This window comes from Diadema antillarum, unplaced genomic scaffold (genome assembly GCF_040938485.1).
Source record: "Diadema antillarum isolate AM-2024a unplaced genomic scaffold, OU_Dant_1.0 scf00000208, whole genome shotgun sequence".
NCBI classification, from domain to species: domain Eukaryota; kingdom Metazoa; phylum Echinodermata; class Echinoidea; order Diadematoida; family Diadematidae; genus Diadema; species Diadema antillarum.
The window spans coordinates 1,202,101-1,274,189 of record NW_027271097.1 but is presented as its reverse complement, the minus strand read 5'-3'; the positions used below and the strand labels follow the sequence as shown (position 1 = coordinate 1,274,189).

Below are 72,089 nucleotides of genomic sequence, written 5' to 3'. Positions count from 1 at the left end.
CATTTTAAAATACAATTGTGGATTCTAACTATCGGGATCTAGTGTGTCGTGTGAATTCAGAGGTATTCTGCTATCTGCAGCCATATCTATTGTTTTTATACATTAAGACTGATGATCGCACTTTTCCTTATTTGTATACATTGTCACGCATTGGAACATTTTATATTGCAACCTTTGAGAATGCGCTTCAAAGAAGCTGATAAACTTTCAGTTTTAAAGTGTACTTCATTAAATCTACCTTTTATAGCGGTCATGAAAGAATTCGAATTGATGAATGGGATGATGGAAGAAGTGGAAGAACAGAATGATGAGTTGGTAAAAGAATTAGTTGAATGGAAAGATGTGTAGTAGACCTCGAGTAAAGTGCGTAACATCACTGAACAAAAGCAGTGACATATGGATGCAGGCCACACACCTCTTATCGAAATATTTTACGCCTCATACACCGGTGTATATCTTTCACCAATGGCTGTGCCTGACATTCAGACAAACCATCCAATATAAGAGTCACAAAACAATGTACTGAAACTGGATTCAAGTATTGAAGGGCATAAAAGAAACACGTAATTGAATGACCTCCTATATCCCATCCACACGCACAATTTGGGTTATGCTTGTCAGCTTTGTGGCAGATTATTTACTGTGGCATGCCTACTATTGTTTTCCATCATCTACCTCGATTTACTTTCTCATAACCATGTAAGCATAAAGTTTAATTAAGTTGTGGAATTATTCACTGATGTAGAAGAATAGAATCGATAGTGATTGTATCCGCAAAAATGTATATACATGTATCAAATTCGGCAATATCTGACGCAACAATCAAAGGATGAAAAAATTGTATACATGGCTGAAACTGTACTATGAATTTTGTATATCATAAACATAATATATTCCTACATTTTGTTTGATGGAACTAGAGTGTAATTGATTTGAAATTGAATTGAAATTGAATAGAAAATAGGAACGATTCACGGTTTGAATGTGTATGCCTGTTTGTTTGATGGAACTATACAGTATAACTGAATTGAAATTGAATTGAAAATTGGAACGATTCACCGTCTGACACGTTAATGCACCATAATACATTTCTCTTCAGGAAACGTCCTTACATGATGGTTAGTTTTTCAATTGGTGGCATCGTTGGGATTTCTGTGCGGTATGCTGCGCCGGTGTCACATCGACTCTGCCGCCAGTCCGCGCAGCTCAGGGCCGGAGAGGACGGTCTTTGGCAAAACCACGGGGATCCTGATCGAGAATCAGTCAAGTTGCAGACAGCTTTCTGTGGTGAAAAAAAAACCCAACATGACGCAGAAAATGAAGTTTAAAGTCATGTGGTTTGATTCTTTGCTATTTGGTACTTTCTTTTTGCTCTGTGCATGAGACATCCCGCACTTTTGTGTATAACAGTGGGACAAACAGAAGGAAGATACGATGCTGATCGGATATACTCATTAGCTGCCTATACTTGGGGTATTAAAAAGCCAAAGTTATGTGATTTTAAAGAGAGGGGTTTTTTGCCAACTGTTATATTTTGTAAACTTCAATTCAAATTCACTGAATCTCCTTTTCATAAGTGTTATCATAATAGCTAAATTTAACACAACGGCAGTGCTGTTATCGGAAATGCTGGTCTAGAGATACACATTTGACTTTTGGCCTGTGTTTTTTAAAGGAAAATATGTTAATATGCTGGCATCTTATCATGGATATGAATACTTTAACAAGAACATAATTGTTTAGTAAAAATGTGTTGATTTACATAAAATGAAGGCAGATAAATATTGTCCAGCCAATGTCTATATCGTTACGCTTTTTGTAAAGGGGTGTCGGTGATGTAGGCCTACATGCAGATGCAGAACATGCAGTATTGCACTAATTGGTGAACGCTCTTACCTCTTGATTCGGGAGGACCAAGTTACAAAATGTTTCCTCTCGCCGAGACCCGTCGGGCGATACAAAGTTTCCGCGGTAAACGTAGCGAGCTGGTACCGCATCCCGGAACCGTCGAATGGAGCTGACCGCCTCACTTGAGTGAATCAGCGTCACAGTGACGTTCACCGTTCCCGCCCACTTGAGTGTGAAAAAGGCGCTGTATGTTCCGTTCCCGTGGTCTATCACTTCCCCGTCCGTCGACGAGCCAGCGTTAAACTGAGCTGACTTCGTGAAAACCTTGGCCCGGAAGTAGTCCCCACCGTACGATTTATCCTCCGCCCGACCGTTACGCGCCTGTATTCGCAACTCGAGTTGGTCGCACACGCGGTAAGACGGACGCAGGTTCACTACAGTAAAATAACTGTGCACGTGACTAGTGATGTCTGCAACGCGAGTCCATGTCGGGTTTTGCGGCTGACCCAGGGGTGGGAGATTTTCAACTGACCATCCTGCTCGCATTTCTGGCTTACGGGGACAGAAGGAAGGAGGCATGGGTTCAGGTTCGACTTTCATGGGATGTTCAGTTTCCATGCCACGGGGAGCGTTTCCTGCAGTCTGGAAATGGAGCATATTAGTGCCTTGAAAATGACGTGAAACTGGGATGGGTCATTAGGGGAATGTTCACAATGTTCAAAGTCGTCATGGCTGAAGTCTTAGTAACCCTTATGAACAATTCATATATTGGGGGTAGTGAAACCCGATACAAGTGTGCTTCAGAAGTCAGCCAGTAGTGACAGGCAGACTAATAAGGGTACACAGAGGGCACACTCGTTTCCCGCATTTGGCGCTGTCGCATTATCCTTTATACGGCACTGCCGCAGGGTTCACTATAATACAGTCTATTATCATCTGCGCATGCGGAATATCGATAGGCCCTACCCTACGTCACGAGAAGGACATCCACTTACTAGTACATCACACAGGGCACACTTTAAGAGAAGAGATGAAACCATGATTCATTTAATTTGGTTTACTTTGATTCATTTCATTCATATTATGTAACTTTATTTCACCATTAAGGGAGGGCACAAGTATAACAATTAAAAAGTGCCATGCTTCATCCATTTCTGCATAAGCGCGGTTCAGGGCAACGTTATATAGTGTTGTGCTCTGTTGTGGTATAATCACTAAACTGCTTTCATTGTCACAACACTTTCATGTGGACTCAACGTCACAACTTTGACATTTTTCAGTGCTATGAGATCGTTTATTGTTTAAGTCGACACACACACACACATACACACACACACACACATACACACACACACATACACACACACACACAAATACACACAATATGATCTCAAAATGCAAAGGAAGAAGAGGAAAAGAAAGGACTAGCGAAAGAAGGAGGAAAAGAAAAAGAATGGGAAATAGGGATAAGCCTCAAAAAGAAAACCGAAGAACGGGAAGGGGAAAAGGAAGATGGTATGTCGAACGTGACGGAGAGAAGGGAGTGGGCGTGGAATGGGCAAGAAGGAGCTTGTGATTGTTTAATTCCATCGACTCTTTTTCATTCCGATATTGAACTTCGATTTCAAGGTCAGTTTTGCACTTACTATGAGAATCGGAGGGGCACTTTTCAGTGCTGACATTCCGGTCGGGGTCCAGCTTACCCACAATGCACCGGTGACCAGCACGAGTACCAGGAGCGTGTTGAAGACTAGAACAGTCCTTTTCGTACCAGGTGTCATGACGGCTGAATAAAAGGGAAAAGAAAAATCAGTGAGATCTGTTGAAAGTCACCTGCAGCCATCCTACATGGAGCTGAGTATGTCGTACTATTACGCTTTTCATGTTTATGGCTGAAAAAAAAAAATCGCTGATGTAGGCCTAGAATAAATTTAAGGCTGCATTCATGTGGGGGCTCTGTGGCATAGCGTACAAGACTCGGGTCGGACGACCCGAGTTCGAATCCCACCCAGTGCCTACGTCCTAGGACAAGATGTTTTTACCCACTATGTCCCTCTCGACCCAGGTGTATAAATGGATACCTGGCAATGCTAGGGTAATAATGATAGCAGGGCCCTCTGGTAGAGCAGTGGCAACACTGAAGAGGCTACCCTGTGTAAATAAGACCTTATAATTGTTTATCATTATTGTTATTATTATTATTATTATCATTATTATTATTATTATTATTATCATTATCATTATCATTAATCATTGCACTTTCAAATTAAAGTACGTTGGTAAATTTAAACCAAAACCCAAAGAATGACATTTGCTGAAGTGCCAAAGGGAACTGACAGACAATTCCGAAGCTAAAATAAAATCTACGACCCGTGAGATGATTCGGTAATAAGAGAACAAGGAACCTCTTTCTTGTGTGCTTTATACCTATTCTATCATTAAAAAGGGTCACTTATGGGAAACCAGCATGGCCTGTTAACTTCCGTGAGCGCTGGTGGTTGTCATAGTCTCTAATTACTGAATCCCACGGATATCTATTCCGAACTGTCTGACAATGCCAAAATTCTACACGTGAGCATGTGTCATTACTTGGCTGTCGGATCTCTTTCTAAAAACGGAGAGCCTTGATAATTTTTTGTAACTCTTTCTATGCCAAAGAGTCGAATGTGCACAACTCTTACACACAAACCTATGAGCAGGTGATATAATGTGGCATGCAGATATAGTGTAAATTGACAAGATTGCATATGACATTCAGGTCGTTGTACAGTACTCTCCGCATAATCGGGTAGGCTCGGGCAGAGCGTTTCTTACCCGATTAAGCGGAGTACCCGATTAACAGAAGAGCACGTCGCATTCACAATTGACACACACTATGTGTATCAATGTATGCATTATACACTGCACCAAACACCTACACTGTATGCTTAACACGAGTGCTTGCACGGCACATTATACTACATACCTTACACTTGCTCAGTCATGAGCAATAATTTACACTCTTTTTATGGACAAATATGTCTTCAGAAAACTTTGCTGTTTGACTATAAACTCGATCCTCGCGAACACGCAGGCGTTTTCTGAAATGAACACATCTCTTTCCGTGCACTATAGACACGTAGAACGTCGGGTTACTTTTCGAGAAGCGACTAGGGGAAAGCAAAATTATGGAGATGTTGCATGGCCTGATTTTCGTTGAAAACTTCTCGTACATTTGTATTGTGAATGTTGCAGCGGAGGAAGGGAGGAGCGCAAGTGTGTTCAACTCCTGTCTATGCACTTGTGAGTGTCAGCTACATGTGTAATGTTCGTTTACATGTGGCAAGTCGGTACTCCCCTGGTACATGATTGTGTTTTCATGTTTAATCACTCCCCAAATGATCGGTCTCTTTTGCAAATTAGGCAGAGAATGCGATTAGCTGAGTAAATTTGACATTCATGATTCCTTAAAGTGTTATAACTGCGATAAAATGAGGGTAGAATAGATTAAAAGAAAATTATTTACCCATTTATGCTGAGAGGAAACCCGATTATCAGGTAATTTTAATGTGCATTGGAACTGATTTTGACATTACTACCCAATTAAACGGAGTACCCGTTTAAGCGATACCCGATTACGCGGAGAGTACTGTATTACCAACAAGCATACGGCGTTATTCGCAAAAGCCACAGCAAGAGCTTGTAAATGAAAAGCAGAAAAATATAGACAATAAGAAAAGTCAGAAATCCCTGAAATACAGACAGAAACACATCCAATGAATAAGAAATACAATGATGATTATATCAACTTGATTGCACGCATTACAAACCTCCATGAAAGCACAGGAAAAGAAGCTAAGATATCACCATTAATTTGTTGTATAAAAAGTTACTCAACGAACAGAATCCTTCTCTTGCGTCTCATGATAGTCAATCGTGGTGCTTTTGACAAGCAGCGAGTTCCACTTGAATTTCACTCGAACTCTATGGCCCGAATTCACGAAGGTGGTACAAATGAAACCATGGTTTAAACCATGGACAAAAATCATGGAGCGCCAAGTGTCGCATGGAATATCTCGTTACGAAATCAGTCATTTCGTCGATGAAATGATTATTTTGTAACGAAATGACAATATTTTGTAACTAAATAGAAATTTCGTCCACGAAATGATAATTTCGTTAGCGAAACGGTCACTTTGTTGACGAAATGACCAATTTCGTAACGAAATATTCCGTGCGACTCTTGGCAACTGCTTGGCGCTCCATGGTTTTTGTCTATGGTTTAAACCATAGTTTCATTTGTACCACCTTCGTGAATTCGGGCCTAATGTTTTAACCATCGATTCCCCAGACGAAACATTAATTCAATACTCACACCGTGACAACTAAACTAAACTAAACTAAACTAGGAAATACGAGTATTGAAAAGGCATTCGTTTGAAAGTAAAGGCCGTGTCACACCTTTCCGGACAAGCCTTGCGTGCGACTTGCGAAGAACAATTCTTACCACCCGGAGGTCCCCGTTGATGACCCGCACATGACAGTACCTAGCACGTATCTCACCCATGGTCGCCCGGAGGTGCGCACGAAAATCCTTTACCCGCAACCATGTATAGGCCCTGTCAAACTTTTCCGGGCACGCTACGCAGGATTGTTGCGTGTGGGGATTTTCCAGCATACCGGACAATTTCTGAGGGCTGACAAGGATTTGGGCGAGTCTTACTTGCTGGATGTGTTCTACTTAAGCTCTACTTGCGGGTATTTTGTGTGACCTGCGTGCCAGGCTGGTGGGGGCTGACAACTCAGTGAAGGAATTCCCCTGAAGAAATGGCAGAAGTCCCACAGAATGTCATTACCTTGGCTGCATACGGGGACTGCGAAGTACCTGTCTGGGAGTTGCCTGCGAGGTGCTGCTGCTAAGGGCCTCCTACTGGCGTTCTGCGTGGACCTCTGCGGGCAATCCCCGCGACTCACTCGGAAAAAGTTTCGGTCATGCTCAAATTTGCTTGACCTCCGGGCAACTACGGGGTGAGATACGCGCTAGGTACTGTCAGGTGCGGACCAACTGCGGCAAGCTACGGGTAGCAAATTTGCTTCCCCGCAAGTCAATCCGCAAGACTTCCCCAGATACAGTATGACAAGGCCTTGAGCATGCTCAAAACTTGTTCCGAGTGAGTCACGGGAGATTGCCCGCAGAGGTACACGCAGAACACCAGTAGGAGACTCTTATCGGCAGCAACTCGCAGGCAACTCCAACGCTCGTAACAGAAAGCAGATCGGTTTCAAAGCTCTCACGCAGGTCACACGGACTACACGCAAGTAGAAGGTAAATAGCACTCGTCTAGTAGGTAAGGCACAAGTTTGATTTGATTTGATTTGATTTATTGGTTCCTGCATTATATCATTGCTTATGCAGATACATACACACATATCATATACATTGTTGGTACCATACATATAAATGGATATACATAAACATTAAGTGCTAACAAGGTAAGTTTCTTCATTACCTTTAGAATGTACAGCAATACAGTTTCTTCATTGCCTTTACAATGTACAACAGAACATATCAGTGATGCAATGAATAACGCAGAAGGGCTACAGCTTAAGCATTGCTTGATTTGCATGCAGCCCTCGTACATAATACATAACATATAGGAAAATAAGGGGAGGGATGACTTGCATAGAGATAGGATAGGAGAAAGGAGAGAGGAGAGGTCTGTCTGCTTTCACTAATACACAAAATTAGATCACCTGGATCACTGAATAGTAAAGCATAGCAAAGTATTTTCTCACCGAGGTACAGGTGAACACTTACAGGTCATGGTCGGTTACATAACATTACGCAATAAATTCTGAACGGCGATAATTCAACAAGGGAATTTCATATACGATCCAATTGCAATGACATTATAAGATCACTGATATCCAGAAAGCAGCATTGTCTTTACAGCTTTCTTGAAAGAATACATAGACTTTAAAATTCGAATTTCTGAAGGAAGAGAGTTCCAAATATCAGGTCCAGTGTGTCTGATAGATTTCAGAGCCATCACCGTTTTAGGATTTTGTAGATGAAATTTATCAGATTGCCTTGTGGGATAAGAATGTATATCCTTCTTTAACTGAAATAATGAGAGGAAAGAAGATGGCAAGTGACCGTTGTACAAACGAAACATAAAAAGTGAATTTTGCAGAAAATTAATATCATTTGCCTTTAGTGTTTTTAATTCTACGAACAAAGGATCCGAATGGTCCCGATGGCCTGAATTGGTACATATACGTATAGCTTTCTTTTGTAGAAGCAATATACTGTCAATGTGACTTTTCGCAGTTGCCCAAACAATGTTACAATATGAGATAGTCGACAATATCAACGAATCATAAAGCATAAATAAAATATTCTTTGGGACATAATACTTAAGCTTACAGAGTATACCAACGTTACGAGACACTTTATCTGAGATGTATTGCACATGAGCATTCCATTTCATATTTTCACTGATATATATTCCAAGGAATTTGACACTTTCTTTTTGCTCCAATGATATACCATCCACCATTATATTCAAGTGGCGCATTTCATTTTTATTCTTCTTATTATGAAAATAAATAAAATTTGTCTTTTTTAAGTTGAGTGACAATTTATTGCTCTTAAACCATGTAGATAATTTCGGCAATTCAGTATTAAGAGTTCTTAAAAGCGACTGAAAATCAGAATTGGAACAAAATATGTTGGTGTCATCGGCGAACAGTATATATTGCAGTAACTTAGAGGAATTTGTAATATCATTTATATACACTAGAAATAGTAGTGGTCCCAATATGGATCCTTGTGGGACGCCGCAATGTATGGGTAAAACTTCAGAGTTTACCGATTCATAGTATACGTATTGCTGTCTATTTGATAAATAATCTTCAAACCATTCCAGTGGAATGCCACGAACTCCATAACAATGTAATTTGCGTAAAAGGATAGTGTGGTCAAGAGTGTCGAATGCCTTGCTTAGGTCCATGAACACACCAATGACATGTTTTTGTTCAGCTAGGGCAGTCGACACTCTGTCATGCAACTGGGCTAGTGCCATATCAGTAGAGTGAAATTTCCTGAAACCATATTGGTCTTGGTTCAGTATATCATTTTGTAACAAAAAATCATACAGTCTGTTATAAACAAGTCTTTCTATGACTTAAGAAAGACTAGGAAGAATAGAGATAGGTCGGTAATTCGAAACAAAAGAAGAGTCATCTTTTTGTATATTGGAATAACTTTTGCAATTTTACATGCGTTCGGAAATACACCAGTTGACAACGACAAATTACAAATATGTACTAAAGGTGTCAATATACTCCCAACAATCTGTTTTAAAAAAGACGTGCTCATTTCATCATGACCACATGTATGACTAAATTTTATAGAATGCACAATATCAAGGATCTCATTAAAATCTGTTGGTTTGAAGAATAATGAATTATCGTTTGACGTGCCCAAGTACTGCGAGAAATCTGTCTGTGTATGATCAATCTTAGAAGCTTGACTAGGACCTACATTAACAAAGTACTCATTAAAACAACATGCTACATCTTTAGGATCACGAAACGTTTGTCCATTATTCGTAATTTGAGATGTTGACACTTTCTTTTGCTTACCAATGACGTCATTAATAACCTTCCAAGTGGCTGACATATCTCCAGTAGCATTTTCAAAAGCTTCCGTAAAAATACATTCTGCGGGAAAGCAAGTGCGAAACTCGCCCGCAGAAAATTCTCCTGCGTGCTGGAAAATCCTTGCTCGCAATTAGCCCGCGTAGTTTGCCCGGAAAGGTGTGACACGGCCTATACGTCAGGGTAAAATACACACGTGTACTGTATAAGTGCGCTTTGAATGTATCACACCGCGAGACGTCTAATATAAACTCAGAATAGAATCAAACAGATATCATTCATTCATTCATTCATTCATTCATTCATTCATCCCTTTATTCCTTCCTTCCTTCATTCATTCATTTTATTTATTCACGAAAATAACATCAGCCAGAGGCTTCAGCAAGTCCGTGTCATAGAAACTCATCATCATCGTAGATACAAGATACGAAATGATGCCATAAAACTGCTAATATCTTCAAGTTCACAAAATATTCCTAAAAGATGCATAATCAAAATGACTGATATATCATAAACAAAGGTATTTATCATAAGTACTATTGCATAATTGATTGTTAAGAAATAAAATGTGTTCATATTTATCCCTTAGAAGTGAGAATACATCAAATAATTAAGTTTGGATTATTATACAAAAACATATCTTAGCGGTTACAATATTACACACTACATTTTCAAGAAATTAAGAAGAAAATGGACAGTCAGAAAAAAAAACGAACAGTTGAGAACATCTGGATTATAAGAGACACGGTGACCTCGTGATGCCAGCTATGAGCTCGCATGAGAGGGACGACGGTGACGGAGATCTTATCCGATGCCTCCTGGAGTGTCTCATTCATTTATCTATTAATTGATTGAATAATTGATTGATTAATTGATTGATTTCTTTCTCTATTTACGTATTTATTTATCTGTTTAGTTATATATTTATGTATGTATGTACGTATGTATGTATGTATGTATTTATTTATTTATTTATTCGTTCATTCATATATCTGTTTATCTATTTATTTATCTATTTATTTGTTTATTTATTTATTTATTTATTTATGTATGTATGTATGTATTCATTTATTTATTTATTCATTCATTCATTCATTCATTCATCCATCCATTCATTCATTCATTCATTCATTCAGCTAGTGGCACAGCATTGTTGTCATTTAGAATTTGTTCTAGAGATTCATTCGCAAAGACATCTTCCGAATCAGTAAAATGCTCTTCATCTCGAACTACTATTGCAGTGGCGCCGCGCCACGGCGGCCACATTACCGCTACCAAGGTGCCTGTATCCATCAAGTCCCTACAAGCGGACTGTCTTCCAATGAGCCATCGTGCGATCATACCCGTCAACGAAGCGTCTGACGAACCACGATCATTTTTCTCTCTCAGCGGTAACCACTGAGTGCAGCGGTGTCCAACGATGTCCAATATAGGCATCTTCTCTCATCAGAAGAGCCAAGAGGCATGGCTTTCCTTACAAAAGTTTGCAAAGCTTATGAATGAAAATCAGAAAAACAAAGCCAAAAGAAAAGCTAAAAAGCCCTTATGTATAAGCAGACATGCAGAAGCACACTTTCCATGAATTATCAGTTGTACAGTGATGGTCGTATCAACTTGCACACAATACAACCCTCCATGAAAGCATCAGCAAATACCTATACCACAAATTTATTGCACTAGAAAGTTACTAAGGTACAAAATGCATATTCCTCTATCATGATAAACACGGTGCTCGTGACAAGAAGAGTTGCGATTCCACTCGATGTCTTTATATAAATCATAGTTTCCCTGGATGAAACATACAACTAAACTAGGAAATACGAGTAGACAAAAAACATTCGTCTAAAATAGAACTCCTTAAAATATTGGCGAGTAAATAATTTATATGAGACAACGACATGACTCTGTCGGTCGCCATCGCCATGAAAGTGCTTATAGTGTCTGGGTCTTGACTAACATGACTAATGACCGCTTATAACCAATTTATCATTGAGGTGGGCAAAATAAATGTTTAGTCGCGTGTATACGCTCTCAACCAGTCATTAATTGTATGGATCTGCTTCATTAAATTTCTTTTTTTTACGTGGTATAATTCCATCTATATAGTCTAAATGTTTTTTATTCATTCTCCCTTTTTCAGTCTCAACCACCTATCATTCGGGGCTTACACACAGCCACACAAGCTTGCTTTTATGTAGGTCCTGTCATAGCTCTCTAATAATATTGTACAACCTGAACCATAAATTCTATATTGACCAATCATCGTTAAATATAGATATACAGTCGACAAAGTACAATAAGAAAAAGTATAATTTGTGCTTATATTATAGGCTTTCCCGGCCAATTTCGCACCTTTTTCAGTCCAATTCCTAATTGCTGCATTCGGTTTAGCACAATTTAGCCTAGATGGCATGTTCGGTATTTCAGTTTTATAATCTTTTCATTCAAATTCATTTTAGAGCATTCAAATTACCTTTAACATCATTCGAATCAGCACTTTTTCAGTTCAAATTCGTAAGACAAGCACCATTTCGCAAATCGTTCATTCAGTTTAGCATGATATAGTCACGTGATCAGGTATACGCTGCGCTCGTTCATTCGAATTCATTCTTAGGCATCCAGTTTCGCATTTACTGCATTCAATTTAACAGACACGTTTATGCTTTTATTCCTTACTTCTATTTGCATTCATCATAAGTATTGTTTGCAAGCATCTTAACATTTCATATTTTCGTATTCATTCTCTATTCTGATATCACCTTTTGCAACAGTATTTTCAAAATATGTATATGTGTTTATAATGTTCGATAGCATTATTTCATTCACAGATACATTAATCTTAAGTTTGTTTTGACATTAATTGGGAGAAGGAGGATTCAATTTACATCGTGATTATTTCTTTCATCTGCATGCTTCATTATTTTCATTTGGTGGGTGCTATATTGCGTTAATCATCATTAGGAATAAAGTTCTTGGATCAGCTCTAGCCATCAATTTGTCACAGTTATTACCCTCAAATGCCTCTATGATTCTTTCCCTGTCTTCTTGAGAGATACTCCTGTATCCAACTCGTGCTGTCATGACTGGACATAAGAAAGTGAAGTGAATCTATGGTACTGGTGCATGTATAGTTCTGATAACGTGTATGAAAGAAGAGGGACGTTACAGAACAACAAACTTGAGTTATTTCAGGGTCAAAGATACCTTTACTATATATTTAACAGTGTGTGGATGAAACAAAAATTCACATTTAAATACGTATAAATCATGGTTCTCGCCTTTTCAAAATAGAAATAACATTACGCCAATTTGAATGAACATGTTTGGAATTTGACTGCCCATACGCGAAATTGAACGACTGAAATACCACTTTCCGCCGGTGCTGGCGAATTTGAATGGCTGAAGAGCACGTATACCAATTTGAATGCCCGTTTTACGAATTCGAAAGGCACATGTGCGAATTTCATTGATCGAAATGCTAAATTGAACGAACAAGTTGCAAGTTTGAATGACAGAATGTGCAGTGACGAGGATTTTCGCTAAATTGAATGAACCTTTTATCAAATGGACTGACAAAAGTGCGAAATTGGCCGGGAAAACCTATATTTACAATGTAAAGACGGACATATAATGTAACGCACTGAATTAAATTGAAATGAATTAAATTGAACTGCACTAAATAATTACCCACACTCGTTACCTTCGAAACAGTCCAAACACCCTCACCCTTCTGGCGTGTATCTTGAGTGGGGAATTCTTACTATTGAAAAACCTCACAGATGTGTACTTTTATCACTCCATCCAACACGTCCCTGCATGGTCAGAGGCCGCATTCACTACCCGAAGTGAAGAGAACCAAGCCAATGCGTACTAGGGCCAAACTGTATCCAAACTGTATCAAGTTGGAACGGTTTCACGTTATGTAAATTATGGTTTACTGTCTGAAAGATGACATGGAGAATGCCTCCAAGAATATCAAGGGGGAACTTTCCTTATGCTTACAACATCTTTTGAAAGCTTGTTTAACTTACACAAAAAAGATACCATTATCACTTACAATGATAGGGTATATGATGTGGTGTTTTACTAATGACTTTTTATTCGTTAAATCATAGGTCTTCAGATAAGATATGATTTTTCCGATTAAAGTGGTTAAATCATAAATTTCCGTAGTTTATAGACAATCTTCTATTACTTTCTCAATGTGAAAAAAGACGTTTTTGCCCATAGCACATTACGTCATTTTCAACATTATGATATGGTGACGGATTATGATTCCATCACCTCGAATACAGTGAATATTGATTTCTCATTACACGCGATGAAAAGGGGCCAAACTTGTAACACTGTACCATGACTGTACTCATTTTGTAAATAATATGTGTTGATATAATATGTGAAAGACATGGCGCAATAAAATACTCCACTATTATCATTATTATTATTATTATTATTATTATTATTATTAATCATTATCATTGTTATCATTATTATCATTATTATTATTATTATTATTATTACCATTATTATTATTGATATGACCTTACTCTTCTTTGCACCTTTACCGTACATCAATTTTAATAGCATGCCAAGTCAATGCGCGCCTCAGTTCGCTCTGACATCGTTGCGTTCAGTAATTAACGTGGTATCCGGTTTGCCCTGGCACTGCCTGGCGTGGTCTTGAACCACATCGCGATAGTCGCACGCGACTGGACTCATCCGTAGGCTAATGTTACACGTGTATGATAGGATAGTAATGGTATAGAAATTGTGATTGTCATTGTCACTTAATACACCCATGACCCAAATTCTGTGTCATAAAGTTGTTTGCAATCATTGCAATTTGGAATAGGTGCAGATATTGCAGAACCAACACAAAAATAACAACAAAGTAACGAGCAGGTTACTTTATTTATGGCCAAAGTAGGTCCTATATACCTAGGTCCTATACAGCTGTAGCTCGGTGCTTACAAACGCAGAAAATCTCTTTCAGATTTTATTGAAATAAATTCAATGAATCAGAGGTAGTCTGGTATTATAAATGCACAAGCAATGAGGAAAATATACTTTTAAGATAGTTTCAATAATCTCGATCATTTTTCCTATAATCATTATAATAATACTAAGTTTGACACTGGCCATGGCCGTATACACACTAAGAAAAAATGGTTCACTCTTGCACCTTTTAAGGGTGCAAAGTGATGTCACACTGGTGGCTCCCTATGGGTGTTATCTTGCACCCTCAAGAAATTGGTGCAAAAGTTGCACCATGGTGAAATGGTATAATTTTGAACCCTGTGGGCGCACCTTTGCACCTCCATAGAGGATGCAACATTGCACCCTTTCCTTGAGGGTGCATCTTTCCACCCACACTAATTGGTGCTGAGTTGCACCTTTCTTGAGGGTGTGATCTTTCTCCCTTTAATTTTCGGCGCAACTTTGCACCCTTTCTTGCCTCTACTTTTGGTGCAACTTTACACCTTTCGTGAGGGTGCAAAGAAGCACCCAAAGTTCCAAGATTGTAGCCTCTCTTGAGGGTGCGATTTTGTGACATATATATAGGTATAATGTTGCACCTAAAAGTATGTGGTGCTTATTTGATCCATGACTGCTGCAAAATTGCTTCTTTAAAGGAGCCAATCAGTGTCACTGTCTACGCCTTTAGAGGCGCAATGTTGCCCAGTAACCTCAAGTGCACCTTGAGATTACTGGGCAATATTGCGTCTCTAAAGGAACAGGCAGTGACACTGATTGGCTCCTTTAAAGAAGCAATATTGCAGCAGTTATGGATCAAATAAGCACCACATTTTTGCAACATTATACCTATAAGGTATGTACTTAGCATCACATAACCGGGTACAATTTGGTTACTTAACTACTTTAAACCTTGAATAGTGCGAACTAATGCAAGCCTGTTTGCTCAGTATATCAAACTTATGCTGTTGTTGCACTCTGCAAAGTAAATAAGATCGGTGTAATTTGGATCCTGTGAATCATGAAATGTGTGTGTGGAATTTGTGAGTTTTGAAATGTTAATGTAGAAGTTAACTTATAGTTGTGTTTGAATGACACACTAAAACCAAATATTTACCCAATGACCTTTCCAATAAGGTGAGCACTATCAGTATCTATCAAACAAACCCTCTAGGCAAGAGTATACATCTGCATGAAGGAAGAGGTAAAAATATGATATACATTTGTCTAGATACATTTTATTCAAAACGTACTTGAATACGTACTTATTCACATAATCTATAAGAGTAAGATATGCTTCTTACCAGTACACAAAGCCTCAAAAACAAGAGCATGCTACTTACATTTCTAAAGTATGCACCATATCTAAAAAAAAAAAAATGTAAGAGGATTTAACAAGTTGTTTGTATGCATTTAAACGAATAGGCTTACATATTTCCATGCGTACAATATTCATGTAACAGTGACGTCATCATGAATCATCAAAAAGATATGTTTCCAGCATAGACATGAATTTATCTAAAATCTAAAACATGTCTTACAAATATAGGAGTTTGTTTTATAATGACGATGCCAATTGTCTTAAAGTCCTTATCACGACATGTCTTGGGGTTCACACTTATTTAAATCATGAGATTCTTGGCACTTAGATTACGACTATACAATTTATTATGGTTTAGATACTTAATTGACATACGCATACCGTATACAGGTATACGGGCATTTCGATGAAAACATCTAAATACAAGGTATGATTATAATATGAAAATCGAACTTGATACCAGCCCTTATGGGCTACCAATGGAGACTATAGGCAGAATCGCAGTTATGTATTCAGATTTTGTTTTGGGTGATACACGCATTCCGACTGATTTGGGATCAATTCGAGTCCCTCGAGCTGAGATTCCGGAACTGCAATGAGCAAATCATCATAATGGCTAACAAAGTGACTGAGAATAATACATGCACCAGTTTCTGTTTCGTTGTTCTATACACAGAAAGTTGTTACATTTTCCAATCCTCTGTAGGCACACAGTGATTTGCAGATCACCTTTGGCTATAACGTCATGGTCGCGTGCAAAATGAATGCAGCTTATCTAACTTGTAGTTTCCGAATAGGGGACTACCGTGCTAATACGTATTAATCGGATGATAGACCCCGTCAAAGATTAAATTGCGGATATCGTATACCATTGTCAAATCCACTTTTTCTTCTATACACAGTTTCACTAGACTCTTATGAACCACTTAAGCATTACCAAATCATGGAGTATAAGAATAATCTTATGTTATTTCCTTGAAACGGCTGCATTTGTATGAGCGGGAACAGTTTGGCATCATACATAACTAAATACATGTATTATACAAGGTTTCAGGACACTTCGAACCGTGCCCCCCCCCAACAAAACAAAACAAAACAAAACAAAACAACAACAACAACAACAACTACTACTGAAATGTTGTATACCCTAGGCCCATTAACGTATGATCTTTGACCTTTGAATACATTGCCCACATTTTTCAACGAATAGTCATCTGGACGCAACGTAGGTATATATAAAATGAAAAATGTTTTAGGAAAATACATTTAACCACTTCAGAAATAACTATGGAACAAATAGCATAATATTGACACGTTCCCTTCTTCCTAATGACGCGACAGAAAACTTTCCTCACCGAATCATTCTGTCGTTATTCAAGTACAAGTCATTGGTGATTATATACCTAGTTCGATTTATGGAGTCATTGCAAAAGTATCTAATGAAAAGTATGCCTCAGAACTACATCATTGTCATTTATTCTATAACGCTAATAATAGAGTTATTGTTCCGCTATATTGCCTAACAGGTTGTAGTACTCCTACGACGTTTATTCAGCAAATAAGGCACAAAATAAAATTTTGCGAATTTTACACGCTGTTGCCAAAGTCTCTAATCTTCTTTACCACTATTCTCAGACATGAGGTATGCTGATGCTGTATGAATTAGAAACGGAAGCTTCACAAATATTCACCATCAAACAAGGTAAAAGCGAAGTGATGTCTTGCCCACATATCGAATTTGTGATTACACTGATTTTCAAATTTAAGCTCATTGACATTCACTTTTTGACTGTTGACGGAGTCGGACTTCCCCAATATCAACACTTGACAGCCATCTTTAGATGATCTGAGGAGTGAATTTGGTGGTCTTATAGCTCAAAAGTGTTGAAAGTTATTAAAAGAACACCACAATACTATGTCGACAGTGCTTACCAGGTGAGATACAAAGAAAGAGCACGAAATGACATTGTAGAATTTGACAATGATCTGCAATATTTGACCTTGAACGCTGGCACCCACAAGGTGGTAGAAGTAACTTCGTCCAATCGTACATACATATGCAAAGTTTCATTTGGATACCTCAAACAGTATAAAAGGGGAATGAAACCCATATGTACCCGTGGATTGGAGCAATATCATAAGAACACATAAGTGAACATGGAAAATCGTACGATCCAGTGGAAGTTATGCATTTTTTAACGTTTCAGTGTCACTTTCATGTATGGAAACGTATATGAAGAAAATATCAAGGGAATTCCATAAAATCTGATTCTAAATGAAAAGTACAAATTGCCTCCACTTCTTTGTCGTTGCCATAATGTTAAGGGTAATATTAGCCCCCCCCCCCCTTCTGGAAGAAGTAAATCAAGTGCTCCTTTTGTAATGCTAGAAAGGTGAAACTATGCCTATTTTCTTTACATTTCTTTATATAATTTTCCATGGTTGACGTCAAAGATGTAGCTTTCTCATCTCGTAATGGCGGCACTGAAACTCTAAATATATATGTGATAGCTCTTCAACGGATTTTCCGATATTCCTCAATTTGTCACAATGTGTTCAACTGCTAAAGTAATCTCTCTGCATTAACTTGTCCACTTGTACTTTTCATTTCATTTCCCTTCGTGATTCAACGTTGCCATAATCGATTACAGACAGATGTACGAACGGAGGGACAACCTGAACAACATAATTTCTCTGGTGACAATTCCTTGTAAAAGTATACACCATAAAAACTTTAGGCTGGTAAACTATATCAAGACAATTATTGAACAATATTGTTAATGAAATGCCGTAGGTTTTTTTCGTGATAGTTGCCTGTTCAGATCAAGCATTGCAATGTACTGCTGAAGAATGCATCGAGTGTTTCTGCCTTGTTTGGGATACTCAAAGCCACAGAAGGCCGCAAACATCGTAGCGAAGGAATACACGATTGTATACAGGAATTCGGGCAGATTTCACAACCATCCAGCCAAATAGTGATGTCACTAGTGCGCAGCATTCACAGTGAAGATTGTGGGATTTCTGATAGTCCTGCCAGGTTCTGAAAGAGATTTTGGCATGAATAAATAATGACTGAATAAAATTTCGAAGGAAATAGGTCGTTTACACTAATTTGTTGCTTACATAAACTAACAGGTTGCAACTATGACCATTGACCAGAAAATGGAAAATTAAATTAATTGTATAGTTTTTGTTGAGATCTACTTCAGGTTTCAAACATCTTTTGCTGAGATAATGAGAAATGGCTTTGAAATAGCTGCGATATCCAAAACAGAGCAATAATAATATAATGTAGGACCCACTTTTTATCACGATCGCTGCGTTTTACTTTGTTTTTGGATGCCTCCTCCATTTCAAAACCAATTTCTATCAAAATATTTAGAATTCCTCTTAGAATGGCATACTCTCTATTATTTCATTAGTAGGTTCTTGGTATATCACAAAAAGTTAAAAGCCCAAATCCTCACCTCCACCAATACTATACCATCCCTTTAAGTTTTGATATTGGTTTCAAAACAAATCCGGTCGGATGGATTTATTTCAGCTCTTTGTCATATAAGTAAAACATAATAATAATGCAAAGAAATATTCCTCTTATATTTCTAGTCACAAAGCAGATGGAATTCCCGTCTCCCATAAAAAAAAAAAAAATGCAGCACTTACTTTGTCACAGACATACAGCATGTCCTCTCAAAGCAGGCGGGGAACTAGGAGACAGCATGCAGACATCACTAAGTTAGAGCTGAAGAAAAAAATAGATGTGGAATAGCCTGAGTAAAGTCATGTTGAAAAAAAAAAATGTGGCGAATTTGGACTGAGATGAAAATGCACACCTTTTATGTAGGCCTGCATACATTTATGACATAGGGCATATTCACATATTCCCACATTTTTCCTAACCAACTCAAAGTCTTCATAACATAAAATAACAAAGTAAGACAACATCATATTACATGCCAATTTAACATCAGTTTGCTGTATATTTTACACAGTTAGGAAAGGAGTAAGACTTATAGACCTCAGCCATTCACCCGTTGCTGAGCTTGCCACAGATGATGGTCCGGGTGCTGGCCATGGTAATGGGTGTAATGATGCCCATTATGGATGACACCTCTAATCCTGTTACCACACACAAAAAAGTGAAAATATAGCCCCCTCTACTTATTCACAACATTGATTTGATTTACTTTAATAATACTGGTTACAGAAAAGGAGATTACCTCCCCCCCCCCCCCCAAAAAAAAGAAGCTATTCAGGGCATTTGAAGATTCTTGCGGGGTAGAGATGCTGCCTGTATATGAGTGACAATCCATCATGGAGTTTTCAAGAAAAAATCAAAAAAACTGAGAAGACGTAGAACGCAAAAGTCAAGAATGAATGATCGCAATGGTCCACTTGAGGAATTCTCTCGATTATAGATGGTATCAAAAATTGCACTATAGTCTTATCAAATTTTCCGCAACCCACTAAACGGTGGCTACGTTATAGTAACTGATAAAACTGCGTTCATGTGTAATGATAAACTTTGATATAATATACTTCACGGATATCACATGCTGAAAATCTAGATGAATCAATAACCTGAAAATACACATATTACGGATTAATCCATTAATGAAACTTACATATTCTGTTGAGGAATCACTCTGTCCTTCAGAATTGCATATAAGTTTACGTGATCAGGAGAATGCGCGCAACTTCATCATATTGTATCTTGCTTGGATACCTGAAAAGGAAAATCAAGTGTCATGAGTTCAAGGCCACTGCTCATGCGTGTGTAATAATTTTGCAGAAGAGCTAATTTATGTAAATGTGACTACATAACTCTCTCCATGGCAGCTTAATGTATTAGTCCGGGAGCCAGCGGGGGTCAGCCTAGCTGAAAAGGTTACCAATTTTTATGTATATAACAATTTAGTACATATGCCCCTAAGTATGGAAATGCACGTCTGGCTGGTCATCGGTGGTGGGTGTGGCCAGGAGGGCCACAAAAAGGACCCTTAAAATTAGGCTAGCCTAGCTGGAAAAGTAACCCCATGAAAACAACTGGAACTTGTTCGTTACACTTACAGGATAAATGAATGACCATTGCCAGACGTTTTAAGTGGTGGGGGGTAGCCGCCAGACGCTCTTAAAGGCCCAACTCCAGCTAGGCTAGCCTAGCTGAAAAAGTAACCTCATGAAAACTACTGGAACTTGTTCGTTACACTTACAGGATAAATGAATGACCATTGCCAGACGATTTAAGTGGTGGGGGGTAGCCGCCAGACGCCCTTAAAGACCCAAATTTTTCCAGCTAGGCTAGCCTAGCTGAAAAAGTAACCTCATGAAACCCACTGGAACTTGTTCGTTACACTTACAGGATAAATGAATGACCATTGCCAGACGTTTTAAGTGGTGGGGGGTAGTCGCCAGACGCCCTTAAAGACCCAAATTTTTCCAGCTAGGCTAGCCTAGCTGAAAAAGTAACCTAATGTAACCCACTGGAACTTGTTCGTTACACTTACAGGATAAATGAATGGCCATTGCCAGACGTTTTAAGTGGTGGGGGGTAGCCGCCAGACGCCCTTAAAGGCCAAACTTTTTCCAGCTAGGCTTGCCTAGCTGAACAAGTAACCTTGTGAAACCCACTGGAACTTGGAGGGCCACAAAAAGGACCCCCCAAAATTAGGCTACCCTAGCTGGAAAAGTAACCCCATGAAAACAACTGGAACTTGTTCGTTACACTTACAGGATAAATGAATGACCATTGCCAGACGTTTTAAGTGGTGGGGGGTAGTCGCCAGACGCCCTTAAAGACCCAAATTTTTCCAGCTAGGCTAGCCTAGCTGAAAAAAAGTAACCTCATGTAACCCACTGGAACTTGTTCGTTACACTTACAGGATAAATGAATGGCCATTGCCAGACGTTTTAAGTGGTGGGGGGTAGCCGCCAGACGCCCTTAAAGGCCAAACTTTTTCCAGCTAGGCTTGCCTAGCTGAACAAGTAACCTTGTGAAACCCACTGGAACTTGTTCTTTACACTTAGAGGATATATGCATGACCGTTGCCAGACGTTTTAAATGGTGGTGGGGGGGGGGGGGCAGCCGCCAGACGCCCTCAAAGACCCAATTTTACCAGCTAGACTAGCCTATATATACCTGGAAAAATAACCTCCTGAAACCCACTGGAACTTGTTCTTGTGATACACTCAAAGGATAATTGAATGACTGTTGCCAGACAATAGCCGCCAGACGCCACAAAGACCAAACTCTTACCAGCTAGGCTAGCCTGGCTGAAAATTAGGAAAGTAAGCCCATGAAACCCACTGGAACTTGTTCTTACACTTACAGAATAAATGCATGACCGTTGCCAGACGCTTTTTAAAAGTGGTGGGGCGTAGCCCCCAGACGCTCTCAAAGACCCAATTTTACCAGCTATAAGGTTCACATATTTCAGAAATGATAGCAATGTAATTCCATAACAATACCGCTGGCTTGCGAGTTCACCTGTCTATAATTTATGCATTGCCTTATTCTTTTGTTCTGCTTCCTTGAGCCCCAACTCATGCATTCTTATGGTGACTCTCCCATGTCATCATCCTTGTTCATTGCAATTTGTTCTATTTTTTGAAAATATTCTTATTCTTCATCCCAATTATCACAAATTCTGAAACTCTGTCCTCAGTATAACTGATTCATAGTTGTACAAATGTAAAAATCTGAGAATCACCCGGAGGTGCCCTTTAATGGGGGAGTTTCTTGAGCGCACAGGGAAACATGCTTTGAAATATCAATAGGGCATGCAAGTGTTGAGACGAAATACTGTAGAAATATGAGAATATACAGTGCTGTGGTTTTGGCAGAAGAAATAGGGTATCTGTATTTGTCCTCAGTGATAACCAAAAAACTTATTTGGAAAGAATAATAGACATAAAAAAGAATTGCCCAATCAAACATGTCGGGATTTTTCTCAAACATCAGTGTTCTCATTTTCTTTGCAGTGTAAAACAAAAATGAAAAAAAAAAAAAAAAACAGGGCTGGGTACAGTATCCGGATGGAAATTGGTGGGATGGGCGTAAACCCGCGGGTATTATAACATACTGACGTAAAAAAAAACAAGACCAAAAATTACTTTCTTTCTGTGCCCTGGGGAGAAATATTCATCAATTGCATTTTGGAAATTTTGAAAATCACAACTTTTTATGAAATTGTGTCCTACAGTATCTCTTCTTATATGAAGGCTTTTTTTTATAATCAAGTTTCTTTCCTCTATGACCATGATAAAACAAACCCCCGATGATTAAAACAAAACACAATCAAAACTTGGCAAATGAACTCTTTGGACATTAGCAAAAGGGAATACATTAACAGTTTTTGCAAACACTTTATACAATTGTCTAATACTCCATCAAGCTCATAAAAAATACAATTCTACTGCAACAAGAAATCCATTCAGTAAGACTCGTCCTCGGTGTACATAGCTTAAAATGCCAACTTTTTAAAAATAATGCTCCAGCTCTTAAATTTGCTTTAAAAAGGGGAAGTAAAGCTCAACACCTTTGGCCTATGACTTTTTAGGTACCGTATCACCTTACGGTTGAGGAGATGGGTAAAGAAAAATTATTAACGAAATCAAATTTATAGGAACATGCTTCACATGACCTCACCGTTTTCTTCTCTTAAGAAAGAAACGAAATCTGAAAATTGTTCAAGAGTGTTTTTGAACATAGTACATTGCAAAAGCAGAAAAAAATCAGTGTTTTTAAGAAACATAACTCACAACAACAAGGAATTCCTGTCGTGTCTAATATTGCACGTTTTTGGTTTGGAGGGTTTTGGATGCTAATATTTCAGACAAGTTTATGCTCCGGCACTTCAATGAACTTAAATGTAAAGTAATGATCAACCTCTCTTGCCAATAAACTCAACATTTGCTGTTCTTCAGTAAAGCATATGACAGAAACCTTTCGAGAAACATGTCTAAAATTCATATGAATAAGCTCACAGCAACAACAAAAATATTATGTTATCTATAAACTAATACTGCATGTACTTAGTTTCGAGGGATTAAGATGCAAAATGTTATGACAAAAGCCCCTACGTGGTTACCAGCAATTAAACATCCTTCAACTTCTTTAGCAAATGAGCTCATGTGTATCATCTTCTTGTTGAGAAGACGAAGATGAGTAATGATAAAATAACCAAACTATCAACTTTCCTTAACATGACTTACATGAAATCATTATTGCCTTCTCGTAACGAAATTGAAAAAACCAGAACATCTGAAATTGTTCAAAATCGCTTCTTGATAACGATGAAAGCAAAGGAAACTTAGTGTTTGTAACCACGTGTCTACAGATCTGTCATGCTCATAAGAAACGTAACTCACAGGAACATAATTTTATACAGTAAGTACTTGGTTTGGAGGACATTTAGATGCCAACTTTTCAAGAATAATACACCAGCACTGACATTAACTGATGAAAAAAAAGGAATGCTCAGCTTCTTTATCCAATTAGCTCATAGGTAATTCCTTGTAGTTGAAAAAAAAAAGAGTACACATAAAAAAAATAGACTTCCCGTAACATGTATCACAGGTCATGATCTCCACATTTGCTCCTCTTAACTTAAAAGAAATGAATATATATTTAAATTTGTTTTAAATGACCTTTAAACAATATGAAGAAAAAAATTCTGTGTCTGCAAAGGCTTGACACGTGTCTAATACTGGGTCACGCTCATATTAAACGTAGCTCACAGGAACAAGGAATTCACGTGTGTATAAAATAATACTGCAGAGAGGGTGCAAAGTTGAACCCTTTATTGAGGGTGCGAAAATGTTCCCTTGGTATAATCTTTCCACCCACACTAAGTGGTGCTAGATTGCGCCTCTTCTTGAGGGTGCATCTTTCCACCCACACTGAGTGGTGCTAAGTTGCACCTTTCTTGAGGGCGCGATCTTGCACCCTTTACCTTTCGGCGCACCTTTGCACCCCGTGTAGCCTTTACATCTTGGTGCAACTTAAACATCCTTTCGTGAGGGTGCAAAGAAACACCCAAAGTTCCAAGATTGTGCCTTGTTTTGAGGGTGCAATCTTGGAACTTTGGGTGCTACTTTGTACCCGCAAGAAAGGGTGAAAGTTACACCCTCGGGAGCAACTTTGCCCCCTTGAAAAAGGCGCAACCTCGTACCTTTAGGTGCAACTTTATGCCCGAAGGATGCAAGAATGTACCCTCTCGTGAGGGTGCAATCTTGTGTTTTATTGGTATGATGTTGCACCTATGTGGTGCTTATTTGCTCCATAACTGCTGCAAAATTGCTCCTTTAAAGGAGCAAGTCAGTGTCACTGCCTGCTCCTTTATAGGGGCAATATTGTCCATCATCTCAAGGTGCAACTTAGCATCACTGTCATAATCGGGTACGATTTAGTTCCTTAACTACTCTAAACCTTGAATAGTGCGAACTGATGTAAGCCTATTTGCTCAGTATATAACTTATGTTGTTGTTGCACTCTGCAAAGTAAATAGGATTAGTGTAACTTGAATCTTGTAAATCATGAAATGTGTGTGCGTGTGGAATTTGTGAGTTGTGAAAATGTTAATGTAAAAGTTAACTTAGTTGTGTTTGAATAATATACTGAAACCCAAAATTTACCCAATTACCTTTTCAATAAGGTGAGCACTATCATATCTATCAAACAGTTAACCTTCTCGGCAAGAGTATACATCTGCATGAAGGAAGAGGTGAAAATATGATAATGCAGTTGTCTGGATACGTTTTATTCAAAACGTTCTTGAATGCGTACTTATTCACATAATCTATAAGAATAACATATGCTTCTTACCAGTACTCAAAGCCTCTAAAACAAGAGAATGCTTCTTACACTTCTAAAGTATACACCATATCTTAAAAACAAAATGTAAGAGGATTTAAGAAGCTGTTTGTATGCATTCAAACGAATCCATATTTCTATCTAAAATCTAAAACGTGTCTTGTAAAAGGGGAATTCGTTTTATAATGACGATGCCAAACCGTTTTTGTCTTAAAGTCCTTATCTCGACATGTCTTGGAGTTCACGCTTATTGAAAACATGAAATTCTTGGCACGTAGATTACAACTATGGTTTAAAGAGTTAACTGAGATACGCATATCGTATACGGGCATTTCGATGAAAACATTAAAATACAAGGTACTGTAAATAATATGAAAATCAAACTTGATACCAGCCCTCATCGGCAACCAATACAGACTATGGAGGACTGCAGTTATAATTGTGTTCAGATATTGTTTTGGGTGATATACGCATGCCGACTGATTTGGGATTTCGAGTCCCTCGAGCTGAGATTCCGGAACTGCGATGAGCAAACCATCATTATGCATAACAAAGTGACTGAGAATAATGCATGCACCAGTTTCTGTTTCGTTGTTCTATACACAGAAAGTTGTTTCGTTTTCCAATCCTGTGCAGGCACACAGAGATTTACAGAATTCAATCATCTTTGGCTATAACGCCATGGTCGCGTGCAAAATGAATGCAGCTTATCGAACTTAACCTGTAGTTACTGAATAGGGGACTATACTGTATATTCAATTTATGCATTATTAATCGGATGATAGAACCTGTCAAAGAGTAAATTGCGGATATCATATACCATTGTCAAATTCACTTTCTGTTCTATACATAGTATCAATGGAATGTTATGAACCACTTCAGCATTACCAATCATTATCATATTTATTTCCCTGAAACGGCTGCACTTGTATGAGCGGGAAGAGCTTGGCATCATACATAGCAAGAGTCGTGACTACAAAACTAAATACATGTATTATACAAGGTTTCAGGACACTTTGAATCATGCCCCCCCCCCCCCCCAAAAAAAAAAAAACACACACAAAACAAAACAAAAACAAAAACCAACAACTTAGTGAAATATTGTACAATGTATGCCCTACTTCCATTAACCTATGATCTTTGACCTTTGAATACACGGCCCGCATTTTTTTAACGAATAGGCATTTGGATGCAACGTAGGTATTATATAAAAGAAAAAATGTTTTAGGAAAATACCTTTAACCACTTCAGAAATGATTATGGAACAAATAGCAAAATATTGACACGTTCACTACTTCCGTAATGACATGACAGAAAACTTTCCTCACCGAATCGTTCTGCCGTAATTCATGAGCAAGTCATGGATATATACTTAGTTCGATTAAAAGTATACATTGAGTCACTGCAAAAGCATCTAATGAAAAGTATGCTTCAGAACTACATCATTGTCATTTATTCTATAACACAAATAGTATAGAGCTATTGGTCCGCCATATTGCCTAACAGGTCGTTGTCCTCCTACCACGTTTGTTTAGCAAATAAGGCACAGAATTTAATTTTGCACTTGTTGCCAAAGACTCTAATCTTCTTTACCGCTATTCTCAGACATGACTGTATGCTGGTGCTGTATGAATTAGAAACGGAAGCTTACAAATATTCACCATCTAACAAGGCAAAAGCGAAGTGATGTCTCGTCCACGTATCGACTTTGTGATTACAGAGATTTTCAAATGGTAAAGGCCTAGTTCATTGACTTTTTGACTGTTGACGTAGTCGGACTTCACCAATATTAACACTTGACAGCAATCATTAGATGATCTGAGGAGTGAATTTGGTGGTCATATAGCTCAAAAGTGTGGAAAATTATTGAAAGAACACCATGCAGAATACTATGTAGACAGTGTTTATCAGGTGATATACCAACATAGAACAAGTTCCAGTGGGTTTCAGGAGGTTACTTTTCCAGCCAGGGCTATAGTCTAGCTGGTAAAATTGGGTCTTTGAGGGCATCTGCCGGCTACCCCCCCCCCCCCCCCACTTCTTAAAACGTCTGGCAACGGCCATGCATATATCCTGTACGTGTAAATAACAAGTTCCAGTGGGTTTCATTAGGTTATATTTTCAGCTAGGCTAGCCTAGCTGGAAAAAGTTGGGTCTTTAAGGGCGTCTGGCGGCTACCCCCACCACTTAAAACGTCTGGCAATGGCCATGCATTTATCCTGTAAGTGTAACGAACAAGTTCCAGTGGGTTTCATTAGGTTACTTTTTCAGCTAGGCTAGCCTAGCTGGAAAAATTTGGGTCTTTAAGGGCGTCTGGCGGCTACCCCCCACCACTTAAAACGTCTGGCAATGGTCATTCATTTATCCTGTAAGTGTAACGAACAAGTTCCAGTGGGTTTCATGAGGTTACTTTTTCAGCTAGGCTAGCCTAGCTGGAAAAATTTGGGTCTTTAAGGGCGTCTGGCGGCTACCCCCCACCACTTAAAACGTCTGGCAATGGTCATTCATTTATCCTGTAAGTGTAACGAACAAGTTCCGGTGGTTCTCATGAGGTTACTTTTTCAGCTAGGCTAGCCTAGCTGGAGTTGGGCCTTTAAGAGCGTCTGGCGGCTACCCCCCACCACTTAAAACGTCTGGCAATGGTCATTCATTTATCCTGTAAGTGTAACGAACAAGTTCCAACTGTTTTCATGGGGTTACTTTTCCAGCTAGGCTAGCCTAATTTTGAGGGGTCCTTTTTTTGGCCCTCCTGGCCACACCCACCACCGATGACCAGCCAGACGTGCATTTCCATACTTAGGGGCATATGTACTAAATTGCTATATACATAAAAATTGGTAACCTTTTCAGCTAGGCTGACCCCCGCTGGCTCCCGGACTATATAGTTCAATTCTTATGCACTGCCTTGCTGCATACAGGGTGTACTTAAGTCCACCACTAACACTACCTGACTACAGAGAATTATCCCAGCATAAAAATGAGCATGCAATGTTTGCCATTATAAGTTTAGTTAGTGCACTGGTCTATTTATCCATAAGTTTATCAACAATTATTCATCAACCTTCGTTCCTTTTATTCGTTATTAATCAAGTGTGGTATGGCACGACGCGATGTATTAGGCCAAGTAAAAAAAGAAACCAGTTTCTCGTCCTCGCGCGCATCGATTTTGGCCGCCGCATCGATTTTTTTACTATTTACTATTTTCAAAATGGCGCTGAAAATACCAAGAAATTCATAATTCTCGTTCCAGCCCGCTCCCCGCCCGCATCGATTTTCAGTTGCCGCATCGACTTTTTTGATATTTACTATTTTTTCGGCCGCCGAAAAAAAAAAAAAAATCAACAATTCACCTACCAATCGTGATTTCTAATTACGCCTTGCGTCCTCTACTTAGCTGTAGTACAGCTGTAGCTTCTGTAGTGCGTATGTAATAACGCATGCATTTCACACTGCGAGCTCGGCAAGAAGGAATGACCCACAAAGCAGTTGAACTGTAGTTGGATGGGCGGGCCGCGCGCGGGCGGGCCTGGGCTGTGATGTACAGCGCACTCGGTACGTCGTGATGTAGACAGGACGTTGAGCACCTTCTGTACATTTCTCTCGTGCTGTCGTTGCCCGCTTCATGTGCTGCTAGATTGATTGCGCAATGTAACCACAAACCCCGTTATTACGAGATCCGTGGGACCGGCGATATTACCTCGTTATAACCGGTACCTCGTTATAAACATACTCATTAAAAACAAAGAAAAACATAAGCATGACGTCATATACCCATCCATGAAACTTAAAAAACACATCCTTTGCGTTGTTATTACACAATTATTGAGCGTTATTACTGAGAGAATAAAGGGAGATTATTTGTGAATTAGACGAAGAAATAGAGGCTGAAATGATAAGTTAATTCTTTATTGTAATTCTTGTTTGTTAAGCTTTTTCTAAACACCAGCGCAAATATGGGGGCAAATATATACTGTAGAGTAACATACAGGCCTTGTTTACCGTAACTTGCTAGGTATTTTTACGCTGTTGGTGCCCAGCGGGAATGCGATGATTTCATGAATCATTTCGGCTGTAATCTTGTACACCATGTACAATGTATGATCGTTGCGCCCAAATGGATTTAAAATGCGTTCTTTATTTTCTTCCGAAAATCTCTTCGCGTTTTGTACGACCGTTCTTGAAAATATGCGACAGGATTGACTGTGGGAGGTTGTCATCCTGTTTACGCAAATCTGTACCAGATCTATTCAAACTAAAAAATGCGTTTGTTTCTTTTTCTGATTTAGGTTAACATGCGTCATTCAACTTTTTTACGCTACTGTCACCTGGTGAGATCGCGATGATTTCAGAGTAACATTCGTGCGTTGTTTACCGCTAACTTGCGAGGTATTTTACGCTGTTGGTGCCCAGCGGGAATTCGATAATTTCATGAATCATTTGGCTGTAATTTTATACAATGTATGATTGTTGCGCTCGAAGGGATTAAAAATGCGTTCTTTATTTTCTTCCGAAAATCTCTTCGCGTTTTGTACATCCGTTCTTGAACTGTTGAATGCGTTTGTTTCTATTTCCGAGCACCGATTAAAGTACGTTAACATGCGTTATTCAATAATTTTTACGCTACTGTCACCCGGCGAGATCGCGATGATTTCATTCATTATTTCGGCTTTAATCATACACACTCATATTGAAATTATCATTCGTTAAATGATAATGAACACATCCAGATCTATTCAAACTAATACATGCGTTTGTTTCTTTTTCCGAGCACCCGACTATAAGTAGGTTAACATGCGTTATTCAACTACTTTTACTCTACGATCACCTGGCAGGATCGCGATGATTTCACTAATTATTTCTGCTTTGATCATACACACTCATATTGAAATCATTATTTGTTAAATGATAATGAACAAATCCAGATCCGTTCAAACTAATAAATGCGTTTGCTTCTTTTTCTGAACACCGATTAAAGTATAGGTTAACATGCGTTACTCAACTATTTTAACGCTACTGTCGGGATCGGGGCGATGATTTTATTATTTCGGCTTTAATCATCCAAACTCATATTTTCTCAAACCAGCAAAAGAACTGGAAGTCGGAACTAAAATGGGAAAGGATATAATGATGAGTTGCACACGCATTCCAATTGTCCATTTTTGGTCAAATTTTATTGTCGCTACATGAAAAGTTTTTGAATGCGTTATCTATTTTTTTATCGTTGCGCTGTGGTCTGACCTCATTATTATCACGCACGCGTTTCCCGCGAAAAAGAAAACCGAATGATTATGTTTGATAATTAGTAGGAACATCGGAAGGTGTTCCTGTGTCTTATCGCGTGATTAAGAAGAAAACATGGAAGGAACGGTTCTCTGCAAAACGGGAAAAGACGTGGATAGCGAGATTTCGGTTTCCAATGTTTCATTTGTCGCGTGTTTGAAAGCGGCAATTTGGTCAAGAAATATAACCTCGTTATATCCGATCAAATTGCTTATCTTTTTCTTTATCATGATTTACCGAAATTGTCCTCGAATAACCGGAATCTCGTTATAACCGAACACGTTATAACCGATTCGTTCTGCCATTACACGCAAAGGAAAACGGGACCGACGCGATCACCTCGTTATTTACAGTTCCTCGTTATAACCGAACTCGTGATAACGGGGTTTCCCTGTAGTAGAGGAGAACAGACAGCCAGCCAGCATAGCATGCGTTCTGGAGCTGGAAAAAAAAATCGTGGAGTGATGGAGAGAACCGATCTCAAGCGCACATGTGCACAGCGAACGGCTTTAAATAGTGAATATAGTATTCAACTTGTTCGTATTCTGTCTTTCAGTAAAAAGGAAATCAGGTGGTTGTTTCACAGGGTTGACAATTGGCAGTACTGTCTGCGGCTTTTTAAATCCTTGAGCGAATAAGTTTTCATATGAGAAAAGATCTAACTCAGTAATAGACCGGGGGCCCAGAGCATTTATTCAGCTGAAAAGGGTCACACTTTTTGATGGTCTCATCATGTAAGGATGTGGCCAAGGGTCAATAAAATGAATTGCTGGCAAGTCACATCCTGTACCGTAAGCCTAGGGACCACAAAAAGGGACCCCGAAAAATGGATTTATTCAGCCGAAGGGGGTCACGGACAAAAGTTGGTGGATATTGTTCCTTTGGGTGTACTTATCATGAAAACAGCAATGCCAGCTATTTTATCCTGTACGGGGCCCCAGACAGTAGCCCCAAAGGGCCCCACAAATATGGTGTTATTCAGCTGAAAAGGGTCACGGCTAATTTCTTTTGCAATGGAAGTAGTTCCCATCAGAGATAACCAAAACACCAAAGCCAGCTATTTTATCCCGTACGGGGCCCCAGACAGTAGCCCCAAAGGGCCCCACCCCCCATAGGCCTACGTACAAACACACACAAACATTGATTTTATTCAGTTGAAAAGAGTCACGGCTAATTTCTTTTGCAATGTAAGGAGTACCAATCAGAGATATCCAAAACACCAAAGCCAGCTTTTTTATCCTGCACGGGGCCCCAGACAGTAGCCCCAAAGTGCCCCACCCCCTATAAGCCCTACGTACAAACACGCACACACACACATTGACTTTATTCAGCTGATAAGAGTAACGGCTAATTTCATTTGCAATGGAAGTAGTACCCATCAGAGACATACAAAACACCAAAGCCAGTTATTTTGTCCTGTACGGGGCCCCAGACAGTAGCCCCAAAGTGCCTCCCCCCCCCCCCCCCAACACACATACTCACACAATAGTTTCATTCAGCTGAAAAGGGTCACGGCTAATTTCTTTTGCAAAGGAATTAGTACCCATCAGAGAAATCCAAAATACCAAAGCCAGTTATTTTATCCTGCATGGGGCCCCAGACAGTAGCCCCAGACAGTAGCCCCAGACAGTAGCCCCAGACAGTTGCCCCAAATTTCCCCCTTACCCCTCCCCCTCCCCCCCCCCCCACACACATTGATTTTATTCAGCTGAAAAGGGTCACAGCTACTTTCTTTTGCAATCGGAAGTAGTACTCATCAGAGATATCCAAAGCACTAAAGCCAGTTATTTTATCCTGTACGGGGCCCCAGACAGTAGCCCCAAAGTGCCCCCCTACACACACACACACACACACACACACACACACACACACACACACACATATATATTGGTTTCATTCAGCCGAAAAGGGTCACGGCTAATTTCTTTTGCAATGGAAGTAGTATCCATCGGATATCAAAATACCAAAGTCAGATATTTTATCCTGCACGGGGCCCCAGACAGTAGCTCCAAAGTGTTTTGCTTTATTCTCTTTATTGTTTGCATCTCTTCTTCTTCTTAAATGCGCTCCTTCGTCTTCATTTTCGCGACAACGACAACGCGTCCTCCTGATCATCATCAGTTTTGCTGTTCTGGCAAACATTTTCCAGCGTATCGCATAATTGCATGCATAATTGAGTCTGGGAAAGCGTAGGAACAACGTAGCTAAAGTGGCCAACAGCGTTATCGAAGCAGGAATGAAGCGTCGTAGGAACAGGCCTTGATTTTATACGAGAGTAGAGAAGGCCCCGTCACACTACAGCGTATAAATCAGCGAATGGGCAAAATTTGGCAAAGTCCAGATACGCTCGTATCCGCTCGAATTCGCAAGCAAACTGTGGTTTTCGAACGTTCGCCTGACGAGTGATGAGCATATGCTGACCGTGTAACGAGCGGATAAAGTAACAAATGAAAGCGAATGCGTACAGTCCACCCAACGGATGCTGAGCGGACAAAGCGAATGAGCAGCGAATGCCCAACATATGCAGAGCGATACTGCGGCAATTACGTGACGGATCTCGGATGACGCACACTTTACCAAATCATTTTGAGCAGTGACAGTGTCAAGTAATGTTGTCTCTCTAAAAAAAGAAGAGTGAAATTGTTCACTCATGAAGGAGTAAATAACAAAAAAGAGTGAGTTTCGAGTGAAATTGGAGTGACTTTGGAGTGAAAATGTTCATTTTCACTAATTTTGGAGTGACCTCAGGGATCACTCGAAGATTTTGGAGTGATCTTCTTTTTTTAGATAGTTGTGACTGTGAAAATGGCCCCCAAAAGAAGGAAGCCGAAGTAACCACCAAGTACTCCTGATGTCACTCGTTCAAGATTCCCCTAAAAGTGTACTTCCTTCTGATGATCACGTGACGATGATGTTGGTAGTCCAACATCCTCCATTGCGTCTGGTGCCTCCAACTGGAGTCGAACTTTCACAATTCCCAATTTTCATTCAGAGATTCCCATTTACTACAGGTTGACTTTTATAGCAGTGGTTTAGAATAATGTTCTCTTATTATTTAATGTCAGAATACGTATAATGAAATGTCATGTAGGGGGCTGTGGCATAGTGGATCCGACTCCCGAACCGAGGACCCGGGTTCGAATCCCGCCCAGTACTTACATCCTTGGACAAGATTTGTTTACCCACGATGTCCTTCTCGACCCAGGTGTATAAATGGGTACCTGGCAACGCTGGGGTAATAATAATGGCAGGGCCCTCTGGTAGAGCAGTGACAACACTGAAGAGGTATTATACCCTGGGCAAATAAGAACCTTTTTTTATTATTACAATTATCATTATTATCATTATTATTATATGTGCTATATATGAATATCTACTTTTTATCTACGTTTGATTAACGTGTGTTGCTGTGCACATTTGCCGATCTGTAAAATTGCCAGATCTAACCCCATCATCCAAACGCTGCTGCTACGATGCTCCCGGTCCCCGTACACTTTTGCCGCTCTCTCCCGATCTGACAGATTGAATAGATCGGGATGCAGATCTTGATAGTGGAATTACATGTGGGGACACTTTAGGAACACTCCGTGGGGCCCCGTACAGCTATATAACTGGTTTCGGTGTTTTTGATACCTCGTTGAGTACTACTTCCATTGCAAAAGAAATTATAGCAGTGATTCTTTTCACTTAGAATAAAATAATACGGGAGCACTTTCCAGCTACTGGCTGGGGGCCCCTTAACTGGATGGGTTTGTGTTTCACGTATCTCAGCTGTTAATTCCACTAGCTACCAAGGAAAATAGGCATACATGGCTCTTTTCACCTAAAACCACTTAATTCATATGGGGTGGGAATACCTTGGGGCTATACCTGTCAAGGGCCCTGCATCCGGGCCAATATCGCACCTCTTTTAATCGAATTCTTTAATGTTGAATTAAATTTAGCAAAAATTTCGCCAAGATGACATGGTAGTTCAATGTCATATTAATCTCTTCATTCAAATTTATTTTGAAACATTCACATTACCTCTAACCTTATTCTAAATAACACTTTTTCAACTGAAATCCATATATATATATAAGACAAGTACCATTCCACTATCCGTTCATTCATAAATTCATAATGATATAGTCACGTGATTACATGCTACGCTCGTTCATTCAAATTGATTTCTGGCCATCTAATTTAACATGTTCAGCAGTCAATTAAACAGATATGTTCATGCTTGGCCTCTTTCCTTATTTTCTTTCATCGTAGTTATTGTTTTGTAAGCATCATAGCATTTCATGTTTTCGTATTCGTTTAAGAGACTTTGACACCATTTTTTTAACGTGCTTTTTGAATCCAAAGAAGTAAGAAGCCACAAATTATCTGGCCGTTACGAGCGCTTTATTACTAGCGGTCGGCCAGTTCCAAGAAGTCAAGGTTATGATCCTCAAATGTTTTTTTTTTTTACAAATAATTCTTTCTATGTCTTTTAGAGATATACGTCTGTATCTATTGTGCTGTCATGACTATAAAAAATGAAGTTAATCTGCATTACTGGTACACGTATAGGCCTATGAGAAGGAGCGTTACCAGACTGGTTACAGAACAACCAAATCCAGTTATACTAGATAAGAAATATGATACTTTAACTGCTTTATAACAGTAATTCATAGATGAAACGAAAACACACATAGAAAGACATATTAAAATGATCTGAAACAAAGAAATAGCATGATTTGAATTTGAATGAACACGTTTGGAATTTGACTGTCTTTCGCGAAATTTAATAGCTGAAATACCCTTTTCGGCAAGTCAAGGCGAATTTGAATGAACGTATATAGGGTACCAGCCAATTTGAATACCCATTTTACGAATTCGAACCTTCTATCAAATGAACCAACAAAAGTGCGAAATTGGCTGGGAAAACCTAACTGGCTTTGATGTTTTGGGTATCTATGATGTAAACTAAGGCCTACTTCGATTGTAAAAGAAAAACAACTATGACTCTTTTCAGCGAAATGATGTCATAATAATTATGTGGGGGAGGGGCACTGTATGGCTACTGTAACCTGGGCCCAGTACAAGATGAAATGACTGGTTTTCGTAATATGGTCACCTTGGTTGTGCACTATACAGAAGACTTAGTATGCTTCCTTTGCAAATTTCTTGAGTGTTTTGCTACTGTAACCTATGGGACCCCGTATACAGGATAAGATGACTTGCTTTAGTGTTTGTGATATCTCTGTTCAGTAGGCCCTGATATTAACGCTACAAAAGAATTTGTAAGACCATTTTCAGCTGATTCACAGTACATGTATAATGGATGGGACACTGTGGAGCTACTGTCTGGGGCTCTGTGCAGGATAAAATAACTAGCCTTGGTGTGTTGAATATCTCTGATAGGTACATGTACTTCTTCCAGTGCAAAAGAAATTACCCGTGTTTGGGGCTATACAGTATGTCCCCAAAAAAATTACAACGCGGCCTTCCGCAATGATATCTTTAAAAATAGTGAATGAATCTTAATAAAAATTCAGGGTATGAGACTATAACTCATTGCCCACATCTTATAGAAAACCCCATTCGATTTGCTTCAGTGGTCAAAGAGAAATACGGAATTTTGTAGAGGATATCGGGAATCTCTTCTGTCCAAGTTCTGTCTATTGTTCACACACAAGATCATCGAAATGCTAAACTCGGAAGAATCCGATTCATGACATGCTTTACAACAATCCACATTTCTCTGTGACCGCTTAACCAAATTGAATGGGGTTTCTGCAAAATAGAGCTAAGATGTTATACCTTAAGACTCTGAAGTAGCACGTACACAGGTTGATCATAATAGGTGTTATCAATTCGAAAATCTGATTGTAATTTTGGGGGTGACTTACTGCAGTATGTCCCCCAAAAAAATTACAATAAGATTTTCGCATTGATAATGCCTAATATGATTAAATTTTTCAAAGGCTACTTCAAGGTCTTGAAATATAACATTTTAGCTCTATTTTGCAGAAATCCCCATTCGATTTGGTTAAGCGGTCACAGAGAAATGTGGATTGTTGTAAAGCATGTCATGAATCAGATTCTTCCGAGTTTAGCATTTCGATGATCTTGTGTGTGAACAATTGGCAGAACTTGGACAGAAGAGATTCCCGACATCCTCTACAAAATTCCGTATTTCTCTTTGACCACTGAAGCAAATCGAATAGGGTTTTCTGTAAGATGTGGGCAATGAGTTATAGTTTCATACCCTGAATTTGTATTTAGATTGATTCACTATTTTTAAAGATATAATTGCGGAGGGCCCCGTTGTAATTTATTTTGGGACATACTGTACTGTGCGGGGCCCCGTACAGGATAAAATAACTGGCTTTGGTATTTTAGATATCTCTGATAATGGGTACTACTCCCATTGCAAAAGAAATTAGCCGTGACCCTTTTCAGCTGAATGAAACTAATGTGTGTGTGTGTGTGTGTGTGTGTGTGTGTGTGTGTGTGTGTGTGTATGTGTATGTGCGTGTATGTGGAGAGGGGGGGGGCACTTTGGGGCTACTGTCTGGCGCCCCGTACAGGATAAAATAACTGGCTTTGGTGCTTTGGATATCTCTGATGGGTATATTTCCATTGCAAAAGAAATTAGTCGTGACCCATTTTGGCTGAATGAAACTAATGTGTGTGTGTGTGTGTGTGTGTGTGTGTGTGTGTGTGTGTGTGTGTGTGTTGGGGGTGGGGTGCACTTCGGGGCTACTGTCTGGGACCCCGTACAGGATAAAATAACTGGCTTTAGTGTTTTGGATATCTCTGATGAGTATGCCTACTACTTCCAATTGCAAAAGAAAGTAGCCATGACCCTTTTCATCTGAATAAAATCGATGTATGTGTGTGTGTGGGGGGGGGGGGGGGGAGGGAGCAATTTGGGGCTACTGACTGGGGCCCCGTGCAGAATAAAATAGCTGGCTTTGGTGTTTTGGATATCTCTGATGGGTACTACTTCCATTGCAAAAGAATAGCCGTGACTCTTTTCAGCTGAATGAAACTAATGTGTGTGTGTGGGGGGGGGGGGGGGGGGAGCTCCTTTGGGGCTACTGTCCGGGGCCCCGTACTGGATAACATAGCTGGCTTTGGTGTTCTTGGTATCTCTGATGGGTCTTCCTTCCATTGCAAATGAAATTAGCCGTGACTCTTCTCAGCTGCACGAATGAAATCAATGTTTGTGTGTGTTTGAACGTATGACCTATGGGGGTGGGGCACTTTGGGGCTACTGTCTGGGGCCCCGTACAGGATAAAGTAGCTGGTATTGGTGTTTTGGATATCTCTGATGGGAACTACTTCAATTGCAAAACAAATTAGCCGCGACTCTTTTCAACTGAATAAAATCAATGTTTGTGTGTGTTTGTGCGTAGGCCTATGGGGGGTGGGGCCCTTTGGGGCCACTGTCTGGGGCCCCGTACAGGATAAAATAGCTGGCATTGGTGTTTTGGATATCTCTGATGGGAACTACTTCCATTGCAAAAGAAATTAGCCGTGACCCTTTTCAGCTGAATAACACCATATTTGTGGGGCCCTTTGGGGCTACTGTCTGGGGCCCCGTACAGGATAAAATACCTGGCATTGCTGTTTTCATGATAAGTACACCCAAAGGAACAATATCCACCAACTTTTGTCCGTGACCCCCTTCGGCTGAATAAATCCATTTTTCGGGGTCCCTTTTTGTGGTCCCTAGGCTTACGGTACAGGATGTGACTTGCCAGCAATTCATTTTATTGACCCTTGGACACATCCTTATATGATGAGACCATTAAAAAGTGTGACCCTTTTCAGCTGAATAAATCTTCTGGGCCCCCGGTCTATAAGTTTGTGTTGTGTTGAAAGGCAAAAATAATGCTATGCATTTCCAGAGATAATGGTTGGATTCATCGAATCATAGGTTGAACAAGTGATGCATAAATGTGTATATTTTATGTTAAAAACACACGTGTTTTTTTTCCATACCCTTGATATGGGGATGACTGAATGAATACAGTCACAGTGTAGTTAAATTGGTATACTTGTCATGCATAAACAGCAATATACGCAGATTTGGTATTAAATTGTGCATCACTCAAAATGATAAGTGGTTTATATCACACATATAAACACATATTACTTTCATTTTGACAATCCTCGAAAAAATAGTAAGATATCAAATAGTAAGGACCTCCCTCATCGCCTTGCTCAAAAAACCCGGACGAGAAACTGCTTTCTTTTTTTACTTGGCCTTATCCTTGGGGATGTTTGTGTGTGTGTGGGGGGGGGGGGGGAGGGGAGGGGGCGTAAAGGTTATGTAAAGGATACACTTCCTATAGGAATATCCGATTCCACGTTTTCTGAACTATTTTGTTTTGTTGTTGATCGATAAATCTAAAGAATTATTTGAATTTGTGATGATGTATGTGTTCACTGTATTGTGAGTATAAATCATGCTTCTATAATTGTGTATGTAGTGAAAATTGTATCATTTGTAATGTGTACATGTACATGAATATAATATGTAAGTTTATGCATGTATGTAGATATTCCTATGTGCACGACCATATACCAACAAAAAGAATTTCCTAAATGAACAATAAATGAATCGGAAATCGGAAATCGGAAATCGGGAAATCGGAATGCCATGAGTCCGGCATGACGTCTGTAGCAAGACATTTTATCATTAAAGCTGATCTAATTCCACAGAATGGTTACGAAACAAAACAAAATAAAACAGAAAAAGCACGCATAAAACTAGCCAATTTTAACAGAACTCTAAAATGAACATTTCAATATTACTGCCTACAAGCCTACATTATAAGACAAGGCTATACAACCAAAAACATGACAGATACAAGAAATTTGATGAAGGGTAATATCGAGAGTAAGTCCTTGGTCGAGAATATTGTGGATATTTCAAATCACGCTTTACGATGATATTTTAACTCACCATTTTCCACGAAGTAAGAAGCTGCGGGGTCTTGATATTATGAAGTGGACAGAATAATGTTGAAGTCAGAGTTGCAGTAAGCCGCTACGAAAAGCCTCAGAAGAGTTGATCTGCTGTGGAAATGGAATTTGCGCTGGATGCTCAGCTCAAACACGCATGCACGAGCTGTACAATGAGCCATCTGGGAGTCAACTTATGTGCACATAAGTTCGCACGACTCAACAATTCATTGAATTCCTAAATCATGTTCAAGAAAAGAATGAACATGCCCACGCCAGGTGACCAAACGACTGGGTCCGTGAATTGTCACTTAAGGAAACATCCATGTCATTATTTTGCATCGAATGTATTCTATGGATTAATAGGCGTTTAAAAAAAACATTTTCCACTTTTGATTCTTAATAATTCAGTAACTATATATCAGATAACACTGTCATTGATATGGGTGATAGTTGTATAGTGTACAATTTTGTTGGAGGTGGTTTAAAACATAAATCAGTTTCATGAAACCCATGATCAATTTCACAGTTAGGTTACAGATTTTGCTCTATTTCCAACCCTCTGTACAAAACTTTCACTTTGCACAGGGGTCAATGGGCGTGTATGGGAGTATGTGGTTAACACCCTGACAATGGTGTTAAACAACGGCCAGGGTTTGAATGCTTTATTATTTATTCATGAGAAATTCCACTATCACAGCTAGTCTTTATTCATTCTAAAATGTGGTGTTTGCAAGCACATGGAAACATGTGCTTACATTTTTCATGTGCATGCATTTTACCCTTATGCTTTACCGTGCATGAATCTATGAAAAAAAGGAAACAAAAATCAACCCTTAAAAATAAATCGTGTAGTTTGTATCCTTATACATCGGCGATTTTGCTCTCTAAATGATTTTATTTTATCATTTCATTTATTTTCACTTAAAAAGATATGTATACATAAAATGTGACAATGGTATGACAAGTATAAAATGACAATGTGACAAACAAACAAACAAAGCAAACAAACAGCAAAAGATATCAAGTGAAGGGGTGAGTGAGAAGGCAATTGGCCTTATTCAAAACTAATCCCGGAAAAGTAAATATATTGTATATACAGAGAAAAACATTGGCACACACACACACACACACACTCACACATACACACACATGCATACACAGACAAACACATGGAACAGCGCACATTAACAATACGCAAGATGTCATTTTCACAAACACACCCTATCTTGCTAGTCTCTTATAAATTCGTAAAATGATATTGGTAACTTCCAGAAAACCTTTCAAGTAAAATACGCTTGAAAGCTTTCTTAAAACTTTGTACCGTTTCCTTACATTTCACATCAGAGTGGATGGAATTCCAGATTTGAGGGCCTTGAAAAAATATTGACTTTATTTTTGCTGTCCCGAGATGGAGTCGCAACGAAAATCTTTAGCGTGTAGTAGGGTTTGACTCCATCATCGCACAGTAAGCATGCAGGGAATGCTGTGACATATTCCATTTTGATTGGTGATCAATACCAGACGAGCAGTCAGGTATTCTTCGTTAGCTTGTTCGCAGACCCTTTCATCTTAGACTCAACTTCATTTAAAAATGCTCCGATGACTGATTATGAAATTATGGGAGAACATCAAGTTTTATGATGTCTTAAAAAAACATGTACATAGTAGCACCACTACGGTATGCAATATTATATTCAAGTGTCGATCAACACCATATAGGTCTTTCTTTGAGACTAGTTATGGGCTCAATATTGCACCTTAGCTAGAATGAACCACAAACAGGAAGATATGTCTTTGTAATTGTAATTACGTTTCGACATCCCAACTAATAAGTGATAGGTTAGGTGAATGTTAAAGACACGGGGATACACGAATAGAAATTGCGCAAAAAAAAAAAATGACATAAAACGAACATTATTCTAATAGGCATGCCTGGGCAGTAATCTGATGTATCTATTGATAAAGAATTCTATTTGAAGATTCATATCAGTTTGCTTTGTCAGAATCATGAGGAAAAGTGATAAAATAAACCGGCTATCCAGGGTACAGTTTAAACACTTTCACATGAAACAGCTCTGATTAAGATTAACACTTTTGCACAATAATATTTCTGTTCAGAATTGACTTTTGCTTTATATGTTTTTATCTTAAAGTATAGGATTTCATTTCATTTAATAGATAAACAAGTAAAATATAGCCAAAATTATGTTAACGTCCAAAATGAATCTTCAGATTGCTCAGCGAGACGGCGGCATCGAATCCCGATCAGCGAAGACACAAATGCACCTGTGGAATTGTTTTGTACAGCAACAGAAATCTGACGACTATTTGAATAATTACAGCCAGTTGGAACTTCATCTGTTAAACCTCCTAGGTTATGTGTACAATGTGATTGGTCAATACCAGACAAGCAATCAGGTATTCTACGTTAGTTTTTTTAGTAGACCCTTTTCATCATGGACTCAACTTAATTTGAAAATATACTCTCGATGAATGATTATAGAATATGAAAGATAATTAAGTTTCCTGATATCATAAAATATATGTTCATAATGTCAGCACAAGGATATGTAATATTCCATTTTAGTGTCGAGCAACACCATAGGAGGTCTTTGTTTTGAGACTAGTTTGGGGCGCAATATTGCACCGTCATTGACCGTGGGCAAGATCGAACCCCAAATGAACCATATAAGAAGCAAAGTTCCACCATTTTCGCAAATCGTGTAATTTGCACCCATTTCCGCGACTTCGAACTCTTCTAGCTCCCTTATTGAACCTTTTTTTTCTCAGTGTGTACGTGTAGATTATGGGCCATAACCCCTGTTTCGTCATCTTAATACACCAGCTAAAGTTTTGTAATCAACATCAATTTTGTAACCAACATGACCGATAACTAATATATTGATAAGATGGCAGTTAATTGTGCTACTAATAAATCATTTCGGAAGTGGGCTAGATAGAAATCATTCTGAAATTGCCTAGCCCATATTAAGAATCTTGATAACTAATATAGGAAGCTTACAATGTAGGATAGACAAGATGGCATATTTTATTTCTGCTGAAGATAGTTGAGGCTATATCTTAATATCACCTGTGGTTGTTTGTTTGTTTGTGTGTGTATATGTGTGTGTATGCTTCGTTGTTTGCTCGTTTGTCGCAGATCGCAAACTTAACTTGTGTTACAAAGAATTGGTTGGGGCAAAATACTCAGTACATCATAATATAGGTCTCCAGGGGCGACATGCATGCTAATTATTAGCTGGGTTTTCTTTCTACTTAGACACAAACGAATTACAAATACATATCATACCAGGGTGTGCATTGTGAGATCGACAGAAGAAAATGAAAGAGATAATCTCAGATATCAGTGCCACAACGACGATCAGAAAAATGATACGGATGACGGTATACCAGCACAGTCAATTGTGCCATCAAGCCGTCATGATATTCACAGGAGAATGAAATCCAATTCTTTACTGGTTTAGGTGAAAGCAGCGATATTAGTGGAACACATTCGAGAAGCTAGAGGAGAATAGGACCATCCTATTCCAAAATATTATACTATTCCATTTTTCGATGTTTGCATATTGTTATTTCGTCTTTATCACTTCAGTTCTCATGACAACGTTTTGTTACTCCAAGGTTACACAAATATATTTTTCTCAGTTTACTTTGTTTTGATTATGCAACCTTATTCTCTGTTATCAAAGAAAGTGAAATGTCTATGTTCTTTTCGAAAAATGAAATACAATTTGAATTGAATCGAATTGAAAAGAATTTTTACAGTTTCGCCAAAGTCATTGCTGGAAAGGAATTAAAGACTATACAACAATTCATGATGTCACACAGCAATATTGGACAGCAATACATAGAAAATATAAAAAGTAACAAAAAATATTTCAGAAGGCAGGGAAAAACCTTCAACATAATGTCAGCAACAAGTGGGAGGAGTATGTCTTTCATATGATATTCAATGTCGTGGAATTTACTTTATATTTTTGTGTTTATCGTCGTTCATGTGTGACATCCTGAATTGCTGTAGTTTTCTCATCCAGCGGTTACCGTGGTTACGGTACCGAAAGTTTAATAATTCATAAATTTTGAACGGATTGCCCAATTTTTCTCAAACTTCACTGATGTGTTCTTTTATATTACTGCATTCTCAATCTACAAATAAAAATTGGATTTCACTTCCCTTTTAATCAGTGTCTCCAATATCTTTGTAATTTCTTTTGAATCAATACGTGTTGTTTCACCTCCACGACCACTACAGTGAATGTTACAATAATCATATCTGATTGTTGGATTGAAAAATGAGGGGTTTTTAGAGCCATTGCCTTGCCCATTTTAGGCCAGTTTGCCACAGATTAGTGTACGCAAAACACTGTACATACTTTGCTACTGATTAACAAATTGCCCTACATCGACCCAAATATAAGCACTGAATTGATCAGTATCACAGTAGTGGCCAAGACTGAACCTTGTCCGGTTAGCAATTCTAATTCGCATATGAGACAGCTGTATCACTTTGACCGGGTTTTTTTTTTCCTGTGAGGACATGTATGATATGGCTGTATTTACACATTTGTTATTTGTCAGCATCCTGCATTGAAAACGAATTCATATCCTTCCGGGTGTGTGGTAAACACTCACAGGCAGGTGGAATATTTGTATTAGATAATTTACTGAAAAGGATTTCCTTTCCATCTTTGATGTCTAATCTATTATGAAAACATCATCAAAGCTCCAATGAGGAATATATTATTGAAGTTATGGCATGATTTTGCTGTTCTCGCATAGCAAAGATTATATTCCCAATGGACAATGTTTGACTATACCACTTATACCACTATACCTCTTTACACGTCCAACAAAACCGATTTGTATAAAAAAAGGAATGACCAACATGTGAACATAGACATAAAACTGAGCCTTCACGAATATTTCAATTTAGTTTTCAGTATCAATGTATTTCATTAAGTACATGTTCAACAGAACGTGAAATACATTTGTATATGTATTAGTGTAAACATGAAATATCTTCGAATTTTGCGTTCTTATGAACTAGAGAAAAATTCATAATTTGCGAATATGATGCATGTGCATACTAAATTTGAAATGCGTTTATAAAATAATCTCATTTTATATTATATCATAAAGATAGAAGGTTGAGGGAAATTAAGAAGAGAATAGAATCTATAAATTTTATCCCAATAATTAACCAACTTCAAAAATCTTATTCTGAGCAGAGTATGCATGATTACAAATAAGAGACTGCATAGTACAATTTCTGCTCAATTTATGCTGTGATGATAAACATTGACTAATATAGTCATCTCGTTTTAAACTAGGACCTGCCATGAAATCCAGTTAAGATGTCAGACAGGAAGACAAGATGAATCAAACAATGTGTACAGGAGAGAACAATAAAGAATGAATATCTAATAAAAAAAACGCCTAACGCCTGGGTGTATAGGGTCCACAAAAGGCCCCCCCCCCTTTATGTAATAAAAACAAGAAAAAATGAACACGTGATGTTCACAAGAACCTTTTGAATGTAGAGTCAAATGAAATGAGGCACAGTATACTTTTAGCAGTATTAAGGTATGACCGAGCGCGCTTCACAGTTTGAGAAAAATATATCGAGGTAGAATGACAGTCTGTACAATCAGTGCAAACAGATATTCAGCATATACAGTTAATGTATAGACGCAAGCTATACCAAGTGGTATTGGGAATCATTCATTTCGATGAAATATTTAATAAAAAAGCCTTACACACTTACTTTTCTAATATAAAACAAATGCGAATGAATTGACCTAGCTGATAAAACAATATCTTGTATGTCATTCACTTTTCGGTAATCGATTTTCAGATAATTGGATTGACTTGTCAAGTAATCTGAGGTTTTTATTTGATTGATATTTTTGTCTAAAATCGACTGATGTGTATTGTGCTATGTAATAATTCCATAGGGTCACATGCTATGTATTATTCTCTGAATTGATATGAATAATCTGTCCTCAGCTGTACTTAGTAGACCTATATACATATCATATCAATTTGACTTGTAGACCAACCATGATTGAGGAATGCTCTGCCTTTGTAACCCCCGTCTACAAAGCGGCATGTGCGATACATGTATCATATACGTGCATTATTGTAAGTACACGCGTGTTTCATAAACTTGGTACTTGGACATGAATAGTTTATTGTCGGTTTATATTGCATTAATACTGATTCACATCATCACTGAACTGACTTGGCTTTGAGTCGGGATTTGATGACTTAGTTTGAATGTCAATATTACGATGATCTTTGGCAGTTGCAACATGCACAAAGAAACTAAACTTGCCAAAAGAGACACAGAGCCAGAATAAGATTACTCGCTCTTTAGTATACGTACAGCTGATGTACAGACATGTGCACGCATGATATTAGTGTGAAGGGGGTGCAGACATGTGTGAGGGAAATGAGAATAAGAATACGCTATTAACAGCATGCATTTAGTGGCAATATGTTATAGTCTTACCTTTGGAAAGCTAAAATCCGACGTGAGCAAAATAGTATTCGCGGTATCTCCTTGCAAACGAGTTTTTGAGGCCTACAAAGCGCAAACTCCGTGCCAACAATTTTCTTCCATTAAAAACAGCATTCAACGCATTAGCTCAGAGTTTCGTGTAGGCTGTAACAGCATTGACGTCCGTTATTCCGTTACTTTGCTCTGTATGGAATAATGATAGAGTTAACGTCTGATCGTGGTTCACCTTGTGTTCGCCAACATTTTATAAATATTACTTGTAGCATTTATACGTACTTCCTCTTGCTATACGCTTCAAGCTCCCTCCAACGTTTGCGCCAGGAAATTGTTCATATGAGTCATTACGAATTTCCGCGCAGTCCCCCCCCCCCCTGCCCTGAGAAGGGTCTCTTTCAAACCTATCGGTATCTTGGGTATTGTATAAACCAACATCTGGACCCATTTCATTAAAAAAAGAATGTTAGGATGGCAACTCTTGCTGGAATGGCAACTTCCAATAGCAACAGCCAATCAGAGAGCTGGATTCTTGTCGTTGCTATGACGTTTTATAAATATTCATTCTCAGTGGTCATATTTCATATACACTACAAGATCAATACCCTTGTCTACGCAGTACAGAATTACGTTTAAACTGACGTCCGTGCTATAATTAGTACTAATGTTCATGTTTTTTAAAACTGTAATGAACTGAATTAGGCAACGTCTACAAAGGAAACTTGGTAAATTTACACTTGTTTAACCTATTTTTCCCAAAATGTTTCGTATTCACCCTGCAAGGCCAGTCACAACATTCGTATAATGGCTTGACTGACACGTGACTAGCATATCGATATCCAAAAAAAAAAAAAAAAAAAAATAGTGGTGGAAACAAATGCTCCTTCTAAAGTTAAAATTATCTCTGACGAATTACATAGTTTATGTCACGGATTTCTAGAAGTCGTTAAATCGTCAACATCGTGATACCCTGTGATGGGAGAATTTAGATAACGGAAGAAAGATTCAACAAAAGTAGAATTAAGAGGAAGAAAATAAGGTATAATGCAAAATGGTAGACCTCAATAACACTTGATAATGATACACTTGAAATGAGTCTACAAGCATGCACTCCAAAACTTTCACAATTCTACTTTATCAAATACAATGTAATAGAGATCAGCCTTTTTTATTCTAATTATATGATTTTCTAGAAGGGCCTATTGACCTGTGACATTTTTAGCTCTGAAATCTTTGCCTTTTTTTTTTTTTTACATCTGACACTTTTCTTCTGAAATTTTTACATCTGAAATTTTTACCTCTGGCATTTTAATCTCTGAAATTCTTACCTCTGATATTCTACTTCTAACATTTTTACATCTGAAACTTTAACATCTGAAATTTATACCTGGCACCGCTCCTCGAATATTTTAACATTTGCCATTTCTGAGAACTTTGTTGGCTCAAAACACATTCATCTACGATGGGCCAAAATATCGGAATTCACTTCACAACAATATTACAACAGCTCAATCTCTGAACTTCTTCAAGAATAAATTAAAATCATTTTTACAGAAATCTTACAACATCCAACCGAGTTAGTCTCGTTTTACCATCTCAGTCAAGCCATCATTTGTTTGAATATGAAACAATTATTATGAACTTTTTTTTTTACATAAGTCCTCCTTATAATTGTATTCCTGTCAGTGTTCCGCACATATCGAAGTGTGTATTCTCTCTTTCTCGTGCATTCTTACCAATATAATTATGTACATAAATTTTTGCATTATATTCAATCCAGGTTGTATTTCATCACTTATTTTACATCATGGAATCCAGATTGCTTGCGTCCACGATGGCACGTGCTGTAGTTTTCCCCCTTTTTTCCTTTTTTTTTCTTTTTCCCTTCCCAATTATTTTGATGTCAGTTGTCATCGGTTCGTTTTATTTTGTTTTATATTGCTGTCTTGTGTATTTTCTGAGAGTCCCATATCGTACAAGCTCTGCTTCTTAGTGGGACCCTCCACTTCCATCCTCATCATTAGTTGACTTGTATTACACGATTTATGTATATATTAACAAAGACATAACTGCGGTTATTTTAATCTGCTTCTCATTTTCATGTGTACTTTGTCAAATCACATTCTCCAATTATTACAAATATCTTGTACATATGCAATGTGTATAATTTTTTGTTTATTTGATGGAAGTGAAAATAAATTTGAATCTTGAATCTTGAATCTTGAATATATGGATCTTTTAATTTCCGATCTGGAAAATGAAGACTGAAGGTATAAGGTGTTTCATAAGTCTCATTAATGCCTATACAGGGCTTAAAGGAATAGTATAGTATTGGTGGAGATGAGAATTGGGCTTTTATTTTTATTTTTTGTGAGATACCAAGAAACAACTTATGAAATAATACAGAGCATACCATTCCAAGAGGGAATTCAAAGTTCATATGATGAAAATTGGTTTTGGAATGGCTGATACATAAAAAAGTAAAACAAAGATATTGTAATAAAAGGTGGATCCCACCTTTTATTAGAATTGCTCTGGTTGCGGCAGGGAGGTGAGTTTCTCACCGCCCTGGTTACGGATATTTCAATCATTTCAAAACCATTTTTTACCAAACAAACGTTCTCTCTTAGAATTACATTCTCTTTCATATATATTTCACATGAGGTTTCTCATTATCTCACCAAAAGTGTTAGATACCTGAAGTTAGGTCACAACCAAAACTATATGATCCCTTTAATGATATATCTATAGAGAGGAGGATTGATTTAGACGAGAAAAATGTTCAGTTACACTTACAAAAACAAATGGGAAAATGAAAATTCTTGGATTATTATAAAGGTATAATGTGATCCCTTAACAAAAGAGAGTACATGATGCATATCCATAATGAATATATTACTCATTATTTACGTGGCACATGCCTTTGTTAAAGCCGAAGGAAATTATAATATCTGTATGTATACGGTGCATTCCCTCTGTAACGAATAAGTTTTTAGCGAAGTTCCTGTTGCTGTACAGTCACGACAGTGGAATTCAGGTCTCAGAGTTGTTATTTATTTTTGTGCAATATGTACTCATATTCTTCCTGTTATCTTCCATCTCTCTCCCTCTCTCCGGACTCCTCTTCCTTGCTCTTCGTTTTGCTCTCTCTCTCTCTCTCTCTCTTTGCATGCATAAGTAATGACACAACTGGTTCTATTGCACACACGAGCTTGAAAGCAATCGTATGTATAAATTTCATTGCTCTTATTCTTTTTTTAATCGCCCCAACTTTCTTCCCCTCCCCCCCCCTCTCTCTCTTTGCACCCTTCTCTTTCCTTTGCTATTTTAGTTTTTTTTTATCCTCTAGTCTTCTTTACATAGAAGCTAATCTTTAATGTAATTTTAATGTGTTTTTATATAAATTTCATTTGTATGTATATATTTGTTTTATATGTTTTACTACTTTTCAATTCTGTTATGGATTTCACACTTTGGTTTCATTTCTATGTAAATTTTTATGTAAGCTCACACTGTAAGTCTTCGGACTTTTTGATGAGTGATAACAAAAGCCGTATTGAATTGAATTAAATTGAATTCATGGCTTTTTGAAATTATGATGCTTTATCAATTCATATTCAATTTGGCTTTAGAAAGGGACACTCATCTGATCATATTATTCAATTATACGATAAAGTTCGTTGAATTCATTACTAAGAGATAACATGCAACTGGTATTTTTATGGATCTGAGTTAGGCATCTGGTATAATAGATTATTATTTTATTGTTCAAACTGGAAAAAACGCGATTCAAGGCCAAGTTCTAAACTCTTTCAAAGAATGATAATTATCTACTAAACAGAAAGCAAAATTTCATCAATTAACTGATCCACTAAATAGATTCTCTTTGATCAGAAAGAATCGGTTATAGGACCTCTTTTCTATTTAAATATCTATCAATTATCTATTCATCTCCGTTACTCAATGTTATTCAGCTTCCAGAGGATGATAGGAGCATCTTTCTTTTTCTAAAACAAACAAACAAACAAACAAAAACAAACAAACAAACATAGGCCTACTTACATTGGCGACATTTATTAGCCTCAAATTATTCAAAGTTTCCATGTGGTCCAAATGTGATACACTGTCCCTAAATACTGATTTTAAAAAACTGCATATTTTGCTTTAAATAATCGTACAAGAATACAATCATTATTCAAGTACATAGTAATCAATTGGATCATGTCTTCAATTTGGGAGTAACCACTGAATCACTCCAAACATGTATGGTTCAATCATACAACGGGTTTATTCGACATTATATCAAGAAATATCGGGCTCCTCTGGAAAGTTCGAGAATATCTGTCTGAAAAACATACACACACTGCAAATTCTTTATAATGCACGCACATGCCTATCACCTACTCTGATATTGCACGAGAAAAATGTTTTACATGTTAGCAAAATAAATTCTATATTATACAACAGCAACAGATGTAACTGACGGGTGCTGTTCGTTATTCCGAAGGTTCGTTAATCCGAAAATGAAATAATGTTTGTTATTCCGAAGGTTCGTTGATTCGAAAATGAAATAGGGTCCTCATCTCATTGTCGGATTAACGAACCTTCGGAATAACGAACCTTATTTCATTTTTGGATTAAGGAAACTTCGGAATAACGAATCTTCGGATTAGCGAACTGTAACCGTAAATGACAGACAATGTAAAAACCAAACTGGACTATAGTTCATGCGCAATTTCATTGTCTCCCGAGACAAAAGGATCTCAACAACATGACTGTATACAGCTATTTTTTTTTTCTTCTTCTCCCGACCCATAAGCCAGTTCACAGTTAACTTAAGTGAGCATTGGTACATATGACGTTTCTTTTTTTTTTCTCTCAGTTGCTTTATATTCAAATAGGCACTTACTTCATTTCAAAGCGACATAATGCATAAGCTTGCTCGACGTGACAATCTGTGTAATTCATGTTCGAAGAAAGAATAAACTTGCGTTAACCGGATGACAGAATAATCTGCCAATATACACTTAAGAAAGCGTATAATTTAATTGCTTGGCATTGAGTGTATTAAACTTTCTACTAAAATTGCCAAATATCAGTCTTCCCATAGGGTGGATGTATTGGCAATCACTATTGATAAGGATTAAAATAATAATCATTTCATCACATTTGCCTATCTCAGTACATTTAAAACGAACGTGTCTGCTAGTACAATGCCGTTGTTTGCTCATGCTCAAACTGGAACTCAGAACTGGCTTATAACCTACCTCTAACAATATAAGATATTATACCAAGTAATTTTTCTCGTCATTTGTATTTGTATTCTATTTCTTTACATACATAAATGTGTGACTCTGCATCACGAAAACAACAAAAAGTCGCCAGACAGGGATTTTTAGTCAAGAGCATATATATCTTGAAAGAGCAGACTTTGAGCTTTAAAATGATGTGTAACTCAAATCAACTGGATTCTCTTAACCTATCGAAATATTGGAAAGAAAGCACAAACTCAGGAAAAGTGTGAACTGAGAAGAGAGGCTCTGAAGCACATGGTCTATTCAAGCGCTTAATCTTTACCAAGCCGTGCTGGCTGTGGGACAAAAAATGGGACAAAAAACAGGATGTAAACCACCGGAGTAACAACAATGAAGAGATTATCAAATTAAGCTGAAATTTAGTAAGCTTTATTAACACATTCTGTCCATGATTAATCTCCACTTTCAAAGCAGTAGCATCATCCTTTCTAAAGTTATTAGAGTTGAGAGTGAAGAGTGTGTACAGGGCTTTTAAAAAATGAAAAGGGGACTCTTAAAGACACACCTAATCACACTATTGTAAAAAAGTGTTCAAGATAAACTGCTAAAATCACACTTTCCTGTTCGTTTTATGATCCCAAATTTTAGCATAATGTTTAAGAAAACTTGCTCTTTCAGAAAATATGAAAAAGTCAAATTTGCTAGGTTGACCCTTTTCACTTTTTTTTTCAGTCCTCACACAAAATCGGTGAGTGCGACTTTTTGTTCGTTATGTGATGCACGGTCACATATAATGATAATGAATTAACGCGACAAAAATGTTCTAGATACGACTTGTGATTGGTTGAATTGGCATGATATGGCAGTATCTGTTTATAGAGTGCGATGAAAGACCACGCCCTACGAGTACTTATGCACGCATTAAAAAACAATGAAAGACAAAATATGTATGAACATTAGTTGAGATATATACAGCGTTTACAAATTGTTTAAAATCAAATCTCCTGGCGTTTTTTTTTTGCCTGGCCCCTATTTCACCTCTGGACAAATGTAAGACAGCATTTGATTACTAAGATTGAGCACGTGTGGTCCGAGTGGATGTACAGCATGTTTATCAAATTGAGCATTTGTCATATCCCAAGCGTCGACGAAACCCACGTTATTTTCCTCCGAGATGATTCTTCTCAGTCGCCAGTCCAGGTCCCTAGCAAGCCAGTCGCTGTTCATCAGGTAGTGCTCCACAAGTTTGTGCTCTCTCGTGTTCGCACTCTTGAAGAGTACAATAGTCTGAGGACTTCTCTCGTGCAGACGACGGATGGCGCCAACTATAGATTGAATGCGAGCTTCGAAGATTGGCGGACGGTGTTTGGTGAAGTGCACCCCCAACGACAATACTACTACAGTGACATTTTCGTCATCGCGGATACTATCCAAGACATTGACTACGTAATCAATATATGCTGTTATCTCCCACTGTGAGGCACGAGCGATCGGATAGCCATGAAACCGAAAAGTTATGTTTATATCATGGTTATTTTCTAACATCTTCATTGGTCCGATGTACCAACTCGGCAACTTCTTTGTAATACTGGTCTTTAGTTTAAACGTCTTGGCGTAGTATTCAAAGAGTTGTCGGATGGTCGAATCGCCGAGCAGACGAACCTTTTTGCCCTGTAGACATGACATTGCTTCTTCTTTGGCGAAATGACGAATCTTACAAGTGCCTGAGTACCAGTGCTCTCCCGAGTAGAAGCCAGCGACCTCGGCTTGACTGCCCAGAGCAGTGGGATGGCAAGAAGGCAGCCGAGCTAGTACGCTGCTGTAAACCACCGAAGAAGCACCTTACAAAGGAAGGGATCGAAAAAAAAAATCATATCTATGTAGAAAAACTGTGGAAAGCGCTAAATGCAGATTTTGTATGATAGTGAACGTCTATATGCAGCTACATGTATATCTTTCACACTTTGACACTTTTACACGTGAGGTGTAAACCGTTCCGTCAACATGTCTAGTGTACCGTGTCTTTACATGTTGTAAGCTGACAGCGATGGAATACACCCCTCAAAACAAATAATAAATAAGCAAGTAAACAAACAAACAAACAAACACTACACACACAATCAAAATAAAGAAAAAGCAAAACAAAACGGAAAAGTAAAGAAGATAAAGCATGGGGACTTTTAGGCTGCAAAATTTTAAAAATCACAGAAGTTTTACTCTACCTTGTTGTGACTTCACTACTAGTATTGAGTCCGTGTCTCCAGAAATCCGCATATTTGCCCTGCGAATACAGAATACACTATCACCACTGGAGAGCATATTAAACATGAAATGTTGTCAGTCTTACACTACCAAATAGTACCAACGAGGAAAATAGTAATTCTACATTGAAATAGAACAATAAACTTATTCGACTAACGCGCAGTCGAGTAGGTTGTTCCCACGTCTTTCACGGTCACTATTATTCAGAGGAGACTTATAACCGTGTTTTGTTTTGTTTTGTTTTGTTTTGTTTTGTTTTGTTTTGTTTTTTTGCTCTCTTTTTTTTTGGGGGGGGGGGGGATAACTATGTACGTTTCTATGTTGCTCAACGTAGGCAATCCACCGCAAACTTTAATAAAGGCATTTGTCATTCTATAATGTTGTATGAGTTTAGACCTAATACCATACACACATTTTACCAAAAACTTGAGAAACTGAAAACTTGAAACTCTTGATTGAGAGTGAAAAAAGGGATTTCATTCATTATGCTTTCAAAATCCATCTAAATACAGATTTTTCATTTGATTGTTTCATTCTAAATTGCTGGATCTTTTGAACTACATAAAATATTACTTCTTACTTCAAGAAAGGAAGTTTACTGTGTTTGTCATTGAAACGCGTTTCATTCCACACTTTAGAAGCCGGTCTGAGGCGATGTCCAAACCAATATTTGCAGGACAGGTTTTGTGGCTTCCGGCAGAACCATGCGAAGCCCGATCTCTCATCGGTGAAATTACACAGTGGACCCTATTAAATAGGCAATGGAGAAAAAATATACATACATTGTGCGAGATTATATGTGAGACATAATTTATATAGTGTACGTTATCTTTAAATAAATGTGTGCAAGTATACATTGATGTCACTCAATTTATACCTATTTAGTGTCTACTAGAACAAAATGCATTTTACATTCATGCAGAGTTTGATAAATAGAACAATGAAGAAACTTTCCCCTTGAAACTGATCAGCAAATTGCCATACATCAACGTGAATAAACACTGAATTAATCAGTGTTGAGTAGTAGCCATGACAAAATGTCATGTTTTGTCATGGCTATTATACTCAACGTAGTACTTAATTCAGTACTTATTTACGTCGATGTAGAGTAATTTGATAATCAATTGCAATAAAAGCAAGTTGACGGAAGAATTTCGTGAGTTCGAACATTCCTTCTTCTCCTACCTGGCAACACTATATATAGGGTAATGATAATGGCAGGGCCCTCTGGTAGAGCAAAGGAAACCTGAAAAGGATACCCTGGATAAGTAAGACCTTGCTATACTATATCATAATGATATATGTATTATCATAGTATTCATTTTATTCAATAGTATGTATGATATCTTGATGATTTGTGATTGCATAGGCAAAAGTTACCAGCCATTCACCCCGGTCATTCACACAGGTGCAACCATGGTCTTTTTAATAATAATAATAACGATGATGATAATGACAATGATAATAAGAATAAGAGTAATAACAATAATAAAATGATAATGATGATGAGAATAATAATAATAATGATAATGATGATGAGAATAATAATAATAATGATAATAATAATGATTATTATAAAGCGTATAATGCTTAACAAAATTGTCTTTAGTGAAAATAGTGAGATAGCTGTATAGAATAATGGCGGTTAATCACGCATCACTATATTGTGTGTTTGCCTCAGACTTACGTATTTTCTGGGCAGAGCAGTATCGCACAAAGTAGATTCTACTTTTGAGGATTTCTTCGCCCGAAAGCCTCCAAGATATTGTGCGTCAACGAGGCCATCACTCTGTATTTGACGGAGAAGATAAATGGCTTCGCTGGGATGAACGAGCGTGACCTCGATGCTGACGACTCCGGCCCATTTGAGAGTAAAAATAGCAGAGTACGTTCCGTTACCGTGGTCGAGCACCTCTCCGTCTGTCGACGAACTGGCCGCAAAGGTCTGATTTTTGGTGAACATTTTGGCGCGGAAGTAGTCCCCACCGTACGATTTCGTTTGGTTCAGACCGTTCCTTGCTTGGATGACGAGTTCCAACTGGTCGCAGACCCGGAACTCACCGTGCTTTCCCCTCACCGCAAAGGACGAGAAAGTGCCATTAGTAAAGGTAGTGGTGTTTTGCCAGAAAAGCTTCTGAGGGAGGCTATACCCTTTGAAGTGCATTCCCTTGGTTTTGACGTTTCGATTTGGGCAGAACGGGTGACGCACCGTCCGAACGCTTTCGGCGTCGGCTTCTTCTGGTTGACGCCCTGCACTTTCCGAAGAAAGCTGGTAAAAGTCAAGAGAAAGATTAAATGTAACGAACCCATCATCATTAACCCTGCAAGTCATACGTGTCTTTTAATTCGGAAATTATTATCTTGTTATCAAATAAGCAACTCTGAATTGTTCTTCATAATATATATATATATGTAACATTGTGGGAGTTTTTTTGCCAAAACAAAAGGAAAGAAAGATTTCTGAGAATCAAAATTAAAACAAAAAGTAACAAAGAAATAAGTTTTTTTTTTTTGGAAAATGAGTCACCCTGCGTCATTCAGGAAGTCCAATCCTTCCCTGTCACATTCTCCACTTTTACTTGCCAAATTTGGGCATAATGTCCACACTCTGCCCTCCTTGGCCCGAATTCACGAAGGTGGTACAAATGAAACCATGGTTTAAACCATGGAAAAAAAAACCATGGAGCGCCAAGTGTCACATGGAATATTTCGTTACGAAATCAGTCATTTCGTCGATGAAAATGACAATTTTGTAACGAAATGACAACATTTTATAACTAAATGAGCATTTCGTCCACGAAAAGATAATTTCGTTAACGAAATGGTCATTTTGTCGACGAAATGACTAATTTCGTAATGAAATATTCCATGCGACACTTAGCGCTCCATGGTTTTTGTCCATGGTTTAAACCATGGTTTCATTTGTACCACCTTCGTGAATTCGGGCCCTTGGGTCAAGCTATGACCTCATAGCCAGTTATAGCCCTCCACCCAAACAAAGTGGCAGTAAAAGTGACGTAGGACTGTGCGTCGATGGATTGGAATTTAAAGTTAAAATATATCTTTGGGAAGGGTCCTAAACCCAATAAATAGCGAAGTTTTCCTCTCCTCACTTCATATTGGAATCTTTGACAACGAGGAAGCATCAAGATATTGTGAAGCAGAGCGAGTGATCAGGAGTCAGCTATCTTTGTCTCCGGCAGGGGTAAGTTCGAGTCTAGTATGTTGTCCAGATAGTGTTAGGATTATCTATGAGCTGCTACTTGCGCTATAGATCAGTGATAACATTGTTGCTATTTCAAATTGAGTTGAAATAGGGATCCTCTGTTATGTTGAACAGTGTGATGCGAATGTGCATGGGCACATCATGAGATTTCATTGTCGTTCATATATATCGGACTTCTGAAATGTATGGCTCAGACCTGCCTCAGACTCAGATTGATTGATACGACATTGTTTATCGGTTATCGAGCTCCTACATTATGTGAGTGGATATTAAGTTAAGTTGAGTTGACAAATAAGAAGAACTTGTTGGAAAAGCTGTTTAAAAGATAGACTTGACAATTTGGAGATGTATGTTCATTCCTGCTTTCACAACATCTTGTTCGCTGACATTGTGCGTGATTACATTGTGGAGTAAACACTCATGAATGTGATGTCCTAGTCATGTTGGTGTATGCATTAGCTAGGAGCCCCCCCCCCCCCTCTCTCTCTCTTCCTTTCGTGATTTCCATATCTTGCTTATTGAAGATGATGTGAGCGTTTAGCAGTTAAAGTCTATACAGAGAACTTATATGTCCAGCATTGAATGTATACTGTTGGTTCTTTGAGCGAATAGAATCTTGCTTCATTATGTTGAGTTGTATGAGAGAATATTGAGACATCAATCTCTCCTTTGCTGGATTGAGTTGCAATCATGCTAACTTCTTTATGTGATATCTGGGGCCGTATTCTGAGAGCTTATTAAGTGTCTGATTAGCACTTAATTACCGAATTTGTATTCTGAGAGCATGATTAAGTAGGGGGTATATTAACCACCATAGCAACAAGCGTTTTGGCGGGAAGGACCTACGCATTTGAGCGGATCAATGCGCATACACCTCTGAGAGGACTTAATCACAGAGGTAATTACGAATCGGTATTCTGAGGGTGTAATTAAAGGTGCATGGTCAAATGCGTACGCGGGCGCACGGCGCAAGTTTCCTATAGAGACCTACGCTATCGACTTCTCTTTGGCGCTTACGCATTGGCCCACTTTCCCGAGTCCGAAGAAGTCCGATTCACTTTAGTCAGTGGTCCGATCACAGTTCGGCTCATGATTCGGCTGAGGGGGATGACAGCTTTAGCAAACTTCTTTTGTGATGTCATAATAAGAAGCCATAGAGATATATACTAAGAACACTAGAGGGCGGACTCCGTAAAATCCCTGTGACCGATAGAAGGAGGCGTTCGCCATTTTGGTCCGGGCAAATTTCGACTAGCGACCGTACCGATAACGTGTAGCGCTAGCGGAGCATGCAGGGAGATCGACGACGGGATGCAACGGCAGTAGGCTAGCATCTATGCCAAGGTCTCCATCGGAGTTTGGAAATCGAAAATGTTCTTAAATTCGCAAATTCTACTGAAAGTAGCATAGATCTATGTTGCAAAATGCCTGGTTCATGTGCTGCTTTTGGATGTAGAAACAGGAGAAAAGAAGGGGAGCGGAGTTTCCTTTCACAAGTAACTGAAATTACATTCATAGTGTGTGTTAAACAGATTGATTCAAGACAAACAAAAAAAGAAAAAGAAAAGAAAAGGTCTTGCAAAATTCTTCGACAGGGGCACTCCGCCCTCCCTCAGCTATTCTCGATCTACTATACTGTTGTAGATAGCTGATACAGTACATAACTATATGCAAAGTCGGCGGAACGGGGGGGGGGGGGGGGGCATTTGCTCCATTTCCAAAATAAAAAAACTCCCATTTTTAAGTTTAAAAAGTGCTCTTTTCTAAGTGCCCTATTTGGCCCTTGAGCCCCCCCCCCCAAAAAAAAATAAATAAATAAATCGTTCCTCCACCCTTTGCTATACCAGTAATACCAGCAGTTAATTTCACGATGGTGATAGTGTGAGAAAAGCTCAGAATACGTAATATATGCCTGGTGACAGGACATATTATGCTCCGGCATTGATATCTTTCTGAAAATAGAATTAGCATCACTGGTCTGACTGGGCTTTTGGTTCAAGGCAGGGTGAGGATTAAGATTAGGGTTAGGTGTTATGATTTGGGGTTAGGGTTTATGTAAGCTTCAACATTAGCATTTCGAGCTTGAACATATTATGTCATGGAACCAATATGCCTACACGTACTTATAAAAATGATTTATTTCATTTCCATAACCAAAAAAAAAAAAAAAAAAGAATAGAAAGACAATGAAACACTCGTATACACAGATACGACTATAGAATCCAGTCCCCTCATACAGAAAAAATATAATTGCCAAAAAAAACAAAACAAATGACGCAGTATACTAGTACTGTATCACAAGGGGCATCCGGCTGTCTAAGAGACCAAGAGAACCCTTTGTATTGCATGGACCATGGTCGTGTTGGTCGGCTTGAAAGTATTACCTCGTTGAGAACAAAGTAAAATTTTGTTTGATTTTCATTTTCCTTACCACTCATAATAAGAGATTGCTAGCAGCTTAAATTTTTGAGTTGTTTCCTTCTCTCATCTCCAACCCCCTCATCTTCTTGCTGAAAGCCAATACGTGTTTGAGCGCTTGTTGTATACGTGTTCACGTGTCCACCACTACTGCGCTGCCCGGACGAGATGTTTGTTTTTGCCCGGACAAAGATGGCGCGCGGCCTCTTCATCTCGGCACACGAGCACTGCGTACGCGCCACACGCAGTCCGCGCTCTAGTATATTATTAGTATATATCTCTATAGCCATGTCTACACCTATCCAAAAACTTGTAGTTATACTAACTACGAGCGCAAAAATGCGTTCCCCTAACCACGACAAAACTTCGATGCCGTTCACACCTACATGCAGTTAGCAAAACCTCGAGGTAAACATAACTACGATAGAAAATAAAGGGGGCCTAGTTTGCCCATAGTGTTGCGCACTATTGTGGAAAAAACTGAGCGTCGTGGTTAACAAAACTCCGTTCACATCTGTCATAGTTTAAGCGCGCTGCCACAGCGCGCTTAAACTACGCGCTTAAACCACGACAACACCCTAAGAAATCTTGTGGTGTTGTCGTGGTGTCTTCGCCTTAAGGTTTTGTCGTGGTTTTCTAAACTACATGCGTCTACATCTACGCTAACTTGGAGTTTAGTGCCTCGTAGTTTACAAAACCTCGAGGCTTAGAAAACCTTAAGGTAAAGGGACCTAGGTGTGAACCTCACTTAAGTAAGAAGCACATATGCACGCACCCTGGCATTACTACAGACTGCGCGATGCGCAGAGAAGACAACAAAGGCAACGGTACTTAGCAACACCTACGCACTTTACTCTTGATGACAGCTCTACTTCGGTAATCTTCGTATCAATAGGGAGCTTTCGATTGAGGACGCAATGAGATCTGCGACGTAAATTGTGCGTGTCGTGTGCAAATTTCAGCCGTTGGCATAGTTACAAGCTTGAAGTCCTTCGTCCATCTCGAATCTACTTCGGTAGTAGGCCAAAATAACGTCGTTCTAGAATCACGGACGTAAGCCACTTGGTAACTAAGGGAGTTAGCCAATCAGAGACAGACGGACCTTATTTGGCAAGTCCCCTTTTATGAATGCACCCCCTGCTGCCCGCCCGGCGTGTTTTTTTTAGACGGCGCAGATTGGGGACCCTAAAAATCTATTGGGGACCCTATCCCTAAACCTAACCCTAATCCTAATCTTAAATCATAACCCTAACCATCAACCCTAACCCTAACCCTAACCCTAACCCCAACCCTAACCCTAACCCTAACCAAAAACCCTAACCCAACGTTTTTCCCATAGGTTTAACACGAGCCATGCCCCAATCTGTGCCGTCTTAAAAAAAAAAAAAATGCTGCCCGCCCGCCTATTTAGCACACTGAACACAGCTAGCTAAACAGCTAGCTAGCTAGCTAGCTAGCAGCAATTTTTTGAACCATTTCTGTATCGCTTGCAATGCATGAATGCCGCTAGGCTAGCGCATGTACAGTGTACACACGTGTGTATGGATGGAGGAGTAGTAGTGGGCAGTGATGATCCGCTGCATCGGGGCTGCGCTGCCGTGTGAGAGGGACTGCGTTGCATAAAGATCTTGGATATGGATTCTGAAAACAACGACGCCATTTCGGTAAATTTAAACTAGAATCTAGACTGTAACTAACTAATAGTATTAGTGATAGAATACTAATAGTCTAAATCGACATCTATCTAAATTGACAAATCTAACGACCAACGTTAGAGTTTAGACTTTGGTGTTGTTAGGAATAATGTTAGCACTATTTGTTAGACTCAAACGTAAAAAAAAGAGAGAAAACGTTAGGAGGTTATCTGACAAGACTTCGCAAGAATCTCTCTAACAAGTAGGCCTAGACATGGTCTATAAGGCCTAGGCTAGATCTAGAATAGTCTATAGACTAACGTTAGACGTAGAACTACGAGTAACGTTTCAGGCTACTTAACGTTACGTTTCTTTCTAACACGGTCACGTCTACGTAGAGGTCTAACCTTTCTATTCTATCTAACGTTGTTAGGCCTAACGTTTGAACCTGTTATGTTACTTAGTGACAGTGTTAAATAAGCCTAGGGGGATCTAACCGTTAGGCCGGATCTAGGTAACGTTAGGGGTCTAACGTGTTAGCGAATCTAGATGATTATGAAAGACACGATTTAGGGTAGGGGATCTAGATTCTATGTAACGTTACAATGTAGCCAAGGAAGTAACGTTGGTTCTACGTCCATGTGTACCGTTATAAGTCGTTAGACATCTAAAGTTAACGTTGGTTAGACTAACTCATTTAGGACTAACGTTATCGTTAGGTGCCTAACTGTTAAATCTATGGATGTCAACATCTTGGCGTTAAGAACAGCACCGTAACACAACAGGTAGGCCCTAACATTATACCCCCTAACTATGTTACGGTGAGTTAGATCTAACGTTAGGAGGTCTAAGTTGACGTTAGAAACAGTTAGGGCCTAGGTTCTATAAACGTTAACATTAGACTTCTAACATTAGACGGCTTGATTCTAGATCTGGTACGACGTGGTCCAATCATAAATCTATTGCAATGCAATAACTCATGAACCGTCTGTAAAATGCAAAATCACTAACTAACTTCTGCTTCTAAGTAATAGTATACATAGAAATACGAGACTGTGAAGACAGAGTCTGAAAATACCAATGGTGTACTGTTACTAGTGTTAGGTGGTGATTGTTTCGGCAAGAAAAGAGTGGTAGGCCTACCAGCGTATGCCTAGTGTATTGTTCCCTTCAGCTACGTCGGTGATTCTAGAACGACCTTATATTGACCTACTTAACGTAGTAGATTCGAGATGGACGCAGGACTACAAGCCTTTTTGCACACGACGCGCACAATTTACGTCGCAGATCTCACTCCGTCCACAATCGAAAGCTCCTTTTTAACCTTCTTGAATCACCGACGCAGGTGAAGGGAACAATAGTGTTGATGACGTGATACGCACATTTGACAATAGCAGCGCGCTCACACCACTCGAAACTACGCGTGAGAAAGTCCACTTGAGGCGGGGTTTCACTGACTGCATGCATAAATTATTGACGTCAGCCATACATTCCCCAATCATGATGAAGCAAAATACGCCCCACGCCCATTTGCACCTGGGACAGCCCACTCGGCTCAGCTGCTCCGTTGCAGATTTTCGAAAGCGCTTTTTAGGGTCAACGGAGTGATGGACGCGGACATTCCGCGTGGGTTGCTTTGTGCGTCCCAGATTTCACTGCGTCCTCAATCGAAAGCTCCCTAATAGTCCAGTCAAAATACGACAAAAAGTGGGTTAACCCACAACTAATTGCAACAGAAACGATTCCACTTGCATTTGACCCGGAAGAGCTATCAAAATAACATATTAAAAGTTCCCTAAAATTCGAGTGGTGGATCAGTGTCTAATTTGCATAAATTCAAAATGGCCGCCATACAACCTGTTTATGCCTATATCTCGGGATACGTAACCAATAGAAAGTAAATTCCGGTGTCTAAACCTATGTTTTTTAGGTCAAGGAATACAATTATGTTATCTGTAGCAACTTTCAAGCATCCCTTTATATAGTTTTTGCATATATTTGCATATAATTACATGCAAAATGGCCGCCATATTGCCTGTGCAAGCCCGTATCTTCGTATACCATTAATGTAGTACACTCAGGAATAAGTCGCTATATATCTGGACATAAAACCCACAAAAAATATATTCTGGTGTCTAAACCTATGTTTTTTTAGGTCAGGGAATACAATTATGATATTAGCAGTAACTTTCAAGCTTCCCTTTATACATTTTTTGGAATATATTTGCATTCACTAAATGCAAAATGGCCGCCATAATTCCTCTACAGGCTTATATCTCTATCTGTAAAAGGTACCCAGTGGTGGTGTCTATGGTCTTAATTTACTGCTGAAAGTCACTGTTGTAGAAAACGTTCCAATCAGGAATAATTACCTATATTTCACTAAAAATTTGCATATATTTATACATAAATCTATTCAAATTAAGAGTAGCTTATATCCATAAGCTACTCTACAAAAGCTTCGTGAGTTTGGACATTTGTTTAGAGAATGTTCTTGTCATATCAGGATACCATGTCACTCACTCACTTTCTGAATAAAAGACCCAGGGGTCCAGCCCTCACTCGAGTATCTCAAGTTCACCTTCCATGCATTCTTACAGACTATTACTTGGGAGAGAGGAAATTGGAAGACTTTGGGAAGGGCCATTTCTACAAGCCTTTAGGGACCTCCATGGCCCAGGGAGGCATGATGTTCATATATTCATGACACTAGCGATAAATGCACCTACAGTACTAAGTTTGTTGAAAATTTGACCATATGTTTTCAAAAAGAGGATCAAAAATCAAAAGTGGCCCCCAATAACTGGTCCCAGCCCCAAGGCATCCGCACCTATAGGTAATATTTAAGGTGCCTTTGGGCATCCTGTGGCCTGGGGTGGAGGGGGGGGGGGGGGTTGGGGTAGATGGTACCCGTGATATATGTAGATATATATATATATATATATATATATACATACGAAGTATGGTGGCAATGCATTTCAGTTCAACAGTACTATTTATTCAGACCAAATTTTCGACGGATACATTCATCTTCCTCAGGATCGACAATGACAATTGTGAAGAAAGACGAATGTTTGCGTCGAAAATTTGGTCTGACTAAATAGCACTGTTGGACTGAAATGCATTACCACCCTGATTCGTCATCTTTCTGTACTGGTACCAACACATTGATTACAAGTATCATTATATATATATATATATATATATATATATATATAGACATCAAAGGACTTAACCACAACATGGCGGGGCGGTGCAAGGACAGTAAATCTATTGACAGCAAGTCTTGCATATATAGACGTGGCTGGTGTTGGGTAGCACCCCTTTAATCATCGAGCTTTCAGGCGAAAAGCCCTTCTTCAGGATTGTGTTGGTGCTGAGTGTGGTCTTGTAGTGTTGTCTGTACACAGACAACACTACAAGACCACACTCGATGATTAAAGGGGTGCTACCCAACACCAGCCACGTCTATATGTGCAAGATTTGCTGTCAATATATATATATATATATATATATATATATATATATATATAATGTGTAATATTTCGAAAATAAGTTAAACTGTGAAAGTAAACTTAAATCTATATGCAATCTCCAAGATATTCAACTTTGTACATTATACCTAGCTCTGTTACACTTGGTTCTACTTTTGTGTGTGTGTGTGTGTGTGAGGGTGTGTGTGTGTGACGGGAGTTTTTTTTTTATAATAGATTCCTTAATTTCGGGGTTCTGGGACCTTTCGGAATATGGTGTCTATTTGAACACCTTGAAAGCCTATCATCCTTGGGATGCTACTTGCCTAGTTTGTTGAAAATCTGTCATTACATGGTTTTTTTTTAAAGAGAACCTAGCTGGAAATGGTTTTTGAAAATGTATGCATGACCGACGACCGGACAGTAGAATATAAATGATGGCTATTTGCAATATTAGCTTGAATCTTTTTTGCTGTCTTGAACCTTTGGCTAAGATGAGTCACTTGATTTCAAGAAAACTTTCGTTTCCTGTACATTATTTTCATTTTCTAGCTTGTGATAATACAGATACTAAGGTATGTAATGTGATCTCTCAAAATAGAAACACGAGTATACAAAACTATAGCTTACACTCACAGTGTTTTATGTGTTTACCACAAATTCTGGACTAGGATGGTGTGAAATTGCAGTTGATTGATTTAAAGCAAACAGGATCTCGGCTCTATTTCATACTGAAGCGTGGTAAGTCTCACGTTTGTTGTAAACTGTGTCGATGTCTTTCGAGAATGCTTCTTATTCCTAGTCACCAATTAGAACAGCATAATCTCACTCCTCACATATTTTAGAAATACAACATTACAAGTGTCTGATATATAATGGCCCGCATCTGACACTGGTATGGGTTGTGTGCAGTCAAATCTGCTTGCCCTGCAACTATACACTGCCAGTTGCTAACATCCTGTCTTGCAGTTGCATCAGACTTTCTTCAGGAGTTCTTAATAGCTGCACTGTGTCTGTAGTGATCAGAACATATTTTTGATTAAACATCTTCCTAAAATCGTCCCAACTCCAATGATTGTATGTCATTTCCCTTCCACTGTTTAACTTGAAGAAAAGCTGGAGGGAAGGGACCTTTTGGAAGGGTTAGGAACAGAAAATGATGTTATGTATTTTGTTTTTTATCTGACTTAAGACTGCTTTTTCGCCAGCAAAATTGAATTCAGCCTTCATGCTGCTCGCATTTCTAAAAAACAACAACTGTGTGTTGGTGAAAATGTTATTAGTGCGAAGCCTCAATGCAATAGGAAACATTTCTTTTAATAAAGCTGCAGATACAACATGAAAAATGGTGAAAGTAAGACGTATAAGAATTTATATGTGTTGTATGAGCTTGAAGCCAATGAGAAGGATGCTGTTTGTATTGATCGACTGATGAATCCAGAGTACTAGTAATAGAAATGTTAAGGCATTTCCTTTTTTTTTCTTTTTCTTTGTATCTGGCTGTAAATCACAATGTTTTACATTTTCAGTGAGTCACTGGGTGAAACCGTGCAAAAATATGACAAAATCCACTTCCATACAAATTATCACGGTCATATGTTGCTCATTGATAAACATGCCTTTACCAAAAGTTTTGCAACAAAGGACACAAGTATCAACTAAACATGGATGTAAATCATCGTAGGTAAGAAAAAAGATGTTTGAAAAAAAAAAAACCTGCTGAATGATTTAAGACCAATTTTTGTGTACCGTAAGCACACTTTGAAAGCTATATGAGATATGTCCAAACTCATTAAACTTTTGTAGAGTAGCTTATGGATAATCATGAACTTGATGACATGCCCCCCCCCCCCCCTTGGCAAAAAAAAAAAGAGAGAAGAAATAAAGAATTGCAACATAGACACAAGTAATAAGCAGTAAACATGAGGGCAAATTACAAAACATAATACATTAGATATCATGCAATCATGAAATATTTTAACGATTCCTACTACATAATTTTAGACTTTAATATTTGTGTACCTATTGAGCACACTTTGGAAGATAAGTTGAATCTACAGTTAATAAAGATATGTTCTATTCGATGCTACTTACAGTTGTTCTCTGTTTTGAGGCTGTATCTCAAGAAAATGTGAGTACAATGTAATACAATACTTTTAATAAATGCAAGAATATACACACTAGGTGTAGGATAATCATCAAGGTTTTAAATGGTATAACAATTTTCCCTTGATATCTTGGATGAGACATTACAGTACAATCAACCTTCTGCAGCTTGTATTCGTATATCTGAAATCATATTCACGGTAGTAATTTGAATAGATTTATGTATAAATATAAGCAAATTTTTAGTGAAATATAGGTAACTATTGCTGAGCGGAACGTATTCTACATCAGTGATTCTCAGTAGTAAAATTAAGACCACAGACACCATCACTAGGTACCTTTTACAGATAGAAATATAAGCCTGTAGTGGCACTACGGCGGTCATTTTGCATTTAATTGAATGGAAATATATGCAAAAAAAATGTATAAAGGGAAGTTTGAAAGTTACTGCTTATATCATAATTGTATTCCCTGACCTAAAAAACATCTATAGGTTTAGACACCAGAATTTATTTTCTGCGGTTTTATGTCCAGATATATAGCGACTTATTCCTGAGTGTACTACATTAATGATATACGAAGATACGGGCTTGCGCAGGCAATATGGCGACCATTTTGCATGTAATTATATGCAAATATATGCAAAAACTATATAAAAGGATGTTTGAAAGTTGCTATACATAACATATTTGTATTCCTTGACCTAAAAAACATAGGATTAGACACCGGAATTTACTTTCTGTGGGTTACATATCCCCAGATATAGGCATAAATAGGTTGTACGGCGGCCATCTTGAATTTATGCAAATTAGACACTGATCCACCACTCGAATTTTAGGGAACTTTTAATATGTTATTTTGATAGCTCTTCCGGGTCAAATGCAAGTGGAATCGTTTCTGTTGCAATTAGTTGTGGGTCATTTCATATTTTGACTGGACTATAATGCTAACGGTGATCGGCAGTATCATCAACAGCGCCATCTACACTACCGGGACTATGCCCCTTTAAAGGTGCATGGTCCCGGTGTTTTAGTCAAATGCGTATGCGGGCGCACGGCGCAAGTTTCCTATAGAGACCTACGCTATCGACTCCTCTTTGGCGCTTACGCTTTGGCCCACTTCCCCGAGTCCGAAGAAGTCCGATTCACTGTAGTCAGTGGTCCGATCACAGTTCGGCTCATGATTAGACTGAGGGCAGTGCCGTATATTAAGAGAGTCTGGCCAACTCATAAATTGGACGCCATGTCGTTACCCAGCGTACAGTGCGCTTATGGTTTTAGCGTGTGCGCTTGGGGGTTAGCGTCCCAAAGGCGCAAGACTGTGTTGCTTGACTTTTTTTTATAGAGAGAGAGTAGAGAGAGAGGGAGAGAGAGAAGGGTGTAGGTTGGGAGAGAGACATTCTTTCATTCCATCCACGTTGCCAACAATCAATCATTTTTACACATTCAAATAGACACAAGTACACAGATAAATAATCGGGCGGCTGTCTACAGGACATAATTCCTGAATATTAATATGATAGATTATTGCTGTCAAAATAAAAGAAGAATTCACAGTATGCAGTTTCGTAAACTTTCACTAAACTGTATGCTATATTGTATTTAGCAAGTTGTCCAGGGAACCAAAGTATAGCATAACAAAATGATAATTATATAAATTTACAAGTCTATAGCTGTGCACAGACAATAGACAAATTCCACAGTTAGGTAGTATTGTTTCGCACGTAAGTGACCATCAATTACCATCCTATTTAGTACCATTATATGTATTTCATTGACATGAAGGCATACTAGATATGTAATTCAAAAGGAATTATATACACATGTACAGTGTACAACATGAAACATCATCGGCAAGTGCTTATTAAGGTATGTGAAATGATCTCAGATTGTTTAAAAATATTTTTAAAGACCTGTAATTGAACGACAGCACAAGTACCTGGATAACATGATTTGAGGGACATCCTCAGTGACATTCGTACCAATAGAAACGATGGTCAGGACAGTTGAATAGAAGATTATGAAATAAGTTAAGAAACATAAAATAAAAATGTCCAAATAGACACCAGTATACCTCCGCCATATTACACTGTTCTCTTGGCAGATGTAGAGTACGTCTTGAAAATGTTACACGACAGTTTCACATAAGTTGGCAGAAAAAAATGGCATGTTTATCACAAAATTTAATGCGTCGAGTGTTTCCTTTCCTTGAACTAGGTGTGAATGGATGACTTTTATTGTTTAACAGAGCAAGTATTAGGCATTTGAGCATTTTTACCCGTAAGTTGACCAATCTATTTTCATGGCAATATTTTGAGCGGTTATTTGAAAGATATATGGAAAATCCTGTCCTTTTATTATATTATTCACTTGACCTTTGACCATCAAAGCAAAAATCTTCCCCTACGCGTCATTACGTAGTAATGATGGCATGCAAATGTCGTGTTTGGTTTTGAGTTTGTGCATTGGGCAATCTCCAAGGTATGGAGGAACTGGGTAATAATATTTCAACAATAAGATAGTGGAATTTTAACATGTTATATACCTAACATTGATCTTTGATCTTTGCCCCCCCCCCCATGACCCCCCCAAAAAACAAACAAACAAACAAACAAACAAACAAACAAACGATAAAATCACAAGAGAATCACGGTCGGGCAGTAATTTTTGTGTGGAAATACATGTACTCACCTTCAGAAATTGCATTATGGGGGAATTATATACATGATTTTGACCTTTCGCTTTGAGCGTGTTAACACAAAAGTTTATAAGCTAAAACAGAACTTCGTCCACTCACACATGCATGAATGTCAAGTTTCATTACAAACGGTGTCCACAAAATTGATCTTACGGAATGAAGGACAGACGGAAGGACGGACGGACGACCAAGACAAACTAAATGCCTCAGGCGACACTACGTACGTTATGGCGGTGACATACAAATATGAATAAAAACTTGGATAGTCTGAAAGACACCGCTAGGAACCTAAAGAAGACAAGAATCATAAAGTTTTCCCCTCGCACTCGGATTTTCCACTTTTTTCTTTCGTTTTAGATCTGCCGGAAAGCGGTACATCATTACATTTGAGCCAGGTCAGTTCGCGCAACGCCATGCTGCGCAGGACGAATCTTCAGTTTATCGCAGTAAGATATCACAATATCTTTCGTGTATGAACGGCAAGACCCTCACTGCACCGTGACTGATACTGGGGATGTCCCAAAGGCAAGCAATATTAGTGCGTAGCTGCGCATAATGAACAATGGGCACTACGTATGAGCTCTGCTCGCGCCCGCGTGATTGACTTTGGTAACGACATGGCGCCTGTAGATCACGGGACCAGCTTTTGACCAATCACAGGCTTCAAAACACATTAGCCGAAAACCGAGTTGGCCAGACTCTCTTAATATACTGAGTACGGCACTGACTGAGGGGGATGACAGCTTTAGCAAACTTCTTTTGTGATGTCATAATAACAAGCGCATATGCACGCACCCTGGGATTACTACAGACTGCGCGATGCGCAGAGAAGACAACGCAGGCAACGTTACTTAGCAACACCTACGCATTTTACTCTTGATGACAGCTCAACTTCGGTAATCTTCGTATCAATGCTAACGGTGATCGGCAGTATCATCCACAGCGCCCTCTACACTACCGGGACTATGCCCCTTTAATGGAAAACTGAATGATACCAAAGAGTGTCATTAACTACTCCGATATCACGCATTACATCGTGTTTTCTCTGCCACAACGATGCTTACCGTCTTCGGTAACCGAGGAGCGTTTGAATCTTGTTATCATGGTATCCGTAGAATTCAGAGAAAAAAAAAATATAGCCGATCTTCGAGGAATTTTGTCATTTTATGTGAGCAAAGAGGTTGAGATCTTCGCGTGCGTAGGTGAGGGGTTGTACTCAAATACCGGAGTGTGCGCACGGAGCTCTTGGGTTGTAATTACAGGGGGCGTGGAGGAGCGCGCATTGAGGGCATATTTGCGCGTGTAATCATCATTTTGGCTTCTAACAACGCGTCTGATTGGATGGAATAACAATTAGATGGGAGGGACCTAAGATAATTACAGGGGACTTAAAGTGAAAACAAAGTTCTGGTAAGGGCTTGAGATCCCGTCTGGCACCATTTCATATTTGCTTGCAATATATCGAAAGAGTCTACAAAGAAACTATACCTGGCTGACGCGGTTTGCCGGAATGATGAGTCGTTTTGGAGTATTTTGAGAAAAATAATAAAAGTCGGTAGACTTTTCTTCCAGAAGGCTCCAGACTAACTCGGTCTCAGGGAAAACTCGACCCTATTTCAGACAATTTACATACAGTTCGTGATCGCCATGTTCATCAGTACTCTGTAATACTACGAGTACCAAACGTTTGGTACCAATTTGCTTGTAAATATCTGTAAATAAATTGTATTATAATGTAAATAGCACCAGTCTGCAAGAATCTTCAGTCTATTGAAGGAGGCAGACTTAAGTAAATTACAGAATACCGGCAGCCAATCACGGAGAGCGCAAATCGCTCTGAAAAGAGCGTAATTACGCTTGCCGATAGCAACCATCTGAAATATTAATCCGCTCTGCGATACGGTCCGTGATTCGGCTGTCGACGATTGCATTTGTTTACGTGTGTTTTCTTTGGTCTGTGCGGTGAGAAGTGTGGTATCTTACGTTGTTGTCGGGGGCAGGCGCGCCGGAAGCAGTTTTGGATTGGGGGGGGGGGGGGGGGAAGGGGCAAACATTGGAGGGGGCTCAAGATTAGACCATGCATATGTTACACAATATACACATACACACACACACACACGCACACACATCTATTATATATATATATATATATATATATATATATATAATAGATGAAGAATGCGATGACTAACCTGTTTGGTGTCTTGTTTCTAAATCATTCGCTTTCCTCGCCAGGATAAAGCGTTTTAGATCTATTGCCATTTTAGGTTTTTATCACATATATATATATATATCAGCTATATATGTAAAGTGGCGTACGGTGGGTCGAAACATGGGGGGAACCATAAAGTAATTTTGACGGTCTGTATGCTTGCGCGTGTGTGCGTGAGCAATAATGGGACTACAATACATTACGGAATGTGATACATTACACAACGCAGTCATTGAGGAACATTGTAAATTTTCCTTACATGGATTATGGAATGACGGTGTGAAACGATCGACAAATTATATACTGTCAGCAACATAAGGTGAATGGCATAACAATAAAATGCGAGCGAGCGAAGCGAGCGAGCTTGAAAATTTTGATATTCTACAGTTCCAAACTGGAGTTTATTGTAGCTATATATTTCGCTTTGAAAATAAATGGGGGCGC

General features: G+C 38.7%; 2 protein-coding genes across 2 annotated transcripts in view; both read right to left on the bottom strand.

Annotated features, from left to right (window-relative positions):
- The window catches only part of LOC139724229 (NXPE family member 3-like), a 6,118-nt gene extending 2,489 nt beyond the window's left edge, over positions 1–3,629 (bottom strand). Inside the window, exons 1-3 of the mRNA XM_071635373.1 lie at positions 3,495–3,629; positions 1,897–2,490; positions 1,113–1,282 (exon numbers count right to left, since the gene is read on the bottom strand). Coding sequence (XP_071491474.1) covers positions 1,113–1,282; positions 1,897–2,490; positions 3,495–3,629 — 899 coding nt within the window. The remainder of the gene's footprint in view (positions 1–1,112; positions 1,283–1,896; positions 2,491–3,494) is intronic.
- Positions 3,630–51,016: 47,387 nt separating this feature from the next.
- Positions 51,017–69,441, bottom strand: LOC139724228 (NXPE family member 3-like). Its single transcript, XM_071635372.1, has 5 exons — positions 69,427–69,441; positions 55,567–56,148; positions 54,460–54,626; positions 53,840–53,898; positions 51,017–53,458 (listed from the first exon to the last, which is right to left on the bottom strand). Exons 1-5 carry the CDS (start codon positions 69,439–69,441, stop codon positions 52,647–52,649), a joined length of 1,635 nt encoding a protein of 544 aa, XP_071491473.1. The 3' UTR covers positions 51,017–52,646.
- Between the last annotated feature and the right edge of the window lie 2,648 nt (positions 69,442–72,089).

Excerpts from the sequence above, each read along its gene's own strand:
- LOC139724228 (XM_071635372.1), bottom strand. Across the intron at positions 54,627-55,566 it reads CTGCTCTGCCCAGAAAATAC|GGTCCACTGTGTAATTTCAC; the intron begins GTAAGTCTGAGG and ends CCTATTTAATAG. Across the intron at positions 53,899-54,459 it reads AGTAAACTTCCTTTCTTGAA|GGCAAATATGCGGATTTCTG; the intron begins GTAAGAAGTAAT and ends CTGTATTCGCAG.